At 40.5% G+C, this 72,089-nt stretch overlaps 1 non-coding gene and 1 pseudogene across 1 annotated transcript; both read right to left on the reverse strand.

Moving 5' to 3' along the window:
• Positions 1-10,967: 10,967 nt before the first annotated feature.
• Positions 10,968-11,075, reverse strand: LOC148578454 (small nucleolar RNA R71). The gene has a single exon (XR_015902860.1). It is a non-coding gene; the product is annotated as a small nucleolar RNA R71 (small nucleolar RNA).
• A 14,144-nt stretch (positions 11,076-25,219) lies between these two features.
• Positions 25,220-42,810, reverse strand: LOC148578455 (uncharacterized; annotated as a pseudogene).
• Positions 42,811-72,089: the final 29,279 nt, after the last annotated feature.

Genomic DNA, 72,089 nt, shown 5'->3' on the forward strand with positions numbered 1-72,089 from the left:
TAATAAGCCAGGCCCAAACTAAGCTAAGAGGCCCAATCCAAAAGGTTGGTCTTCACTGTTTGTCCGAGCTTCTTAAAGAGGTCGGAGTCAATGCCAAAAGGCAGCTAACACTTATCTAAGTAAATAACTGCCTCCTAATCTCTCACCCACTTCTAAAAGAGATATCCCAACAACCCTAAGATAAAGGGACGGTTATCCACCCTCAGAAGTGGAACTACTCCAACGGTGATTATTGGATCATCACCTATAAATACACTGATACACTTAGGTAAAATCAAGTTCCAATTCATTCAAAACCTGCTTACCCGTTTGCTGACTTTGGCATCATAGTGTCTTTGCAGGTACCACCACCCTTTCTTCAAAACATACAACTCGGACGGCGGCTCCCAGACTCGAATAAGTCGGAGACCACCCTCCTTTAACGTTTGGGCCTTCCCTTCGAAGGCCAATCATCCGGTTCTAGGTAAGCCCCGGAACATTGGCGCCGTTGTCAAGGACCTGGAAGATCAACTAGTGATGGCAGATGACCAACATGAAGATGGACACACCGCATCAGAGTCTGAACAAGAGCACCAAGACACGGTGAACAATGATAAAGCAATAATATCCCTACAAGGAACGGAGGGACAGCATGGTGAAGGTCCCTCCAACACCCAGGGATAAAAAAGAATATCCTCTTAAGTTCGTCAGCTCAGAAAAGATGGACAGTCTCACTCTGCCGACCTAATGGGATTATTGCATGGTCACCAAGGTCGACTCGAGCAACTGGAATAGGAGTTGGAACGACAGTGTGGGGTGGAACGGAGCCTAAGTAAAGAGATCGAGCGGCGAAGAGAACTTGAAGAAAAGCTTTTAAGGTTGGAATCCAACCTCCGAAATAAGGATTCTCGCAGAGATCGGAAAAATACCCCATTAGGAGAAGAGGATCCATTTGTTGAGGATATCATGAAGGTTAAAGTTCCCAGAAACTTTAAAAGTCCCGACATGGATCTGTCCAACGGGACGACTGATCCAAAGCATCACCTCCGTAATTTCAAAAGTCGGATGTACTTAGCCGACGCATCGGATGCCACTCGTTGCAAGGCTTTTCCGACAACCCTAACAAAGGCGGCCATGAAGTTGTTCGACGGCCTCCCCCCAAGTTGGTGACCAGCTTAGACGATCTCTCGCGCAAGTTTCTCGCGCGCTTCTCCATCCAGAAGGACAAAGTCAAACACGCGCCTAGCCTGCTAGGAGTAAAATAGGATATCGAAGAACCCCTGAGAGACTACATGGAAAGATTCAACAAAGCGTGCATGGAAATCCAAGATTTACCTACTGAAGCAGTAATAATCGGCCTCGTTAATGGACTCCGAGAAGAACCCTTTTTCCAGTCCATCTCAAAGAGGCACCCGACTTCCTTGAGTGATGTACAAGAACGAGCTGAAAAGTACATCAATATGGAAGAAAACGCCAGGTTACGAGAACCTAACTGGCAGCTAGGGCACCTCAATCAATCAAAAGAAAAGGAGAGGGAGCCCAAGAAGAAGGAAGAAGTCGGATCTGAGAGGCCCAGAAGATATCATTCTTACACTCCCCTACAAGTTTCTCTAGTCGATGTCTACAAAGAAATTTGTCACACCGAAAAGCTTCCTCCCCCGTGACCAATCAAGAACAAAAAGGGGGGAGGGGGAGGAGCCGCAATGAATACTGCGAGTACCATAAATTGTATGGACACTCCACTAATGATTGCTACGACCTAAAAAATGTGATAGAAAAATTGGCCAAAGAAGGTCAGTTAGATAGATATCGTGTGGAAAGGTCGGACAATCACGAAAAAAGAAAAAGAGATGAGGAAGGTCATGGACGAAGAAGTCCGCCCCCACAGACCCTCGAGCAACATATCCACATGATATCGGGAGGCTTTGCGAGGGGAGGTGTAACCAAATCATCTCGAAAAAGGCATTTGAAAGAAATCTACCAAGCCAGGAGTGAAGGACCCGACCTCCCAACCATCTCATTTACCAAAGAAGATGGACACGGCATTGTGCTTGGACACGACGACCCAATAGTAATCACTATAATTCTTGCCAACACACACCTACATAGATCTCTGGTGGATCAAAGAAGCTCAGTTTACATTCTGTTCAAACCAGCATTTGATAAGTTGGGATTGGACGAGAAAGAGTTAAAAGCCTACCCAGACACTCTCTTCGGGTTAGGGGACACTCTCATTAAGCCGCTGGACTTCATTTTCCTACACACTACTTTTGGAAAGGGGATGAAATCCAAAACCTTAAGTATCGACTTCATTATCGTCGATATAGCTTCTGCCTACAACGCCTTAATAGGAAGAACAACTCTAAACCAGCTTGAAGCGGTGGTTTCTACCCCCCATCTTTGCATGAAGTTTCCAACACCGGAAGGAATCGCCACCATCAGAGGAGATCAGAAGTTGGCAAGAAAGTGTTACAATGAAAGCCTTAACCTAAGAGGTAAAAGCAAAGAAGTCAATACCATCAAACTCGGAGGAGTCCAAGTTAAAGAAGAATTGCGACCACAACTCGGAGGGAAAACCGAAGAGGCACAGATCGGGCAAGAGGTCAAAAAGAATACCAACATAGGAGCTAGTCTAAAAGAGGATCTGAAGTAGAATCTAACGCATCTCCTACAAGAAAATTCCAATATCTTCGCCTGGAAAGCTTCTGACATGCCTGGGATAGATCTCGAGCTCATGTCACATAGATTGGCTGTTCATCCGGGATCCCGACCTGTTCAACAAAGAAGACGGAAGCTAGGAGCTAAGCGGGCTCAAGTGGTTGAAGAGCAAGTACAAGCCCTATTGGAAGCAGCCTTCATCAGAGAAGTCAAGTACCCGGCCTGGCTGGCAAACGTGGTGATGGTCAAGAAACAGAATGGCAAATGGAGGATGTGTGTTGACTACACGGACCTTAATAAGACGTGTCCAAAAGACCCATATCCTCTACCAAATATTGATACCCTAGTGGACTCCAGCTCGGGGTATTAATACTTCTCATTCATGGATGCGTACTCGGGGTATAATCGAATCCCGATGTACAAGCCAGACCAAGAGAAGACATTATTCATCACGCCCAGAGCAAATTATTGTTATGTGGTCATGCCATTTGGATTAAAAATGCAGGGGCCACCTATCAAAGGTTGATGAATAAGGTGTTTGCACCTCATTTGGAAAAGTTGATGGAGGTGTATGTAGATGACATGCTGGTGAAAACCAAGGATGATACTGGCCTCCTGGACAACCTCTCGAAAGTCTTCGCCACCATAAGAGCACACGGGATGAGACTAAATCCTGATAAATGCACCTTTGCAGTGGAGGCTGGAAAGTTTCTAGGATTCATGCTAACACAAAGGAATTGAAGCTAACCCCGACAAGTGTAGAGCAGTCTTGGAAATGAAGAGTCCGACCTGCTTAAAGGAGGTCCAGCAGTTGAATAGCCGACTTGCAGCTTTATCCAGATTCTTGGCAGGATCAACATTAAGATCTTTACCACTTTTTTCTCTACTAAAAAAAGGATGTCAGTTCGAATGGACTCCTGAATGTGAGGAAGCATTCCAAGAGTTCAAAAGGTACCTGAGCCAACCTCCAATTCTTACCTGGCCAAAAGCAGGTGAAGAACTCGTATTATACTTAGCTGTCACGGAAAAGGCCGTGGCATCAACTTTAATACAAGAGGATGAGGTCGGACAGCATCCTGTCTACTTCGCAAGCAAGGTACTACAAGGCCCCGAACTAAAGTATAAAAAACTTGAGAAGTTCGCATATGCCTTGATAGTAGCATTTAGAAGGCTTCGGCCTTACTTTCAATCTCACACCATAAGAGTCCGGACGAACCAGCCCATGAAGCAAATTCTTTAGAAAGCAGATGTTGTGGGCATAATGGTTCAATGGGCTATAGAGTTATTTGAGTTTGACTTAAAATATGAAACTCGGACCGCTATCAAAGCCTAATGCCTCACCAACTTTGTAGCCGAATACGCAGGTGATCAAGAAGAGACCTCCACGATCTGGGAGTTGGACGTGGATGGCTCCTCCAACAAAGTCGAAAGCAATGTAGGCATAATACTGGCTAGCCAGAAAGGAACTCAAATAGAAGTCTCCTTGAAATTCGAGTTTCCGGCCTCCAACAATCAAGCAAAATATGAAGCCTTGATTGCCGGATTGAAGTTAGCTAAAGAAGTCGGAGCAACTAAAGTAGTAGTCTTCAGTGGATCTCAAGTCGTGACTTCTTCGATTAATGGAGAGTACCAGACTAAAGACCCAAATATGAAAAGGTACTTAGAAAAAACTATGGAGTACCTTAGGCGATTTCCCAAAACCGAGGTCAAACATACAACTCGGGAGCTCAATAGCAGAGCAGATGCCCTCTCTAAGTTAGCAAGTACCAAGCCTGGTGGAAACAACGAAAGCCTAATCCAAGAAACTCTCCAAGAACCTTCAGTTACAAAGGTAGATACCAAGCTAGATGTTTTAGAAGTTTCTGGATTAGACCTCGGTTGGATGACTCCTCTAATCGAATACTTGAAATTTGACTTCTTACCAGAGGAACAAAAAGAGGCCAGGAAGATTCGGAGGGAGGCACAGAATTACACATTGGTGAAAAGCGTCCTCTACAGAAGAGGAATATCTACACCATTGTTAAAGTGCGTCCCAACTTCTAAGACAAAAGAAGTGTTAGATAAAGTACATAATGGCATCTACGACAACCATCTAGGGGCAAGATCTTTAGCCAGAAAGGTTATCCGAGCTGGATTCTTCTGGCCAACTTTGCAAAAAGATTCCACCGACTTCGTGAGAAAGTGTCAACCATGCCAGATTCATGCCAACTTCCACGTCGCTCCCCCAGAAGAATTAATTAGTATAACCTCTCCATGGCCTTTTGCAAAATGGGGACTGGACTTACTCAGGCCTTTTTCTCAAGCGCCTAGACAAGTTAAATATCTCATAGTGGGAGTAGACTATTTCACAAAACGGATTGAAGCAGAACCTTTAGCCACCATCACAACACAAAAAAGTCGGAAGTTCCTTTATAAGAATATCATTACTAGGTTTGGAGTCCCCAACTCCATCACCACAGATAATGGTACTCAATTTATCGACTCTGCATTCAGAAAGTTAGTATCTAGCATGAAGATCAAGCATCAGTTCACCTTGGTCAAGCACCCTCAAGCAAATGGGCAAGCCGAGGCTGCTAACAAAGTTATATTAGCATGGCTTAAGAAAAGACTTCAAGAAGCAAAGGGAGCTTGGGCTGAAGAGCTCCCCCAAGTATTGTGGGCCTACCGAACTACACCTCATTCTACCACTGGAGAGACACCCTTTCAACTCACCTACGGCATAGAAACTATGATCTCTATAGAGATCAACGAGAAAAGTCCAAGGGTGAGATTTTTAGATGAGGTCGGCAACGTTCAAGCTCAAAAAGAACAACTCAAATTGCTCTCGGAAGTCCAAGAACAAGCCCAGATATGAGAAGCAGCATTGAAGCAAAAGATGACAAACAGATACAACAAAAAAAGTCATTCGAAGAAGCTTCGCCTCAGACGACTTGGTCTTGACCCGAAATGATATCGATGTAAATAAGTCGGGTGAAGGAAAACTCACTGCAAATTGGAAAGGACCCTACAAGATAGTTGAGGTGTTGAGGAAAGGCTATTATAAAGTGTTAGATCTAGGGGGATCCGAACTTCCAAGGTCATGACACGCTTGTAATATGAAGAGATATTACAGCTAGAAGCAAACCTCGCTCCCTGATATACTCTTTTTCCCGACTTCATGGTTTTTTCTCAAAAAAGGTTTTCTCGAAGGGGGTTTTAACGAGGCATCAAAGCAAGGGTTAGGGGCAGAAAATCCATAAGTCGCTCTCTTAGTAGCAAAAGCACCCTTATGAAACCACATTTCATTAGTAATAATATCCCTTTTCTCTATCTTTTTACTTTTCTCTTTAAAATTTCCATTTATCATTACTACGATACGCACTGACTTAAACTCGGAAAAGCGCAAAAATCCATTGACCGACCTACATGGTCGGCAAGATAAAGTGACGAGGTACAAGTTAGTATAAAGAGGTTATGAAAGTCGATCATGACAAGCTCGGAAGTAAAATAGCTAACGACTTATAAGTCGGATAGCACGAGCAGATCAAAATGCATCGCGAAAATAACCTAAGTTATAAAAACAATTCAATTGGCAAAAATAAATTGAGCGTACGAGGTCAAAGTAATGGAAAACAAAGAGATGCGAAAACTCCTTAGGGAATCAATAATAAAAGTTTTTCATAAAAAGGTTTTCTCAGAACTTAAAAGCTTAAAAAGCTTCACATAGTTAAAACTTTTCGTCCAAGGATCGAAACAATGATTTTTTACAAAACCTTGTAAAGGCCTTAAATCATTCAACAAAAGTTTTCAAATAAACACAGCGTCATCACATAAACAATAAAAGGATTACTTTGTTAAAGGTCTTGCCCAAAAAGGACCAGAAACAAAAATTGTTGTTAAAGGCCCAATAAAAAGGACCAAATGTTAAGGAACCACAAGCAAAGTATACAAACAAATATAAAAAGAGTTCATAAAAAGGTCCCATAAGCTAGGCCTTAAAATAGCTTCAATCACTTCGAACCAAGAAGGGGGTTCAAATCATCACCAGGAGAGGAAGTCGGAGCTTCAGCCGTGGAAGTCAGACGGGTCGGAAGCATATCTTCGGAAGTAGTGGTCGGAGCTTCGCCCGAATGAGAAGAAGAATTCGGCAGGAATCCTTCCATCTACTTAGCCTCACGAGGAGGAGATTCAATAATACGCTGCTGATGAGCGGATAATTTATACGCTTTTTGGCATTGTTTTTAGTATGTTTTTAGTAGGATCTAGTTACTTTTAGGGATGTTTTTATTAGTTTTTATGTTAAATTCACATTTCTGGACTTTACTATGATTTTGTATATTTTTCTGTGATTTCAGGTATTTTCTGACTGAAATTGAGGGACTTGAGCAAAAATCAGATTCAGAGGTTGAAGAAGGACTGCTGATGCTGTTGGATTCTGACCTCCCTGCACTCAAAGTGGATTTTCTGGAGCTACAGAACTCAAAATGGCGCGCTTCCAATTGAGTTGGAAAGTAGACATCCAGGGCTTTCCAGAAATATATAATAGTCCATACTTTGGCCGAGTTTAGACGACACAAAAGGGCGTTGAACGCCAGTTCTACGCTGCAGTCTGGAGTTAAACGCCAGAAACATGTCACGAACCAGAGTTGAACGCCAAAAACACGTTACAACTTGGCGTTCAACTCCAGAAGAAGCCTCTGCACGTGTAACATTCAAGCTCAGCCCAAGCACACACCAAGTGGGCCCCGGAAGTGGATTTATGCATCAATTACTTACTTCTGTAAACCCTAGTAACTAGTTTAGTATAAATAGGACCTTTTACTATTGTATTAGGCATCTTGGGATGTTTAGTTCTTAGATCATGGGGGCTGGCCTCTCAGCCATGCCTGAACTTTTCACTTATGTATTTTCAACGGTAGAGTTTCTACACTCCATAGATTAAGGTGTGGAGCTCTGCTGTTCCTCATGAATTAATGCAAAGTACTACTGTTTTCTATTCAATTCAACTTATTCCGCTTCTAAGATATCCATTCGCACCCAAGAACATGATGAATGTGATGATTATGTGACGCTCATCATCATTCTCACTTATGAACGCGTGCCTGACAAACACTCCCGTTCTACATGCAACCAAGCTAGAATGAGTATCTCTTAGATATCTAATACAGAGGACCGAGTCCGAGATATTAGAATCTTCGTGGTATAAGTTAGAACCCATGGATGGCCATTTCTGAGATCCGGAAAGTCTAAACCTTGTCTGTGGTATTCCGAGTAGGATCTGGGAAGGGATGGCTGTGACGATCTTCAAAGTCGCGAGTGCTGGGCGTAGTGACAGACGCAAAAGGAGGGTGAATCCTATTCCAGTATGATCGAGAACCTCAGATGATTAGCCGTGCCGTGACAGAGTATTTGGACCTTTTTCACAAGAGGATGGGATGTAGCCATTGACAACGGTGATGCCCTTACAGAAAGCTTGCCATGGAAAGGAGTAGGAAGGATTGGATGAAGACAGCAGGAAAGCAGAGGTTCAGAGGAACGAAAGCATCTCTATACGCTTGTCTGAAATTCTCACCAATGATATACATAAGTGTTTCTATCTTTATTTTCTGTTTATTTATTATTATTCGAAAATTCCATAACTATTTGATATCCGCTTGACTGAGATTTACAAGGTGACCATAGCGTGCTTCATACCAACAATCTCCGTGGGATCGACCCTTGCTCACGTAAGGTTTTATTACTTGGGCGACCTAGTGCACTTGCTGGTTAGTTGTGCAAAGTTGTGAAGTTATGTTTGGACCATGGTATTGTGCACCAGTTTTGGCGCCATTGCCAGGGAGAGAACGAGCAACAAATTTTACAACCTCAGAGTAACAATTTCGCATGTATCAAGTTTTTGGCGCCGTTGCCGGGGATTGTTCGAGTTTGGACAACTGACGGTTCATCATGTTGCTCAGATTAGGTAATTTTCTTCTTATTTTGTTTTCAAAAAAAAAAATTTTCAAAAAAAATTTTTCAAAAAATCTTTCAAAAATTTCTCATCTGTTTTCGAAAATTATTCTAATTTTTTTTAAGAATGAATTCTAGTATTTCATGAAGCATGTTGAAGCCTGACTGGCTGTAAAGCCATGTCTAAATTCATTTGGACTGGGGCTTCCAACCCAACATTATCAAGAGCTAGCTAGTTGTTGCTAATCCACCTGCTGCTGTTCCTGATCCACTTGATTTACATGCTAAAGCTTGACTGGCTATTAAGCCATGTCTAACCTTCAGATTGGAGCTTTAGACTAAGAGTGCAAGATTCCTGGAATTCATATTAAAAATTTTGGAATCCTTATTTTTTTTTTTCACAAATAACTTTCGAAAAATACAAAAAATCATAAAATAATAAAAATAAAAAATATTTTGTATTTCTTGTTTGAATCTTGAGTCAGATTTTAAGTTTGGTGTCAATTGCATGCTCATCTTGCATTTTTCGAAAAAATTCATGCATTCATAGTGTTCTTCATGATCTTCAAGTTGTTCTTGGTAAATCTTCTTGTTTGATCTTTGCATTTTCATGTTTTGTGTCTTTTCTTGTTTTTCATATGCATTCTTGCATTCATAGTGTCTATACATGAAAAATTTTTAAGTTTGGTGTCTTGCATGTTTTCTTTGCATATAAAAATTTTCAAAAATATGTTCTTGATGTTCATCATGATCTTCAAAGTGTTCTTGGTGTTCATCTTGACATTCATAGTATTCTTGCATGCATTCATTGTTTTGATCCAAAACTTTCATGCATTGAGTCTTTTTCATGTTTTTCTCTTTCATCATTGAAAATTCAAAAATCAAAAAAATATCTTTCCCTTTTTCACTCATAAATTTCAAAAATTTGGATTGACTTTTTCAAAAATTTTTAAAATCTAGTTGTTCTTATGAGTCAAATCAAATTTTCAATTTAAAAATCTTATCTTTTTCAAAATCTTTTTCAAAAATCAAATCTTTTTTATTTTTTTATTTATTTTTAAAAATTATAAAAATATTTTTCAAAAATATATTTTTATTTTATTCTATCTCATAATTTTCGAAAATATTATCAACAATTAATGTTTTGATTCAAAAATTTCAAGTTTGTTACTTACTTGTTAAGAAAGATTCAAACTTTAAGTTCTAGAATCATATCTTGTGATTTCTTGTGAATCAAGTCATTAATTGTGATTTTAAAAATCAAATCTTTTTCAAAACTAATTTCAATCATATCTTTTTCAAAAATATCTTTTTATCTTATCTTTTTCAAAATCATATCTTTCTATCATATCTTTTTTTTAAAAAAAATTCTTATCTTTTTCAAAAATTTGATTTTAAAATATCTTTTCTAACTTCTTATCTTCTCAAAAATTGATTTTCAAAATTTGTTTCAACTAACTAACCAACTTTTTGTTTGTTTCTTATCTTTTTCAAAACTACCTAACTAACTCTCTCTCTCTAATTTTCGAAAATATCTCCCTCTTTTTCAAAAATTCTTTTTAATTAACTAATTGTTTCAAAATTCAATTTTAATTTATTTCTTCTTTTAATTTTCAAAAATCACTAACCATTTTTCAAAAATAATTTTCGAAAATTCTCTCTCTCTCTCATCTCCTTCTATTTATTTATTCATCTACTAACACTTCATCTCACCCAAATTCGAACCCCCTCTTCCATCTGTGTTCGAATTTTCTCTTTTTCCCTTCTTTACATTACATTCTTTTCTTCTTCTACGCACACAAGGGAACCTCTATACTTGGGCAAAAAGGATATCTATTATTATTATTTTTCTGTTCCCTCTTTTTCATATGAGCAGGAGCAAGGACAAGAATATTCTTGTTGAAGTAGACCCTGAACCTGAAAGGACTCTGAAGAGGAAACTAAGAGAAGCTAAAATACAACAATCCAGAGATAACCTTACAGAAATTTTCGAACAAGAAGAGGATATGGCAGCCGAAAATAATAATAATGCAAGGAGGATGCTTGGTGACTTTACTGCACCTAATTCCAATTTACATGGAAGAAGCATCTCCATCCCCACCATTGGAGCAAAAAATTTTGAGCTGAAACCTCAATTAGTTTCTCTGATGCAGCAGAACTGTAAGTTCTATGGACTTCTATCTGAAGATCCTTTTCAGTTCTTAACTGAATTTTTGCAGATCTGTGATAATATTAAGACTAATGGAGTAGATCCTGAAGTCTACAGGCTCATACTTTTCCCTTTTGCTGTAAGAGACAGAGCCAGAGTGTGGTTGGACTCTCAACCCAAAGATAGCCTGAACTCTTGGGATAAGCTGGTCAAGGCTTTCTTAGCCAAGTTCTTTCCTCCTCAAAAGCTGAGTAAGCTTAGAGTGGATGTTCAAACCTTTAAACAGAAAGAAGGTGAATCCCTCTATGAAGCTTGGGAGAGATACAAGGAACTGACCAAAAAGTGTCCTTCTGACATGCTTTTAGAATGGATCATCTTGGATATATTCTATGATGGTCTATCTGAATTAACTAAAATGTCATTGGATACTTCTGCAGGTGGATCCATTCACCTAAAGAAAATGCCTGCAGAAGCTCAAGAACTCATTGACATGGTTGCTAACAACCAGTTTATGTACACTTCTGAGAGGAATCCTGTGAGTAATGGGATGCCTCAGAAGAAGGGAGTTCTTGAAATTGATACTCTGAATGCCATATTGGCTCAGAACAAAATATTGACTCAGCAAGTCAATATGATTTCTCAGAGTCTGAATGGAATGCAAGCTGCATCCAACAGTACTCAAGAGGCATCTTCTGAAGAAGAAGCTTATGATCCTGAAAACCCTACAATAGCAGAGGTGAATTACATGGGTGAACCATATGGAAACACCTATAATCCCTCATGGAAAAATCACCCAAATCTCTCATGGAAGGATCAACAAAAGCCTCAACAAGGCTTTAATAATGGTGGAAGAAACAGGTTTAACAGTAGTAAACCTTTTCCATCATCTTCTCAGCAACAGACAGAGAACTCTGAACAAAATACCTCTAATTTAGCAAACTTAGTCTCTGATCTATCTAAGGCCACTGTGAGTTTCATGAATGAAACAAGGTCCTCCATTAGAAATTTGGAAGCACAAGTGGGCCAGCTAAGTAAAAGAATCACTGAAACCCCTCCTAGTACTCTCCCAAGCAATACAGAAGAAAATCCAAAAGGAGAGTGCAAGGCCATTGACATAGTCAACACGGCCGAACCTAGAGAGGAAGGGGAGGACGTGAATCCCAAGGAGGAAGACCTCCTGGGACGTCCAGTGATCAATAAGGAGTTTTTCTTTGAGGAACCAAAGGAATCTGAGGCTCATCTAGAGACCATAGAGATTCCATTGAACCTCCTTATGCCATTCATGAGCTCTGAAGAGTACTCCTCTTCTGAAGAGAATGAAGATGTTACTGAAGAGCAAGTTGCCAAGTTCCTTGGTGCAATCATGAAGCTGAATGCCAATTTATTTGGTAATGAGACTTGGGGAGATGAACCCCCCCTGTTCACCAATGAACTAAATGCATTGGATCAATTGAGATTGCCTCAGAAGAAACAGGATCCTGGAAAGTTCCTAATACCTTGTACCATAGGCACCATGACCTTTGAGAAGGCTCTATGTGACCTTGGGTCAGGAATAAACCTCATGCCACTCTCTGTAATGGAGAAACTTGGAATCTTTGAGGTGCAAGCTGCTAAAATCTCATTAGAGATGGCAGACAACTCAAGAAAACAGGCTTATGGACAAGTAGAGGACGTGTTAGTAAAGGTTGCAGGCCTTTACATCCCTGCTAATTTCATAATCCTAGATACTGGGAAGGATGAGGATGAATCCATCATCCTTGGAAGACTCTTCCTAGCCACAGCATGAGCTGTGATTGATGTTAACAGAGGTGAACTAGTCCTTCAATTAAATGAGGACCCCCTTGAGTTTAAAACTCAAGGACATCTTTCTGTAAACATGAAAAAGAGGCACAGTAAGCTTCTCTCAAAACAGAGTCAACCAGAGCCCCCACAGTCAAACTCTAAGTTTGGTGTTGGGAGGCCACAACCAAACTTTAAGTTTGGTGTTGAACTCCCATATCCAAACTCTAAGTTTGGTGTTGGGGAGTCTCAACAATGCTCTGAACATCTGTGAGGCTCCATGAGAGCCCACTGTCAAGCTATTGACATTAAAGAAGCGCTTGTTGGGAGGCAACCCAATTTTTATTTATCTAATTTTAATTTATTTTTATTGTTATTTCATGTTTTATTAGGTTCATGATCATGTGGAGTCACAAAATAAATATAAAAATTGAAAACGGAATAAAAAACAGCAGAAGAAAAATCACACCCTGGAGGAGGATCTTACTGGCGTTTAAACGCCAGTAAGGAGCATCTGGCTGGCGTTCAATGCCAGAACAGAGCATGGATCTGGCGTTGAACGCCAGAAACAAGCAGCATCCTGGCATTCAGACGCCAGAAATGCACAGTGAAGAAGAGCTGGCACTGAACGCCAGAAACAAGCATCTGGCTGGCGTTCAACGCCAGAAATATGCTGCATCTGGGCGCTGAACGCCCAGAACAAGCATCAAAGGTGTTTTACATGCCTAATTGGTGCAGGGATGCAAATCCTTGACACCTCAGGATCTGTGGACCCCACAGGATCCCCACCTACCTCACCCTCTCTCTTTCCATTCATGGTCATCCCTTCTGTTTTCCGTTTACCACTCACATCCATACACCCCACCTACCTTCAAAATTCAAAATCTCTTTCCCACCCAATCCCACCCATATGGCCGAATACACACATCCCTCCATCTCCTCCATATCTTCTTCTTCTTCATCTATTCTTTCTTTTCTTGCTCGAGGGCGAGCAATATTCTAAGTTTGGTGTGGTAAAAGCATAAGCTTTTTGTTTTTCCATTACCATTAATGGCACCTAAGGCCAGAGAAACCTCAAGAAAGAGAAAAGGGAAGGCAATTGCTTCCACCTCTGAGCCATGGGAGATGAAAAGATTCATCTCACAAGCCCATCACTTAGAAAAGGATGGAGCAAACAAGAGAGCCTATTCATGGAGCTCAAGAAACACATGAGGAAGCTCACCATCAAGAAATCCCTGAGATACCTCAAGGGATGCACTTTCCTCCACAGAATTTTTGGGAGCAAATCAACACCTCCCTAGGAGAATTAAGTTCCAACATGGGACAACTAAGGGTGGAACATCAAGAGCACTCCATCATCCTTCATGAAATTAGAGAAGATCAAAAAGCAATGAGGGAGGAGCAACAAAGACAAGGAAGAGACATAGAAAAGCTCAAGGACATCATTGGTTCCTCAAGAAGGAAACGCCACCATCACTAAGGTGGACTCATTCCTTGTTCTCAAATTCTCTGTTTTTCGTTTTCTTTATGTTAAGTGCTAATCCATGTTTGTGTCTTATTACATGATCATTAGTATTTAGTAACTTTGTCTTAAAGTTATGAATGTCCTATGAATCCATCACCTCTCTTAAATGAAAAATGTTTTAATTCAAAAGAACAAGAAGTACATGAGTTTCAAATTTATCCTTGAACTTAGTTTAATTATATTGATGTGGTGACAATACTTTTTGTTTTCTGAATGAATGCTTGAACAGTGCATATGTCTTTTGAAGTTGTTGTTTAAGAATGTTAAATATATTGGCTCTTGAAAGAATGATGACAAGGAGACATGTTATTTGATAATCTGAAAAATCATAAAAATGATTCTTGAAGCAAGAAAAAGCAGTGAATACAAAGCTTGCAGAAAAAAAAAAGAGAAAAAAATGGCGAAAAAAAATATATATAAAAAAAAGCAAGCAGAAAAAGCCAAAAGCTCTTAAAACCAAAAGGCAAGAGCAAAAAGCCAATAACCCTTAAAACCAAAAGGCAAGGGTAAATAAATAGGATCCCAAGGCTTTGAGTATCAGTGGATAGGAGGGCCTAAAGGAATAAAATCCTGGCCTAAGCGGCTAAACCAAGCTGTCCCTAACCATGTGCTTGTGGCGTGAAGGTGTCAAGTGAAAACTTGAGACTGAGCGGTTAAAGTCAAGGTCCAAAGCAAAAAAAGAGTGTGCTTAAGAACCCTGGACACCTCTAATTGGGGACTTTAGCAAAGCTGAGTCACAATCTGAAAAGGTTCACCCAATTATGTGTCTGTGGCATTTATGTATCCGGTGGTAATACTGGAAAACAAAGTGCTTAGGACCACGGCCAAGACTCATAAATTAGCTGTGTTCAAGAATCAACATACTGAACTAGGAGAATCAATAACACTATCTGAACTCTGAGTTCCTATAGATGCCAATCATTTTGAACCTCAATGGATGAATTGAGATGCCAAAACTATTCAAGAGGCAAAAAGCTACAAGTCCCGCTCATCTGATTGGAGCTATGTTTCATTGATAGTTTGGAATTTATAGTATATTCTCTTTTTTATCCTATTTGATTTTCAGTTGCTTGGGGACAAGCAACAATTTAAGTTTGGTGTTGTGATGAGCGGATAATTTATACGCTTTTTGGCATTGTTTTTAGTATGTTTTTAGTAGGATCTAGTTACTTTTAGGGATATTTTTATTAGTTTTTATGTTAAATTAACATTTCTGGACTTTACTATGATTTTGTGTTTTTCTATGATTTCAGGTATTTTCTGACTGAAATTGAGGGACTTGAGCAAAAATCAGATTCAGAGGTTGAAGAAGGACTGCTGATGCTGTTGGATTCTGACCTCCCTGCACACAAAGTGAATTTTCTGGAGCTACAGAACTCAAAATGGCACGCTTCCAATTGCGTTGGAAAGTTGACATCCAGGGCTTTCCAGCAATATATAATAGTCCATACTTTGACCGAGTTTAGATAACGCAAAAGGGCGTTGAACGCCAGTTCAACGCTGCAGTCTGGAGTTAAATGCCAGAAACACGTCACGAACCAGAGTTGAACGCCAAAAACACGTTACAACCTGGCGTTCAACTCCAGAAGAAGCCTCTGCACGTGTAACATTCAAGCTCAGCCCAAGCACACACCAAGTAGGCCCCGGAAGTGGATTTATGCATCAATTACTTACTTCTGTAAACCCTAGTAACTAGTTTAGTATAAATAGGACCTTTTACTATTGTATTAGGCATCTTGGGATGTTTAGTTCTTAGATCATGGGGGCTGGCCTCTCAGCCATGCCTGAACCTTTCACTTATGTATTTTCAACGGTAGAGTTTCTACACTCCATAGATTAAGGTTTGGAGCTCTGTTGTTTCTCATGAATTAATGCAAAGTACTACTGTTTTCTATTCAATTCAACTTATTCCGCTTCTAAGATATCCATTTGCACCCAAGAACATGATGAATGTGATGATTATGTGACGCTCATCATCATTCTCACTTATGAACGCGTGCCTGACAAACATTCCCGTTCTACATGCAACCAAGCTAGAATGAGTATCTCTTAGATATCTAATACAGAGGACCGAGTCCGAGATATTAGAATCTTCGTGGTATAAGTTAGAACCCATGGATGGCCATTCCTGAGATCCGGAAAGTCTAAACCTTGTCTGTGGTATTCCGAGTAGGATCTGAGAAGGGATGGCTGTGACGATCTTCAAACTCGCGAGTGCTGGGCGTAGTGACAGACGCAAAAGGAGGGTGAATCCTATTCCAGTATGATCGAGAACCTCAGATGATTAGCCGTGCCGTGACAGAGCATTTGGACCTTTTTTACAAGAGGATGGGATGTAGCCATTGACAACGGTGATGCCCTTACAAAAAGCTTGCCATGGAAAGGAGTAGGAAGGATTGGATGAAGACAGCAGGAAAGCAGAGGTTCAGAGGAACGAAAGCATCTCTATATGCTTGTCTGAAATTCTCACCAATGATATACATAAGTGTTTCTATCTTTATTTTCTGTTTATTTATTATTATTATTCGAAAACTCCATAACTATTTGATATCCGTCTGACTGAGATTTACAAGGTGACCATAGCTTGCTTCATACCAACAATCTCCGTGGGATCGACCCTTACTCACGTAAGGTTTTATTACTTGGACGACCCAGTGCACTTGCTGGTTAGTTGTGCGAAGTTGGGAAGTTATTTTTGGACCATGGTATTGTGCACCAGTTTTGGCGCCATTGCCAGGGAGAGAACGAGCAACAAATTTTACAACCTCAGAGTAACAATTTCGCATGTATCAGCTGCCCACGAGTCTTCAAATCAGAGTTGGTCTCAGGACGAGGAGGAGAAACTATCTCTCTAGAACTCTCAACAATGAAGTCCTCCAAGTCCTGAAGGCCTCCCGATTCAGGTCAGCTATTTTTTCACATCAAGATTATTCGAAAAGAGCCTAACAAAATTTTGCTCAGCCTTCTCCTTCAACCCCTCAGCTATTGCACATTAGCCCATTAATTTTTTCTCCCTCCCCTGGAGTTGGGCAAGCTCTTCCTTCAACCAGGCATTCTCCTCCTGTAGCCTCTTCTCCTTTTCTTGATACAGGACAATCCTCCCTTCAAGGTCTTCTATGGATTTTTTAGAAGCACTTAAGGGAGCCTTGTAAAAAATATCAAGAAGAGAAGTACAGACCCCGACAGTCCAAATTTCCCCTCGAATCAGAACCTGAAGATGGTTTCGGAGGGAAGCATCATCCATAGAAAATTGGCTATATGGAAGGATATGCTTCCTCGCGAATTTTGGACCATCAAAACCGGCCTCCCAAGCAATAGAGGAACCGGTCTTCGAGGTCTTGCATTTTTTCTTCTCAGGTTCTGGAGAGGGCTGAACTGGGGGGACAGGGGCAGGAGGAGGCAAAGGAGGAGTAGGAGTAGGATTTACCAAAATCAGCCTGGAAGAAGAGGTCCCCAAACCAGACCCATGGGAGGGAAGATTGCTAGAAGTTCCGACTTTCTAGGCATTAGCTCAGGCGCGGGCCTTCCTCTTCACCTCCTGCACCTTCTAGTAAGCAGCGCTCGACCCACTTTTTACCATTTCTGAAAGAAAGAACAAAGTTGATTAGTATACAAGTCGGAATAAATACAAGTCGAAAGTTATCGAATTTAGCTACAAATAAACAAAAAAACTACCTAGCTCGGTATGCACAAAACTCAGAGAGCCAAGAAGAAATTTCTTGGTATCCAAGTTTGGAGCCCGCCCCCAAGCTGCTCGAAAAAACTCAACAATGACCTCCTCTACCTCATCCAAGTTGGCTAGACTATATTTCTCTACAGGAGAGGTCTCCAACTAGTGCAGGAGAAATTGGGGCTCGTTATTTTTGTTTAGAAAAAAAAGGGTGATGGCCCTCTACAGCCTGGATCTTGAAGAAAAAATTTTTGAAATCATGGAAGGATTCATCAAAGATGGAAAATATTTTCCGGCCTTGAATAGCTCAAAAAGACATCCACTGTTGTTTGTTTTGTCTATTTGAAGCACTGAAAGGCTTAATCAGGTGAAAAAGGTAGAAAAAGATTCGAAAAGAAGTCGAAAAGTCATGCTCTCGGCCAACGAGTTGGTATATTTTTAGAAAACTCCAAGAATTGGGGTGGAGTTGGGTAGGAGCCACCCGGCAATGAGATAAAACCTCTATCCCAAAGTTGGAAAAAGGGAAAGTAACCCCCAAGCGAGTGAAGATGCAGTCATACATGAAAAAGAAGTGGTCGTCAGAATCATCAGTCCTCCCACAGCAAATCCGATCCTCAGGATCTGGTGCTACTAACTCATACTTAGGTTCATCAGCATCAAGACTACATATTCTATGGTGTTTTCGGAGTTCGGTTATAAAAACATTATCCACTATAGAGCTTTCAGAAAGAACAGAGGCATCTACCCATCTCAAGAGAGTCTCAGGGATACGAGAAGATATTTTTTCAATAATGAGGAAGTGTATATAAAAGTGATAAAACCTACAAGGAAAAAGAAACCATAAAAAAATAGGGCTCTCGAAGATAAGACACTTCTTCCAAAACAAACAAGGAAAGCAGTCAACAGCGGCAAAAGAAACGATTTTCATAAAAAAGAAAATGCAAATATCCTAGAGTTTCTTAATACAAATAACAAAAACGCATCAAAGATATAAGACCCCTCTCCGACGTACAGTATACCAAGCAAAGATAAAGAAAATACTATAAAAATAAAAATAGGATGCAAAGAACTAACCTTTGTGAAGAAGATAAAGAAGATTCCTAAGTACAACATTGCAGAATAGCAAAGAGAAAGAGTACAAGGGTTCGAGTAAGAAAATGAAGGAGCAGAAAAAGGAAACTTCAAAGAGAAGACCAAAGAAAATGAAGAAAGAGGAAGGAAAGGTATTTATAAGGTGTTAAGGGCATTATCGTCAAATGACCCCCCTCATTAAGGGAGCACACCATTACTAATGAAACCGCCCTCCACTCATAAATGCGAAAAGCCAAAGCGACGGAACAGTTCATAATTTGAAATCATGCCTTTTCAGAAACCAAAATTACGTCAGTTTTCCAACGTGATGGTAAGAAGCCAACTCGAATATTTCCGAATTCAACACTCGAATCCAACTCACAAAAAAAGAGATCGGACTCGAGTAAGGGCACTGTTCATACCCTAGCCCGAGTAATAAGCCAGACCCAAACTAAGCTAAGAGGCCCAATCCAAAAGGTTGGCCTTCACTGTTTGTCCGAGCTCCTTAAAGAGGTCGGAGTCAATGCCAAAAGGCAGCCAACACTTATCTAAGTGAATAACTGCCTCCTAAAATCTCTCACCCACTTCTAGAAGAGATATCCCAACAACCCTAAGATAAAGGGACAGTTATTCACCCTCAGAAGTGGAACTACTCCAACGATGATTATTGGATCATCACCTATAAATACACTAATATACTCAGGTAAAATCAAGTTCCAATTCATTCAAAACCTGCTTACCCCTTTGCTGACTTAGGCATCGAAGTGTCTTTGCAGGAACCACCCCCCGTTCTTCAAAACATACAACTTGGACGGCAGCTCCCAGACTCAAACAAGTCGGAGACCACCCTTCTTTAACGTTTGGGCCTTCCCTTCGAAGCCCAATCATCCGGTTCTAGGTAAGCCCCGGAACAGTAGTTATTTTAAATGTTTTAATCTTTTAGATCTCACTAAATAAATATAGTAGTTATTTTAAAAAAAATATATTAAAATATTAAGATTCAACAAGTAATCCCATAAATCGATTTTTCAATTATTGAGTTCTACCATATAAATTAAATAATAATAAAAATTATAATTTAAAAAATTTTAATGATTTAAATTTTAAAATAACTACTATATTATTTAGTGAGATTTAAAATATTAAAATTTTAAATATATAATCAACAATAATTTATTAAACTCGTTTAAATAAAAAAAATTTACTATAAAAAAATTACAACATGAAAATATAAAATTTTAAAATACAAATGACAAAATAACTTTATAATAATTTAATTATTTTTATTATTTTATGTAAAGAGAATTTTATTTATTAAGGTCTAAAAAATAATACTAAAATTAGTACTATAAAAAAATATTTCAAATTTAATATTATGAGTAAAAAATAAAAAAATTTATATAAGGACTAATTTAATTAATTTTTAATATTTTAGGGATGAAAATGACTTACGTCTTGAATTTCAGGGACTATTTTGATTATAAATAATTTGTTTACATGTCAAGTGACACGTGGCGTGCTAGGTGTCACTGATCTAACACGTCAACCAATCATCTTATGACACGTGGCATTAACTTATCACGTCATCATGCCATGTGGTACTTAACATGACACGTCATCATTTAATTAACGGAAGGACCAATTTAATTTACATTTTATCTTTTAAGGACTAATACGACTAAAAAATCTTTTGCGACTAATTTAAAGATTGAGTGATCTCCAAGGACGAATTTGACTATTAACCCATTTATTATATATTTTGAAGTAAATATTTTAAAATATTAAAAGAATAAATAATAAAAAGAGAGTTTACTAAACTAAGATTTTTAATTGAAATTTGTTTATAAATAATATAAAAATTTTAAATTTTCAATATATTTCTTATATATTTACTAAAAGATTAAAAATTTCAATAATAATATATTAATATATATTTTAGAAACACATATTAACCCCAGCCCTAAATAAATACACCAAAGACAGTATAAATTTGTATGACTTTCACGTTTATTGTCCCCATTTATAAACGTTGAGCAGTTTGGAATGAGACTTCCTCCCGAGTCGAGTGAGCTATTACTTCTCCGCTTCGAGTAGCCGACTCAACCTTTCTTACCAGATAATGGATTACCTATCAAAACGGTGCAGACGGCCCGGTCTGGCCGGAAGATCATTTAGTCATTCACCATTCAGTTCAGCCTCAGCCCTCAAGCACCCTGCCTCCCTCAGCCATTCAGCCTCACTCCTCCAGTCCCCAGTCCGGCAGTCTCCACTCCCCACGCTGACCCCTGACCTCATCTTCTCTCCCACTCCCAGTCTCCCAGCACGCACGACGCATTCCAAGCTCCTCGTTCGACTGACGAGGGTGACGACCCATGATTGACGTCCGACGAATGACGAGAGATGACCTACGGTGCTGCCCTGCTTCTCGGTGACGCCTGACGCTCCGCAAGTGTGCAAGTGCAACACAGCACATGAACACAAACAAAAGGCTAAGGGGGACACTATTTTTTTTACTTTCCTATCCCTCTGACACTGTTCTCTATCGCCATACCATGGGGAAGAACAAGAAGAGCAACAAGAAATCCGGTCCTGATGCCGTAGCCATGAAATTGAAAGCATCTTCTAAGGGCGCCAACAACCCTTTCGAGTCCATCTGGTCTCGAAGAAAGTTTGACGTCCTCGGACAGAAGCGCAAGGGGACACCTGCCGCATCGGCCTCGCTCGCTCCCTCGCCATCGAGAAGGTTCCTTCTTGAACCGATTGCTAATAGTTTTCAGTATTATTGTACTATATATATGTTTAGTTAAGATGGTTTGTTTTGGGTGCTGGGTGGTTCTACAGAGGAAGAAGACACTTCTAAAGGAGTACGAGCATAGCACCAAGTCTTCGGTGTTTGAGGATAAGCGAATTGGTGAGGGAGATGAAGCACTTGATGAGTTTGGCAAGGCTATCTTGAGAACGCAAGTATAGCTTCTAAACCAACAAGAATCCCTTTCATACAAACGTTTTGGTTGTCACAAGCAACAAACCCCTAATAATAATAATAACCGAAGTATTCAAACCTCAGGTCGTCTCTCAAGGAATTGCAGGGAGGTGTTCTTATTATTGGTTATGAGTTGTGTAAATTGGGGTTTCGAGATTAAGAGATGAGAAAAGTGAATTGCAAGGGAAACAAATTAATAATTATAAAAGACTCTTGGCAAGGTATGAGAATTGAAAATCATATCCTTGTTATCGCCCTCAATAGTGATGAGAATCGTTAGTTGCAACCACTTAGTTAACCCTCTAATTGCGAAGGAAAGTCAAGTGCATGAATCAATTTGATCTCTCAAGTCCTAGTCAACTCCTATGGAAAGACTAGCTTTAGAGGAGTCCAAATCAATTAGCAACCTTCAATTGTCAATCAACTAAGGAATTTGATAAGTCAAGTGTCACCAATTACTCAACCAAGACCACAAGGGGAAAATCTAAGCTAAAACTCTCCCAAGCATTTTATCAAACACTTGGAAGGCTCAACACAAACTAATAGAGAAGCAATGAGATATAATAACATCCACACAATCAATTGCAATAAAATACCTCAAATTTTATTAAATAGAGAATCCAATCAACAAGGAATGTATAAATCAAAGTATTATAATCAATAAGAATAGAGAAGAATCAAGTCAAGGAACATTAAACCTGGGATTGGAGAGAAATTAGATCCAAACTAAGAGAAATCCTAATTCCTAAAACCTAAGAGAGAGGAGAGAGTCTCCTCTCTAGAAACTACATCTAAACCTAAAATTCTGTGAATGAAAGGTGTATGTTGTGTGTCCTGTGTGTGTGTTGATTCCTCCACTCTATATCCTTTAATCTGTGTTTTCTGGGTCGAGAACTGGTCCAAAAGGAGCCCAGAAATCGTTGGGAACGATTTGTGAATTTTCTTCACGTGGCGCACATCACGCGTATGCGTGGGTCACGCGTGCACGTCATTTGGCAATTTTTCTCCCCACGCGTATGCGTCAGTCACGCGTATGCGTCGCTTGTGTTCTGCACGAGGCACACGTCTGCGTCGACCATGCGTGCACGTTGCTGCCAGTTCCTTTAATACTTCATTTTTATTGTTCCTTCCACTTTTGCATGTTTCCTTCCCATCCTCTAAGTCATGCCTGCCCTATAAAGCCTGAAAATACTCAACACACAGATCACGGCATCGAATGGTAATAAAGGATAATTAAAATTAATAGTTTTAAGACCTAGGAAACATACTTTTACATATATCACAAAATTAGGAAGGATTTGTAAAATCATGCAAATAATGCGAATAACTGAGCAAAGACTTGATAAAAACCACTCAATTGAGCATAAGATAAATCATAAAATAGTGGTTTATCAACCTCCCCACACTTAAACATTAGCATGTCCTCATGCTTAGCTCAAGAGAAACTGGAAAAGAGTGAGGGTAGAGTGGTGGAATCTATGCAATGCAATCTATCTAAATGCAAGCTACCTAAATGAATCATGCAATTCTAATTACTATCCACTTATGTACACATAGAGCTTACATGTGGTTTTATTGAGTCAAATTTTTCAAGGAATCATAATTGCACAACCAAGGGCCAAGCCATATTAAAATATGTTCACAATTGAGTTGAGTTAATCAAAAATAGTTCACAAACTTGCAAGACAAGCAATGATTAAACATGGATATATAGAAATGAGCTTATTGAACCCTCACTGGATTTGTGTATACATTCTAACCACTCAGTGTTTGGGGTTAATCACTCTACTCTTCTCTAGTCATGCTTTCTAAAACTTTGTTCTTCATCTAACCAATCAAAAAATATTTAATGTACACATGCAAACATCATGAGGTCTTTCCAAGGTTGTAATGGGGCTAAGGTAAAGGTGAGGGTATATATATATATAAGGCTAAGTGAGCTATAAATTGAATCCTTGATCGGTTTAAGATCTCACATACCATATACATACTCTATACAAATCTAACATTATGCCTAGCTTCCTATAATTCCTTTTTTTTTTGTATCACATACTCATGTGCCAACTTTTCTTTTAACTTGTATCACATATGCATTGAATTTTTTTTAACAAAATAAAAGTAAACATAACATTATCAATGCACATAGATTTTTAATCTTTCTATTTTCACATGAGCAGGTACCCAAATTCCAAATAATTTATCAATTAAATGTCTTTCCTATCATCCCATATTCTCACAGTTTCCCCACACTTAGTGAATGCACAATCTCTATCTTAAGCTAACCAAGGATCCAATTTGGGATATTCAATTTGTTTTTCTGCTTAAGGCTAGTAATGTAGTTATAGGATAGAATAAATGGCAATTAAAAAGGCTCAAGGTGGCTAACAAGGGTGACTTAAAAAGGTAGGCTTATTTGGGATAAGTGAGCAATAACAAATAATGGCCTCAATCATATGCAAGTATGTAAGTACATTCTATATTGGACATATAGAGTGGAACAAAGTAAAGTCTGCAAGCATAGAGAAGAAAACTCACAAGAAAGAAAATATTTATGGTTAAACAATGTAACCATGTAATTAAGCTCAAAAACTCACGAGTTGTGTGTTCTTTGGCTCAAATACCATATACCAGTTATGTATATCATGCAAGTAGGAATTAAGAGTTTCCATTCAACTCAATGTGAATCTTTGAATGGCTCATATAAAAATAAGTATATTCTTTGAAAAATGTTGTCAATTTACCAACATTTATTGCTATATGTATATATACTAAGTGGATTGTTGTGATTATGAAAAACTAATAATTTCTAGTTTACTCCTTTATTTTCAATTAAACTAAACTCTCATATGTTGAAAGGGGTAAACTAAACTTAATAATCCATATGTTTCTATATCACAACTAATAAGCTAAGGGTGCGAATCAAGCTAAATATCTAAGATATATACAACCCAAAATACAAAATGTAATCAAGTGGAGACAAATACGAGTACAATAGAGTAGAAGTGTCCAAATAGCAAGAGAAAGGCAAAATAAGAAAAAAAAAGATGAAAAAGGGTCTGAAATAGTTCACCAAAAATATAATCAACGCCAGAGATGGCGACCTCCCCACACTTAAATAATAGCATCATCCTCGATACTCAATCAGGCCGGGTGTGAAGAGTCGGCACCTCCGGAGGGGTGTGCTGGTGCTGTCTCGATGGGCTCTGGCAGTAAAAGTGGCTGAGGCTCTGCCTGTATAGGTGCCTATGGGTCTACTAGCTGTGTCTGCTGAGGCTCCTCATGCTGGGGCTCTGCCTGCTGTGTCTCTGCCTACTGGGATCTTGCCTGCTCATCCTCTGTTTGTGCATCCTCCTCATGCTCATCCGCCTCCTCCTCAGATGGCTCCGATGGTGAGTCAGGCTCAGAGGGGATGTCAGTGTCGCCCGACCGGATCATCAACTTCAAATGCTCATAGCGTCGCTTGCTGCGACGCTCAGATCACTCATATCGCCGCTGGTTGCGGCACTCCATCTGGTGTAGGCACTCAAATAGGCGGTGCACAAGGTGGTAGATGGGCTGAGAAGCAGGTGAGGGTGTTGTGGATGTGGGTGGTACAGTAGGTGCTGAATGGGCAGCAGAAGATGTGGTTGCATCAGCGGAGGCAGTAAGAAAAGGAGGTTTGTAACCCAAAGCCTGGAACTTCCTGCCATGTGGGATGATCTTCTTGCACTCGGCGGCTGGTGGCTTTTCATCCGCAAGCTCCCAAGGTACCTCAGCTCGGCGGCCCAGCTGAGTAATCAGATAGGGGAAGGAAAGAGTACCTCGGACATGAACTCTGGCCATGTAGTACTGGATAATTCGTGGAAGGTACAGGTCATTGTCTTCCATTACGCACCATATAAGAGTAATCATGGCGGCTGACACCTCAGTCTCGTGAGTGCTCGGCATCACATAGTTACTTAGGATTTGTTGCCAGAGCCGAGCCTCATCATTCAGATAAATAATTTTGATACATTTTGGAGTTACTATTGACTTGCCCATCACCCATGGGACAGTAGGATCAATATCTATTGTGCACTTTACTGCGTCCCAATCAAAATGCATAAACCTCTTATCCTCCTCAGCCTGCTGGTAACCATCTGGTGTATCTGATTTAGGTTGAAAGTGGAGGATATCTTCAATTGCCTCCTCAGTGACTAAAATCTTCTTGTCTCTAAGCTGCACTGCATCCAGGATCGTCTTATGAAAGTTGCAATAGAATTCCCTTACCCAAGATGCATTAACTTCTGTCAAGTTCCTCTCTAGAAAGAACCAGCCTCTCTGTTTGATTTGTTCTGTGGTGTACTGCTGTAATTCAGCTGGAATTCGGAGGGTCTTTTCTAGGTATAAGTTCCTTGAAGTTGCAAAGACCGAAAACTTCAGTTCACAGTATCGGTTTGCAAACTTGACTTGGTCGGTTGCAGGCTCTAATTGATCAGCTTTTTCCTGCGGAGTAAAATTCTTCTCCCGCCAGGAATCATCATGTAGTATATCTAAAACAGTGGTAGATGAGTCTCCTCTTTTTCTTTTTCCTGTGCCTGCTTTAGCTTTTCCTTTCCCTTTTGGATCTGACATCCTGAAAAGTAGAGGTTCCAGGATACAATTTGTTAAACTAAAGCAGGAAAAACAGGAAGGCAAATAGTATTCAAGCAATAGAAGTATAGATGAGTAAAAGAGGAATTAAAATCAAAGCATGAAGTGAGTCAGATAGATGTAGAACTTTGTACTGGATGCAAGATAAAAGTCAAAGAATTCAATTAAAAATCACAATCCAAGAACTATGAGATGCAGAATGTTTGTTGGTCAGGGAACAACAATTATCATGCCTTGAAATGGGTTAAAAGTAGTTAGTGTGAACTAAGATAGAAGTTAGAAAGTCAATGAAGTTAAAAGTTAATAAGGGAAGTTAAAGTTAGTGGCATGGTACTGTGGTTCCGAGTTTAACGAAAGAAAAATGCACAAACTTGAAGAACAGTTGACTCATGTTCAAGCAGATAATGCAGATTATTGATAATAAAAGAAGTGCAAACATTAGGCCGATTATTATCAAGAGTGCCAAAGTCGATTCATGAGAGAAAGGTAAGGAAAACAGCTTTTTTATTTTAAAAAATTTGGGCAGCATTTCGGTAGTAAAAGTGATGTTCCTGGAAAATCAAATAGAATAATAATGCAAGCAGCATTACTTTGAAGCAAGATTAGCAGCTTATATGAATCCTAGAACAGGTAAGACCAAAAATAGCAAGGATATGCAATAAGCAAATTTAGCCAATCCAAAACAGCCATGAGTGAGTTAGCTAATCCGAAACAGCAATAATCAGGTATATGTAATCAGCCTGTCGTTAGCAAATTCAGGAAGCAAGCAAGAATTTAGAAAATAGATGCAATGTATTCAGCTTACTGAATCAGCGAGGATAAAGCAACTGTCAACAAGAATGCTAATGTATGTCCAATTATATAGGCATTGGTAACACTCATTTAAGATCCGATAAAACATAATAGGATTGAACAGTAATGGACGGCAGTGAATAGCAACATCAACAGTCTCTCAATAGTAAAAAGGCAGATAAATCAAACAGCATGTACGGAGCATTTATCAGACCTAGAATCCTCTAACCACATCCTAGCTACCTAACCACCTAGAATCCACTACAAACATACATATCTAACTAACCTAATTTGAATAGAGTAAAATAGGTAAGCTAACGAACTTGAACAGGAAAGAAATTGGAGTGCAGTGGAACCTGGAAAGGGGCGGAGGTAGGATTGGAAGCAAGAAGGGGAAAGGATTGAGCCGGAGGTCGCTGGCGGCACGGCGGCACGCGGTAGCGGCGGCGGAGGATGCAGTGGTTGTGTTGGAGTGGTAGTGGTGGGGGTGGGTGGCTGTAGGTGAGAGGGAGAAGAAGGAGGAGAAGGAGGGGTAAGGGGGGAACGGTGGGTTGGGGGTGGTGGGTTTTGAATGGGGGAGTGGAGGGAAGAGGGAGGGGTGAAGGGATAAGGGGGCTGTCTGACGCGAGAAAAGGTTTCTTGCAAGGGGTTAATCAAATTTAATCCACGCGTACGCGTGAGTTGAGCAAAAATTGGGTGACGCGAACGCGTCATGGACGCGAACGTGTAAATTGGAAAAATTTGAAATTGACGCGTGAGCGTGAGGCACGCGGGCGCGTCCTCTGAAATTGTTCTAAACGCACGAGTTCAGCGCCGTTTGGGCGCAACTCTCTGTTTGGCTTGAGGGGACAAATGATTTTAGGCTACGCGGGTGCGTCGCCCATGCTCATGTGTGATGTGCCAAAATGTAAGTGGCGCACAAAATTGTTATCCCTTGGCATCGCTCCAAAAACTTGGTGCACAATACCATGATTCACACGTCTCTTCACAACTTCGCACAGCTGACCAGCAAGTGCACTGGGTCGTCCAAGTAATACCTTACGTGAGTGAGGGTCGATCCCACGGAGATTGTTGGCTTGAAGCAAGCTATGGTCATCTTGTAAATCTCAGTCAGGCAGATTCAAATGATCATGGGATTTTGATAACTAAAAGATAAATAAAACATAAAATAAAATAGAGATACTTATGTAATTCATTGGAGGGAATTTTAGATAAGCGTATAGAGATGCTTCGTTCCTTCTAAATCTCTGCTTTCCTACTGCTTTCATCCAATCAGTTATACTCCTTTTCATGGCAAGCTGTATGTTGGGGGATCACCGTTGTCAATGGCTACCGTCTGTCCTCTCAGTGAAAATGGTCCAGCTATGGGTTACGTAGGGCTAATCATCTGTCGGTTCTCACTTGTGTTGGAATAGGATCCTGTGATCCTTTTGCATCTGTCACTACGCCCAACAGTCATGAGTTTGAAGCTCGTCACAGTCATCCCATCCCAGATCCTACTCGGAATACCACAGACAAGGTTTAGACTTTCCGGATATCAAGAATGCTGTCAATTGATTCTATCTTATACCACGAAGACTCTGATCTCAAGGAATTGAAGGCTCTGTTGTCAGGAGAGGCAATCAAACGCATGGACTAGAAATCCAAGAGATATTCATTCAAGCTTGTTTTCAAGTAGAACGGAAGTAGTTGTCAGGCACGCGTTCATAAGTTGAGAATCGTGATGAGTGTCACATAATCATCACATTCATCATGTTCTTGTGTGCGAATGAATATCTTAGAACAAGAATAAGCTTGAATTGAATAGAAAACAGTAGTAATTGCATTAATACTCGAGGAACAGCAGAGCTCCACACCTTAATCTATGGTGTGTAGAAACTCCACCGTTGAAAATACATAAGTGATAATGGTGTTCATTGGCTTCGGCTCCAGAGGGGGAACCAGAATGACCAAGACTTCGAATACAATAGTAAAAAGTCCTATTTATACTAAAACTAGTTACTAGGGTTTACAGAGATAAGTAAATAATGCAGAAATCTACTTCCGGGGCCCACTTGGTGTGTGCTTGGGCTGAGAATTGAAGCTTTCACGTGTAAAGACGTTTCTTGGAGTTAAACGCCAGCTCTGGTGCCAGTTTGGGCGTTTAACTCTTGCTTTTATGCCAGTTCTGGCGTTTAACGCCAGATTAGGATAGAAAATGGGCGTTTAAAAGCCAGTTTGCGCTATCAAAACTCGGGCAAAGTATGGACTATTATATATTGCTGGAAATCCCAAGATGTCTACTTTCCAACGCAATTAAGAGAGCACCAATTGGGATTCTGTAGCTCCAGAAAATCCATTTCGAGTTCAGAGAGGTCAGAATCCAACAGCATCTGCAATTCTTTTTCAGCCTCTGAATCAGATTTTTGCTCAGGTCCCTTAATTTCAGTCAGAAAATACCTGAAATCACAGAAAAACACACAAACTCATAGTAAAGTCCAGAAATGTGATTTTTGCTTAAAAACTAATAAAAATATACTAAAAAGTAGCTAGATCCTACTAAAAACTACCTAAAAATAATGCCAAAAAGCGTATAAATTATCTGCTCATCACAAGACCAAACTTAAATTATTGCTTGTCCCCAAGCAACTGAAAATCAATTAGGATAAAAAGAAGAGAATATACTATAAATTCTAAAATATCAATGAAACTTAGCTCCAATTAGATGAGTGGGACTAGTAGCTTTTTGCTTCTGAACAGTTTGGCATCTCACTTTATCCTTTGAAGTTTAGAATGATTGGCATCCATAGGAACTCAGAATTCAGATAGTGTTATTGATTCTCTTAGTTTTGTGTGTTGATTCTTGAACACAGCTACTTTATGAGTCTTGGTCGTGGCCCTAAGCACTTTGTTTTTCAGTATTACCACCGGATACATAAATGCCACAGACACATGACTGGGTGAACCTTTTCAGATTGTGACTCAGCTTTGCTAAAGTCCCCAGTTAGAGGTGTCCAGAGCTCTTAAGCACACTCTTTTTACTTTGGATCACGACTTTAACCACTCAGTCTCAAGCTTTTTACTTGGACCTTCATGACACAAGCACATGGTTAGGGACAACTTGGTTTAGCCGCTTAGGCCAGGATTTTATTCTTTTGGGCCCTCCTATCCATTAATGCTGAAAGCCTTGGATCCTTTTTACCCTTGCCTTTTGGTTTAAAGGGTTATTGGCTTTTTCTGCTTGCCTTTTTTTTTCTTTTTTTCTTTTAATTTTTGCCACTTTTTTTTTGCAACCTTAGTTCATTTCACTGCTTTTTCTTACTTTAAGAATCAATTTTGTGATTTTTCAGATCATCAATAACATTTCTCTTTTTCATCATTCTTTCAAGAGCCAACAATTTTAACATTCATAAACTTCACTATGAAAAATATGCACTGTTCAAGCATTCATTCAAAAAACAAAAAGTATTGCCACCACATCAATATAATTAAACTAATTTCAAGATAAATTTCGAACTCATGTACTTCTTGTTCTTTTGTAATTAGAAACATTTTTTATTTAAGAGAGGTGAAGGATTCATGGAGTTATTCATAGCTTTAAGACATAGACACTAGACACTAATGATCATGTAGTAGAGACACAAAACATAGTCAAACATAAAGCTCAAAAATTGAAAACAAAAAAACAAATAGACAAGGAGATTAAGGAACGGGTCCACCTTAGTGAGGGTGGCGTCCTCTTCCTCTTGAAGAACCAATGGTGCTCTTGAGCTCCTCTATGTCTCTTCCTTGCCTTTGTTGCTCCCCCCTCATGGCTCTTTGGTCTTCTCTAATTTCATGGAGAATGATGGAGTGCTCTTGGTGCTCCACCCTTAGTTGATCCATGTTGTAACTCAAGCCTTCCAAGGAGGTGTTGAGTTGCTCCCAATAGTTGTGTGGAGGAAAATGCATCCCTTGAGGCATCTCAGGGATTTCTTGATGAGGGACTTCCTCATACTCTTGTTGAGGTCCATGAGTGGGCTCTCTTGTTTGCTCCATCCTCTTTTTAGTGATGGGCTTGTCCTCTTCAATGAGGATGTCTCCCTCTATGACAATCCCAGCCGAATTGCATATGTGACAAATGAGATGAGAGAAGGCTAACCTTGCCAAAGTGGAGGACTTGTCTGCCACCTTGTAGAGTTCTAGAGGTATGATCTCATGAACCTCCACTTCCTCTTCAATCATGATGCTATGGATCATGATGGCCCGATCCACAGTTACTTCGGATCGGTTGCTAGTAGGAATGATAGAGCATTGGATGAACTCCAACCATCCTCTAGCAACAGGCTTAAGGTCCGGTCTTCTCAATTGAACCGACTTGCCTCTTGAGTTTCTTTTCCATTGAGCTCCTCTCAACTTGGTCCAACCTTTGATCAAAGTTGACCCTTCTAGTATAGGGGCGTGCCTTTTCTTGCATCATTGGCAAGTCGAACGCCAACCTTACATTTTCCGGACTGAAATCTAAGTATTTCCCCCGAACCATTGTAAGCCAATTCTTTGGGTTCGGGTTCATACTTTGATCATGGTTCCTAGTGATCCACGCATTGGCATAGAACTCTTGAACCATTAAGATTCTGACTTGTTGAATGGGGTTGGTGAGAACTTCCCAACCTTTTCTTCGAATCTCATGTCGGATCTCCGGATACTCATTCCTTTTGAGCATGAAAGGAAACTCTGGAATCATCTTCTTCTTGGCCACAACTTCATAGAAGTGGTCTTGATGGACCTTTGAGATGAATCTCTCCATCTCTCATGACTCGGAGGTGGAAGCTTTTGCCTTCCCTTTCCTCTTTCTAGAGGTTTTTCCGGCCTTAGGTGCCTTAAATGGTTATAGAAAAACAAAAAGCAACGCTTTTACCACACCAAACTTAAAAGGTTTGCTCGTCCTCGATCAAAAGAAGAAAGAAAGAAGGGGAAGAAGAAGAAAATAGAGGAGATGGAGGGAGAGAGTGAATTCGGCCAAGGGTTTATAAGGTGTTTGTGATGTGTGAAATTGAAGGAGGGATGAGGGGTTTATATAGGAGTGGGGGGAGGGTAGGTTCGTGTATTTGGGGTTGGGTTTGGGAGGGAAAGGATTTTGAATTTGGAGGTAGGTGGGGTTTTTGGGGAAGAGATATGTAGGTGATTGGTGAAGGGTATTTGGGGACGAGTGTTATGAAAAGGTGTGAGGGAGAGAGAGAATGAGTTGAGGTTGGTGGGGATCCTGTGGGGTCCACAGATCCTGAGGGGTCAAGGACTTCTCATCCCTGCTCCATTTAGGCGTGCAAAACGCCCTTAGAGTGCAATTCTGGCGTTAAACGCCAGGTTGCTGCCTGTTTCTGGCGTTTAACGCCAGCTTTTCTTCCCTTTCTGGCGTTTAACGCCAGTCCTTCTTCCTTTTCTGGCATTTAATGCCAGCTTGTTGTCCTGTTCTGGCGTTAAACGCCAGTCTGGTGCCCATTTCTGGTGTTAAACGCCCAGAATGGTGCCATATTGGGCGTTTAACGCCCATTCTGCTACTCTTACTGGCGTTTAAACGCCAGTAAGTTCATCCTCCAGGGTGTGCTGTTTTTAATGCTATTTTTGATTTTGCTTTAATTTTTTGCAGTTATTTTTGTGACTCCATGATGAGCGGATATTTTATACGCTTTTTGGGGTTAATTTCATATAGTTTTTAGTGTATTTTAGTTAGTTTTTAGTTTATTTTTAGTAGTTTCTAGGCAAAATTCATATTTCTGGACTTTACTATGAGTTTATGTGTTTTTCTGTGATTTCAGGTATTTTCTGGCTGAAATTGAGGGAGCTGAGCAAAAATCCGATTCAGGCTGAAAAAGGACTGCTGATGCTGTTGGATTCTGACCTCCCTACACTCAAAGTGGATTTTCTGGAGCTACAAAATTCCAAATGGCGCGCTTCCAATTGCGTTGGAAAGTAGAAATCCAGGGCTTTCCAGCAATATATAATAGTCTATACTTTGCTCAAGGATAGATGACATAAACTGGCGTTCAACGCCAGTTCCATGCTGCTGTCTGGCGTCCAGCGCCAGAAACAAGTTACAAAGTGGAGTTCAACGCCAGAAAAGGATCCAAAGCTGGCGTTGAACGCCCAAAACAGCCCTATGCACGTGATTAGCTTAAGTCTCAGCCCCAGCACACACCAAGTGGGCCCTATAAGTAGATTTCTGCACCATCTATCATAGTTTACTCATTTCTGTAAACCTAGGTTACTAGTTTAGTATTTAAACAACTTTTAGAGATTTATTTTGTATCTCATGATATTTTAGATCTGAACTTTGTACCTTTTGACAGCATGAGTCTCTAAACTCCATTGTTGGGGGTGAGGAGCTCTGCTGTGCTTCGATGAATTAACGCAAGTATTTCTGTTTTCTATTCAATCACGCTTGTTCCTATCTAAGATGTTCATTTGTGCCTTATTATGATGAATGTGATGATCCATGACACTCATCACCATTCTCAACCTATGAACGAGTGCCTGACAACCACCTCCGTTCTACATTAGATCGAATGAGTATCTCTTAGATTCCTTAATCGGAATCTCCGTGGTATAAGCTAGAATTCATTGGCAGCATCCTTGAGAATCCAGAAAGTCTAAACCTTGTCTGTGGTATTCCTAGTAGGATTCTGGGATTGGATGACTGTGACGAGCTTCAAACTCGCGAGTGCTGGGCGTAGTGACAGACGCAAAAGGATAGCGAATCCTATTCCGGTATGATCGAGAACCTACAGATGATTAGCCGTGCGGTGACAGCGCACCTGGACCATTTTCACTGAAAGGAAGGATGGTAGCCATTGACAACGGTGATCCTCCAACACATAGCTTGCCATAGGAGGGACGTGCGTGCGTGAAGAAGAAGATAGGGAGAAAGCAGAGATTCAAAAGGCAAAACATCTCCAAAACTCCAACATGTTCTCATTTACTGCATAACAAGTAACCTTTAATTCATGCTCTCTTGTTCATTTGCAAATCAATTTGATAAGTGAATTATTTTATTATTTTCCTGACTAAGAGTTACAAGATAACCATAGATTGCTTCAAGCCAACAATCTCCGTGGGATCGACCCTTACTCACGTAAGGTATTACTTGGACGACCCAGTGCACTTGCTGGTTAGTGGTACGAGTTGTAAAAAGTGTGATTTACAATTCGTGCACCACTCCACATGATCATCAACCTAAAGAAAACATAAAATAACATAGATAAATAAAATTGGGTTGCCTCCCAATAAGTGCTTCTTTAATGTCAATAGCTTGACAGTGAGCTCTCATGGAGCTTCACAGATATTCAGAGCATGGTTGGGGCCTCCCAACACCAAACTTATAGTTTGAATGTGGGGGCTTGGTTTGACTCTATATTGAGAGAAGCTTTTCATGCTTCATCTCCATGGCTACAGAGGGAGATCTTTGAGCTTTAAACACAAGGTAGTCCTCATTCAATTGAAGGACTAACTTTCCTCTGTCCACATCAATCACAGTTTTTGCTGTGGCTAGGAAGGGTCTTCCAAGGATGATGGATTCATCCTTATCCTTCCCAGTGTCTAGGATTATGAATTCAACAGGGATGTAAAGGCCTTCAACCTTCACTAAAACATCCTCTACAAGTCCATAAGCCTGTTTCATGGATTTGTTTGCCATCTCTAGTGAGATTCTTGTAGATTGTACCTCAAAGATACCCAGTTTCTCCATTACAGAGAGTGGCATGAGGTTTATGTCTGACCCCAGGTCACACAGAGCCTTCTCAAAGGTCATGGTGCCTATGGTACAGGGTATTAAGAATTTTCCGGGATCCGATTTCTTCTGAGGTAATGTCTGCCTAACCAAGGCATTCAGTTCATTGGTGAGCAAGGGGGGTTCATCCTCCCAAGTCTCATTACCAAATAACTTGGCATTCAGCTTCATGATTGTTCCAAGGTACTTAGCAACTTGCTCTTCAGTAATATCTTCATCCTCTTCATAGGAAGAATACTCATCAGAGCTCATGAATGACAGAAGAAAGTTCAATAGAATCTCTATGGTCTCTGTATGAGCCTCAGATTCCTTTGATTCCTCAAAGAGGAACTCCCTATTGGTCAGTGAACGTCCTATGAGGTCTTCCTCACTGGGAATCACTGGCCTTTCACTCTCTCCAGGTTCGGCCATGATGGTCATAGTTATGGCCTTGCACTCTCTCTTGGGATTCTCTTCTATATTGCTTGGGAGAGTACTAGGAGGAGTTTTAGTAATTTTCTTACTCAGCTGACCCACGTGTGCCTCCAGATTCCTGATAGAGGACCGTGCCTCATTGATGAAACTGAGAGTGGTCTTGGATAGATCAGAGACTATGGTTGCTAAGCTAGAGAGGCTCTGCTCAGAATTCTCTATCTATTGCTGAGAAGATGATGGAAAAGGCTTGCTATTGCTAAACCTATTTCTTCCACTGTTGTTACTATTGAAGCCTTGTTGAGGCTTCTGTTGATCCTTCCATGAGAGATTTGGATGATTTTTCCATGAAGGATTATAGGTGTTTCCATAGGGTTCTCCCATGTAATTCAACTCTTCCATTGCTAGGTTCTCAGGATTATAAGCTTCTTCTTCAGAAGATGCTTCTTTAGTACTGTTGGATGCAGCTTGCAATCCATTCAGACTTTGAGAAATCATATTGACTTGCTGAGTCAATATTTTGTTCTGAGCCAATATGGCATTCAGAGCATCAATTTCAAGAACTCCCTTCTTCTGAGGCGTCCCATTATTCACAGGATTCCTCTCAGAGGTGTACATGAACTGGTTATTTGTAACCATTTCAATGAGTTCCTAAGCTTCTGCAGGCGTCTTCTTCAGATGAAGAGATCCTCCAGTAGAGCTGTCCAATGACATCTTGGACAGTTCAGACAGACCATCATAAAATATGCATATGATGCTCCATTCTAAAAGCATGTCAGAAGGACACCTTCTGATCAATTGCTTGTATCTTTCCCAAGCTTTATAGAGGGATTCACCTTCCTTCTCTCTGAAGGTTTGGACTTCCACTCTAAGCTTGCTCATCTTTTGAGGTGGAAAGAATTTGGCCAGAAAAGCACTGACCAGCTTTTCCCAAGAGTTCAAGCTTTCCTTAGGTTGTGAGTCCATCCATGTCCTAGCTCTGTCTCTTACAGCAAAGGGAAAAAGCAGTAGTCTGTAGACCTCGGGATCAACTCCATTGGTCTTAACAGTGTCACAGATTTGCAAGAATTCAGCCAAGAACTGATAAGGATCTTCCAATGGAAGTCCATGAAACTTACAATTCTGTTGCATCAGAGAAACTAATTGAGGCTTAAGCTCAAAATTATTTGCTCCAATGGCAGGAATAGAGATGCTTCTCCCATAGAAGTCAGGAGTTGGTGCAGTAAAGTCACCAAGTACCTTCCTTGCATTGTTGTTGTTGGGTTCGGCTGCCATGTCCTTCTCCTTTTCGAGAATTTCAGTTAGGTTCTCTTCAGAGTATTGTGCTTTAGCTGCTCTTAGCTTCCTCTTCAGAGTCCTTTCAGGTTCAGGATCAGCTTCAACAAGTATGCCTTTATCTTTGTTCCTGCTCATATAAGAGAGAAGAAAACAAAGAAAGTATGGAATCCTCTATGTCAAAGTATAGAGATTCCCTGAGGTGTTAGAGGAAAATAAGAATGGAAGGATGAGGTAGATAGAGGAGAATTTGAACATATAAAGAGGGGAGAGGGTTCGAATTGCTAGTAGAGGAGAAGTGTTAGTGATTAAATAGAAAGAGATAAGAGGGGGAAAATTTTTGAAAATTTTTAAATAAAAAGATAAAAATTTAAAAAGAATTTTGAAAAAGTGGTTGATGGTTTTCGAAAATTAAAAGTGAAAAACTAGTTAGTTGGTTTTGAAAAAGATAAAAAATAATAAATTTGAAAAGATAAGAAGTTAGAAAGAGATTTTGAAATTAGAATTTTAAAAAGATGTGCTTTGAAAAATATATGATTTAAAAAGATATGATTGAAAAACAATTTAAAGAGATTTGATTTTTAAAATTGATGACTTAACTAGCAAGGAATTTAAAAGATATGATTCTAAAATTTAAATATTGAATCTTTCTTAACAAGAAAGTAACAAACTTGAGAATTTTTTTTTGAATAAAAACTTTAATTGTTAGCAAGATTTTTGAAAATAGTGAAATAAAAATGAAAAAGATTTGATTTTTGAAAAAGTTATGATTGAAAAGATTTGAATTGAAAACAAAATCTCCTCTCCTGTGCCATCTTGGCGTTAAACGCCCAGAATGGTATCCATTTCTGGCGTTTAACGCCCAGCCAGGTACCCTGGCTAGCGCTTAAATGCCAAATTTCCTTCCTCACTGGGCGTTTTGAACGCCCAGCTTTTTCTCTGTAATTCCTCTGCTGAATGTTCTGAATCTTCAATTCCTTGGATTATTGACTTGAAAAGATATATTTTTGAATTTTTGAATTTTTAATGATGAGAGAGACAAACAACAAAATGAATTAAAACATAAGAATGCAAGATCAAAAACAAATAATGCATGCAAGGACACTTTGAATGTCAAGATGAACACCAAGAACACTTTGAAGATCATGATGAACATCAAGAACATATTTTTGAAAATTTTTAAGGAAAGAAAGACATGCAAGACACCAAACTTAGGACTTTTGAATGTTCAGATACTATGATTTTGAAAATGCATATGAAAAACAACATAAAACACTAAACAAGAGAATTCAAAGATCAGAACAAGGAAAATCATCAAGAACAACTTGAAGATCAATGAAGAACACAATGCATATGTTCTCGAAAAATGTAAGAAAAATAAAAACATGCAATTGACACCAAACTTAAAATTTGACTCTAGACTCAAACAAGAAACACAAAATTTTTTGTTTTTTTGGTTTTAAAAAAAACTTTTGTATTTTTCGAAAGTATTTTGGAAAAAGAAAAATAAGGAATTCAAAATTCTTAATGAGAATTCCAGGAATCATGCAATGTTAGTCTAAAGCTCCGGTCCAGGAATTAGACATGGCTTACTAGCCAGCCAAGCTTTAAGTGAAAGCTTCGGTCCAAAACACTAGACATGGCCAATGGCCAGCCAAGCTTTAGCAGAACATTGTATACAATAGCTATGTGTGTAACAACCAAATTGATGGGAATCAACTAACACGCTTTTGCATTGATAAGTGGAAGCCTCAGTCCAAAAGAATTAAACATCGCTTCACAGCCAGCCAGGCTTCAACATATCATCATGAAACTCTAGAATTCATTCTTAAAAATTCTGAAGAATAAAATAAAAATTTTTTTATATTGTTTTTATTTTTTTGAAAATAAAGAAAAATAAAATAAAATAAAATAAAATAAAATAACCCAATCTAAGCAACAAGATGAACCGTCAGTTGTCCAAACTCGAACAATCCCCGGAAACGGCGCCAAAAATTTGGTGCACAAAATTGTTATCCCTTGGCATGGCTGACATGGCGGAAATTGGCGGATTAAGAAATTAATATAAGAGATACGTTGCAAGTACAGTTCTCAATCAACAAAAATCCGCTTATCAATTTAGAAGGATTGTCACAAAATTAGAATTAAAATACTAGGAGTATGAATCCCAGGTCGTCTCCCAACGAGTTGCAGAAAGATGTGCTATTTTATTAATCAGATATTTTCCAAAAGGGTTTGAGTTTGATAGACAGGAAATTAAATTAGAGAATTTATATAATTTAAATAAAAACCTTGACCGGGAGTAGATTAGTCGGAAGTCATGTCCTTGTTGGAGTTCTCCCAAGATTAATTGATAATTGAAGGTTGTTCTGCTCAGTTATCCTTTACCAGATAAAGGAAAGTCAAGCAAGTTGGAAGTCAGTTTCTATTCACAAGTTCCAATCCTCTCCCTTGGGAAGGACTAGTGTCAGTGACTAGAGGGCGACCCAATGATAAACCCAATTATAATTTTACTCTTGAGCATTCCAACTCAAGGTTCTCCTTTCAACCAACTCCCAATCAAGTTATGGGACTACTCGCTCATTATGATTGTAAACTTCACAAAATAAGAAATGAAAATAAAGGAAGACATGATAAATAATAATCAAAAAGGTCAATTAAAAATGAAAATAGTTCTTGTATTAATAAACTCTAAAAATAATCCAATAGTAATTCTGAACAAATTAAAGATATGAAAGAGTAAGTGACAAGTAAGGAAACAAACTAGAATGATGAAGTCTTGGCGGAGGTAATAACTCTTCTCAATATCCCAATCCAAAAAGAAATAAAAACAAAATCCTACGAACTATGAATGTGTAGAGAGAAAACCTAGAGGAGGAGTAAATTCAGATCTAAAAACTAAAATTATGCGGAATGAATTGTCTCCCTAGTCCCTGCATGTTCCCTGGCTCTAATATGCTTTTCTGGACCGAAAACTGGGTCAAAACATGGCCCAAAATCGCCCCCAGTGAATTCTGCAGATTCTGCAGATCGCGCACGTCACACGAACCCGTCATCCACGCGTTCACGTCATCCAGCGTTTTGCCTTGCCACGCGTCCGCGTCGTCCACGCATTCGTGTCACTTGTGCAGTTTCCAATCCATGCATTCACATCAAGCACGCGAGCGTGTCACTGCAATTTCCTCTATTTCGCGCGGTCGCGTGAGCCATGCGCCCGCATCACTTCTCGCTGGTCATCTCCTCAATTTCTTGTGTTCCCTCCATTTTTGCCAGCCTCCTCTCCAATTTCCAAGTCATTCATGCCCTATAAAGCTTGAAACACTCAACACACGGATCACGGCATTGAATGGAATAAAGGAGAATTAAAATACATAATTAAAAGTCTCTAGGAAGCAAGTTTTCAACCATGGAGTAATTTTTTGAAGGAGTTGTAAATACATGCTAATCATATGAATAAGTGGGTAAAGATTTGATAAAACCACACAATTAAACATAATATAGACCATAAAATAATGGTTTATCATCCTCCCCACACTTAAACATTAGCATGTCCTCATGCTTAATTGAAGGAGATAAAATAAATGAGTAGGAACATGTAAAACTCATGCAATGCAGTGCAGCCTATACATATGAATGCAACTATATGATTATTGTCTACTTGGTTAAAAGTAAGTAAGCTCTTCAAGACAATCACAAATCAAATTCCACTAATTCAATTCTTATACAGTAAGAATAGATAAAAATGCAAGAAGGTAGCTCATGAAAGCAGGGAACATAGAATTTAAGCATTGAACCCTCACTGATGATGTATGTACATTCTAGTCTCTCAAGTATATAGGGTACTCACTCTATCCTTCTCTAATCATGCTTTCTAATTTTTGTTCTTCACCTAACCAATCAACAACATTTAATGCACCAATACAAACATCATGAGGTCTTTTCAAGGTTGTAATGGGGCTAAGGTAAAGGTAAGGATATATATGGCTAAGTGAGCTTATAAATTGAATCTTTAATTAACCTAAGCTTTTACCTAACACATATATATTCTATATAACTTTAAATTTCATACCTAGCTACCCAAAATTTCTCTCTCACATTCCATACTCATGTATCAACTTTTATTTTAATTTTATCATATATGCATTGATCCTTGAATTTTAACTTAGCATTGGGGTAATTTTGTCCCCTTATTTATTTATTGAATTTTTTTTGGATTTTTTTTAACATGAAAATAAACATAGCTTATCAATGCACATAGAATTTTCAATTTTTATAGTTTCATATGAGTAGGTACCCAAATTCCCATTATATTATCATGACACATTCCCTTATTATCTTTTGTTCCCACAATCTTCCCATACTCAATTAACACACAATTCTATCTTAAGCTAACCAAAGATTCAATTGGGATATATAATTGTTTTTCTGCTTAAGGCTAGTGATGTGGTAAAATACAGAACAAATGGGATTTAAAGGCTCAAAGTGGCTAAGAAAGGTAACTTAAGGGGTAGGCTTAATTTGGATAAGTGAGCTAAACAAATAATGGCCTCAATCATATATAAGCATATAAATATATTAAACATTGGACATATAGGATGAAACAAAATATAGATTACAAGCATAGAGAAGTAAACACACAAGAATAAAATATTGATGGTTAAATAATGTAACCATGTAACTAAGCTCAAATCTTACGGGTTGTGTGTTCTTAGCCTTTTAAACTATGATCCAAATATAACTTCAAGCAAATTTAACATAAAAGTTTTGATTAAAATTAGTGAAATTTTGTTCTAAAAATAGGGTCTTAGAAGAAACTTATTATCTTTCCAATCAAGTAGAACATGCATGCAACTAACCTATTACTATGCAATCTATCACATTCTAAAACAAAAAAAATTGAAAAACTAACTAAATATCCTATTTTATTGATGTTAAGGAAGAGAAATTACCTCCGGAAGTCAGGTACTGACCGACCTCCCCACACTTAAGGCTTTGCACCGTCCTCGGTGCCATCTGTCAGGGACAAAGGTGGGCTGGTAGCAGTATCTTCACAGTCGGGACCGTCATGGCTCCCTGTGCTGGTAAATAAAGTGGAGTCCGGGGTGTTTGGGTCTCTGTATTTTCCCATAAGTAGCTCCTTGAGGTATGTGAATCGGCACTTGTTACGGCGCTCTCTTAGCTTTGCTTTGTGTTCCGGCCGATCCAACCTCTCAAGTATCTGATGGAGTAGTTGGTTTGTAGTAGGTGCTTGTGGTGTTGAAGGTGAAATATCTTCAGCCGGTTCAGTAGGTTGGCTTGTAGTGGCTGCTGGAGGTCTGATATATTTCCCGTTAGGGACGTATTGATCATCCCGTGGGAGCATGGCTTTGGTGTCCCCAGCTCTATAGGAGACTCTGGCTGTTGAGACAAGATCTGAGACCAAGGCGGGAAAAGGTAAGTTGCCCGCAATTTGTACGTGTCCCATTGCATTCCGGATGTGTCTTGGTAAGTTTAGAGGCTGGTCTGTAAGGATGCACCATAGTAAAACAGCCATGTCTGCAGTGAAGGAGGACTCGTGAATGCTTGGAAAGACGTAATGGGACATAATCTGTGCCCATACGCGAGCCTCCAAAGTAAGTGCGGAAGCCGATATTTCCTTAGGACGGGAACGATGATATCCATAAATCCATCTGCTGCTAGGTAGTGCGATAATTCTGAGAACAGCGTCCCAGTCAAATTGGTACGTCTGGCGCTTGAGGGAGGCTTCTTGAAATGCGTCCAGTCCTTCTGGAGTAGGGAAAAGATCTAAAGCTCGTTGAATGGCCTTTTCTGTAATGGGAATTTACTTCTGACGGACATAGACAGACTGCAGGGTTGGCATGTGGAAATTAGAGTCGAACTCGACTACCCAGGAAAGATTAACCTGCCGTGGCTGTCTCTGTAGGAAACCCCATTGTCTTCGTTCAATTTGCGGCTCAAGAAATTCAGCAATATGGGTCATGAGGATAAGAAGGTATTCGTTGTTGTAACTCCTTTCTGCCAGGATGGGGAACATCTGCTCACAGTAGCGGTTGGTAAATCGCGCAGTGTCCTTTGCTGGGAAGGCTTTCTCTTTTTCATCAACCTTTATAATCCTCTTAATTCTTTTTGTTGAGGGCTTAACTGCAGTTGAAGATTGCTCTGCCACTAATGCTCTTTTTGTTCCTCTCCTCGCTGTTGATTTGGGAGTCGCTTTCTCCTTGCCTTTCTTGGTGGCCATCCTGAAAGAAAGAAAAGTGAAAGTATGTTAAAATGTCAAGGGTTAGGACAAGGAAGAGAACGGGAAAGGTGGTAATCAATGCACATTAAAAGATGAATGATGTTAACAGATGGTCATGACTACATGTGAAAAATCATCAATAGAAATATAGCAAGTGCATATGATGACAATTAAATGCAAGGTGTTTATTGGCATGCAGGCAAATGCATGAGTAGCATAGATCAAGCATTCAATGTCCAAGTTATATTACAAAGCCTTTCAAACTAATAACCTGGTTGTAATAACAATTATATTTAAATAATATAATATAAAAAGGGTTTTGTGAAAAGCAAGCATTTAGAGTAGTAGAATAAAAGATATCGAAAAACAGTGCATAATACCATACGGGCGTTTCCACAAACACATAGCATGCATGGTAAATAAGCTATTGAAAATATTGAATTGAACATGCAAGCAACCCTATAAAATTAATATATAATTGCCAAACAGTTCCATAACAATCCACAAGCAAATCATAAGGAATAATAATGACCCTAATAAATTTCCAACACCAATTAAAAGAAAAAAAAAGAAAAAGAAAATATGGATAATGAAAGTGAAAAGAAAAAGAAAAGAAGAAGACAACATAAAAATAAGAAGAAGAATAGAAAAGTAAGGAGGGAAGAAGAAAAGAAAAACCTTGATAATGGTGGTGAGAGAGAGAGAGAGAGAGAGTAGAAAGTGAGAAAGAAGGAAGAAGGAAGAAGGAAGGGGAAGAAATAAGAAGGAAAAAGAAAAAGTAGGATTTGGGGAAGAGAAAGGTAAGATATTTTGGCAGATATGGATATGTTGTGCGGCGCTAGCGACGCGGACGCATGGAGTACGCGTTCGCGTGAATGGCGCTTCGATGAAATGACACGGACGCGTGACTCGTTCTGTGCTACTGGCGCGAGGGCAGCCTCGCGCTCGCACAACTCTCTGTTCGAAACTCATTGTTGCCAAATTTCAGGGTGACGCGTTCGCGTGGTGGACGCGATCGCGTGATTAGCTAAGATTGGAATATGATGCGGACGCGTGGGGCACGCGTTCGCGTGGTAGGGCTTGTGCGTCTAGCACCATTCCAGCCCCATTCCATCACAACTTGCTGCCGTGCACCCTTTCTTACGTCGATTTTCAGGGCACGCGTTCGCGTGCTTGACGCAGACGCCTGGAAGGCATTTTTCCCACATGACGCGGACGCGTCAGTGACGCGGTCGCGTGGGGCAATTTGTGCCAAAGGCACGCCTCCAGCCACGCTCTCGCGTGACTCTCTGTTCGATTTCTTTTTCTTCCTGACGCACATATGACGCAGACGCGTCGGCAACGCTGTCGCGTCGCGTGCCATTTTTTTTATATATGTAATATGCAAATGCAGATGCAAACTATAGGCACTAGTACTAAGAAGAGTTATTGAGAAAGGAAATAAAGAGATAAAAGAAAGAAACGATCATACCATGGTGGGTTGTCTCCCACCCAACACTTTGCTTTAACGTCCTTAAGTTGGACGCTCCACTAGCTCAGTCTTCTGCTGTTGGTGGATCTTCCAAGAGGAGGATCTCTAGCTCTTTGTTTTTCGTCGCCTTCTCACCATGATATAGGTTTAAGCGATGTCCATTAACTTTGATGAATTCAGAGCTGGAAGGATGACTTAGGTGGAAAACTCCGTATGGCTCGGCCTTCTCTACTCTATATGGACCTTCCCATCTTGATCTCAACTTTCCTGGCATGAGCCTCAGTCTAGAGTTGTAAAGGAGGACTAAGTCCCCAGGTTGGAACTCTCTCCTCTTGATGTGCTTATCATACACAGCCTTCATCTTTTCCTTGTACAGCCTCGAGTTCTCATAAGCTTCTAGGTGAAGGCTTTCTAATTCTTGCAGTTGCAACTTCCTTTCAGCTCCGGCTTTCTCAAATCCCATGTTGCACTCCTTCACTGCCCAAAGGGCTTTGTGCTCTACCTCAACTGGGAGGTGACAGGCTTTTCCATAAACTAAGCAGAAGGGATTCATCCCAATGGGTGTCTTGTATGCCGTTCTGTATGCCCAGAGTGCATCTTGTAGCCTGGTTCTCCAGTCTCTTCTATGAGGTTTGACTATCTTTTGCAAGATACGCTTTATTTCTCTGTTTGACACCTCAGCTTGCCCATTAGTCTGGGGATGGTAGGCTGTTGCCACTTTATGAATTATCCCATGCTTCTTCAGTAATCCTATTAGTCTCCTGTTACAAAAATGGGTGCCTTGATCGCTCACGATTGCTCGTGGTGATCCAAAGCGACAAATAATATGGTTTCTAACAAAAGAAACAACAGTGTTAGCGTCATCAGTGCGGGTAGAAATTGCTTCCACCCATTTAGAAACGTAATCTACAGCTAACAATATAAAAATAACCATTAGAATTTAGAAATGGCCCCATGAAGTCAATGCCCCAAATATCAAAAATTTCACAGAAAAGCATAGTTTGTTGAGGCATCTCATCCCTCTTGGATATATTACCAAACCTTTGGCATGGGGAACAAGATATACAAAATTCAACAGCGTCTTTAAAAAGAGTAGGCCACCAGAATCCACAGTCTAAAATTTTTCTAGCTGTTCTTTGAGGGCCAAAATGTCCGCCACTCTCAGATGAGTGGCAGGCCTCTAAAATGGACTGGAATTCTGATTGAGGCACACACCGTCTAATTACCTGGTCAATGCCACATCTCCATAAATATGGGTCATCCCATATATAATATTTGGACTCGCTTTTCAGTTTGTCTCTTTGATGCTTAGTAAAGTTTGGAGGAAAGGTGCGACTGACTAGATAATTAGCTACAGGTGCATACCAAGGGACTACTTCAGATATTGCTTGCAGGTTATCAAATGGGAAATTATCATCTATAGGAGTGGATTAATCCCTAATGTGCTCAAGGCGACTCAAGTGATCTGCCACTAGATTCTGGTTACCACTCCTATCCTTAATTTCTAAATCAAATTCTTGTAGTAGCAGTATCCAACGTATAAGCCTTGGTTTGGACTCCTTTTTAGCTAATAAATACTTTAGAGCTGCGCGGTCTGAGTACACTACTACTTTAGCACCAAGTAAATAGGCTCGGAATTTATCCAGAGCAAAAACAATAGCAAGAAGCTCTTTTTCAGTAGTAGTGTAATTAGACTGAGCGGTGTCTAAAGTCTTAGACGCATAAGCAATTACAAAAGGATCCTTACCTTCACGCTGAGCCAGTGCCGCTCCCACTGCATGGTTGGAAGCATCACACATGATTTCAAATGGCTGGCTCCAGTCTGGTCCTCTCACAATTGGAGCTTGAGTCAGGGCGGTCTTCAGTTTATCAAACGCTTGTTTGCAATCCTCACTGAACTCAAACTCAATATCTTTCTGCAGTAGTCTGGATAAGGGTAGTGCTACCTTACTAAAGTCCTTAATGAATCTCCGGTAAAAACCTGCATGGCCAAGGAACGAACGGACTTTCCTCACAGAGGAGGGGTAAGGTAAAATAGAAATAACATCCACCTTTGTTGGATCTACAGAAATGCCAGTATTAGACATAACATGTCCTAGTACAATCCCTTATTTTACCATAAAGTGACATTTTTCAAAATTCAATACAAGGTTTGTATTGACACATCTATCTAATACTCTAGATAAACTATCTAAGAAAAGGCTAAATGAATCACCATAAACGCTAAAATCATCCATAAAAACCTCCATACAGTTCTCAATAAGGTCAGAGAAAAGACTTATCATGCACCTTTGGAAAGTAGCTGGTACATTGCATAAGCCAAAGGGCATTCTTTTATAAGCATAAGTTCCAAAAGGACATGTAAAAATAGTCTTTTTTCTGATCTTCAGGAGCTATATGAATTTGAAAATAGCTTGTATAACCATCTAAAAAGCAATAATGGGATTTACCTGATAGGCGATCAAGCATCTGATCAATGAATGGCAAGGGATAATGATCCTTGCGAGTGGCTTGGTTGAGACGCCTATAGTCAATGCAAACTCTCCATGAATTCTGCACTCTAGTTGTCAGAAGCTCTCCATGCTCATTTTTTATTATTGTGATTCCAGACTTCTTGGGCACCACCTGTACTAGACTGACCCATTCGCTATCTGAGATGGGGTAAATGATATCCGCTTCAAGTAGCCTGGTCACTTCTTTCTTGATAACTTCTAAGATGGTGGGATTCAGTCTTCTCTAAGGTTGACGGATAGGCTTTTCTCCCTCTTCTAGGAATATTCTGTGCTCACAAACTTGAGGGCTGATGCCCACTATATCCGCCAGGCTCCATCCAATTGCTTTCTTGTGTTTTCTCAGCACACTGAGTAGCTGTTCTTCTTGTTGGGAAGTGAGTTCCCTTGCAATGATAACTGGAAACTTCTGCTTGTCCTCAAGGTAAGCATACTTGAAGTATGGAGGGAGGGGCTTTAATTCTAGTTTCTGCTCATGGCCAGGCTCTGGATCATCCGGAGCTGGTGATAATGGTGAAGTGCTCTCATTGTCCTCCGAGAATGTCTCCACACTTGGACCTTGCCCTATGTACTTCTCTTCTAATTCCTCCTGGTGAAATTCAGCCACGAATTTATCTATGATGTCACACTGGGAGATAGAATGATCATCCGGAGGGTGCTCCATAGCTCCATTTAAACTTAATTTCACTATTCTGCCATCTATTTCAAAAGAATAAGTTCCAGAAAATGCATCTAGCTTGAACTTTGAAGTCTTTAAGAATGGTCTTCCATGCAAGATTGACGATGGCCTTCTTGAGTCATTAGGGGACATTTCCAGGATATAGAAGTCAATGGGAAATGTGAGCCCCTTAATGCTCACTAATACATCTTCAGCAATTCCAACCACTGTAATAATACTTTTATCTGCTAACACAAAACGAGCTGCCGACCTTTTTAAGGGAGGGAGCCTCAAAGTATCATATATAGACAAAGGCATTATACTAACACACGCTCCTAAATCACACATGCAGTCAGAAAATATCACACCTCCAATAGTATAATTAACCATACATGGACCTGGATCACTACACTTTTTAGGTATACCTCCCATTAAAGCAGATATAGAACTACCTAAAGGAATAGTTTCTAATTCATTAATTTTGTCTTTATGTATACATAAATCTTTTAGAAACTTTGCGTATTTAGGTACCTGCTGAATAACATAAAAAAGGGGAACAGTTACCTCAACCTTTTTGAATATTTCTACCATTTTGGGATCAAGTTCCATCTGCTTCCTGGGCTTCCTTGCAATTTGTGGAAATGGAATAGGAATGGCGCTTTCTACAGTGTCTGCATCCTTTGGTGCTTCTTTCTGTGGTTGAGCTTCTTCTTCTTCAACCATGTCTTGTATGTCTTCTTTCTCTTCAGCATCCTCTACTTCCACCACCTCTTCAGCTGAGGCGTATTCTGATGGGATTGGCTCCTCCTGATTCCTCCCTTGCAGTGTGGTTCCAGACCTTAGGATGATGGCATTGATGCCACCCTTTGGATTGGGTAAGGGTTGAGAAGGAATTCCACTAGAGCTTGCATGTTGAGTGTTTGAAGTATTGGATGATCCCAGCTGAGAGATGAGAGCTTGTATAGCGGATGTTAGACCATTAAGTGAACTTTCCACGTTCTTTTGTCCTTGCGCAATGGATTGAAACACTTCGTCACTCAGAGAGGAATTAGATTGAGTGATCTGCGGAACTTGTTGTTGGTTGTGCTGTGGTCCTTGGGATTGCCTCAGGTGAGGTGCTCTGTAAGGCTGGTTCTAGTTCGGCTGCCTGTTGTTGTTATTATTCCACCTTTGATTTCCTTGATTGTCTCTACCTCCTCTGTTATTGTTGTCCCTCCATCCCTGGTTAGAATTATCTCTCCAACCTTGGTTGGAATGGTCTTGCCATCCATGGTTGTAGCTGCCACCTTGATTGTATCCTTGATTGGGGCGGTCATAGAAGTTATGAGTGGCTGCCACAGTGTTGTCTTCCTGTTGGAGCTGCGGACATTCATCAGTGTAATGGTTATAATCAGCACAGATTCCGCACACTCTCTGTGGGACTAACTGTTGGCTTTGCTGCGCTTGTTGTTGACTCAACTGCATCTGCTTTAGTAAGTTGGTCATTTCACATATACTCTGAGTCAGAGCAGTAGTCTCTTTGCTAGAAGATACCTCTACAACAGTTTTTGACCGGCTTTGTTTCTGCCTGTGATTCCGAGTAGATTCAGCAAAGTCGCTGATCAATTGGCATGCCTCATCAGTGGTCTTGTACTTTTTCATAGACCCATTGCTAGCACTTTCCAATGTGGTCTTATCTTGAGGCCTCATGCCCTGTGTGACGTAGCCGAGCAACACTATCTTGTCAATCATATGGAGGGGACATGCTTCCAGAAGATTGTTGAAGCGCTCCCAATATTCGTAGAGAGTCTTGGATTCGTCCTGAACAATCATGGAAATGCCTTTCCTCAGTTTATCAGTAACTTCAGCTGGAAAGAATTTTTCCAAAAATTCTCTTCTAAGCGTATCCCAGTCAGAAACAGTTGCTGCGGGTTGAGTGTAGTACCACTCTCTCACCTTTCCCTCAAGAGAGAATAGGAAGGCTTTTAACAAAATAGAAGTTTCATCTGCACCATCACGCCTGACAGTAGAACAAGCTGCTTGGAAATCCCTAAGGTGCTTGATAGGCTCTTGAGCAGGTAAGCCATGAAACTTAGGCATCAAGTTGAGTAGTGCAGTCTTTATTTCAAAATCTGCAGCCACCGCTGGGTGATGCGCTTGAAATGGTTGCATTGTAAAATCAGGGGCCCCAGCCTCCTGGATAGTAACTCTCCTAGGTGCTGCCATGTCACCTGCACGTAAATCAACCGAATCAGTAGAAAGGGAGCTTATTTCCTCCATACGTGACGTTTCAGATTCGCCCTCGGAGAGGACTAACCGACGCCGAGCTTGCCTTATACGTGAAATAGTTCTTTCAATCTCAGGATCAAATACTGGCAAGCCTGGATCAGGAAATGAACACGTCATTTAATGAAAGAAACATGCAGCTCATAGTAACAAAATAAAATAAAATGCAAATAAATAAATTCCAATCAATAACTTAGCACTCTATTGTAACTCCCCGGCAACGGCGCCAAAAATTGACGTGGCAGAAATTGGCAGATTAAGAAATTAATATAAGAGATACGTTGCAAGTACAGTTCTCAATCAACAAAAATCCGCTTATCAATTTAGAAGGGTTGTCACAAAATTAGAATTAAAATACTGGGAGTATGAATCTCAGGTCGTCTCCCAATGAGTTACAGAAAGATGTGCTATTTTATTAATCAGATGTTTTCTAAAAGGGTTTGAGTTTGATAGACAGGAAATTAAATCAAAGAATTTATGTAATTTAAATAAAAACCTTGACCGGGAGTAGATTAGTCGGAAGTCCTATCCTTGTTGAAGTTCTCCCAAGATTAATTGATAATTGAAGGTTGTTCTGCTCAGTTATCCTTTACCAGATAAAGGAAATTCAAGCAAGTTGGAAGTCAGTTTCTATTCACAAGTTCCAATCCTCTCCCTTGGGAAGGACTAGTGTCAGTGACTAGAGGGTGACCCAACGATAAACCCAATTATAATTTTACTCTTGAGCATTCCAACTCAAGGTTCTCCTTTCAACCAACTCCCAATCAAGTTATGGAACTACTCGCTCATTATGATTGTAAACTTCACAAAATAAGAAAGGAAAACAAAGGAAGACATGATAAATAATAATAAAAAAGATCAATTAAAAATGAAAATAGTTCTTGTATTAATAAACTCTAAAAATAATCCAATAGTAATTCTGAACAAATTAAAGATATGAAAGAGTAAGTGACAAGTAAGGAAACAAACTAGAATGTTGAAGTCTTGGTGGAGGTAATAACTCTTCTCAATATCCCAATCCAAAAAGCAATAAAAACAAAATCCTACGAACTATGAATGTGTAGAGAGAAAACCTAGAGGAAGAGTAAATTCAGATCTAAAAACTAAAATTATGCAAAATGAATTGTCTCCCTGGTCTCTGCATGTTCCCTGGCTCTAATATGCTTTTCTGGGCCAAAAACTGGGTCAAAACATGGCCCAAAATCGCCCCCAGCAAATTCTGCAGATTCTGCAGATCGCGCACGTCACGCGATCGCGTCATCCACGCGATCGCGTCATCCCGGGTTTTTTCTTGCCACGCGTTCGCGTCGTCCACGCATTCGCGTCACTTGTGCAGTTTCCAATCCATGCGTTTGCGTCAGGCACGCGAGCGCGTCACTGCAATTTCCTTTATTTCGTGCGGTCGCGTGAGCCATGCGCCCGCGTCACTTCTCGCTGGTGATCTCCTCAATTTCTTGTGTTCCTTCCATTTTTGCAAGCCTCCTCTCCAATTTCCAAGTCATTCATGCCCTATAAAGTCTGAAACACTCAACACACGGATCACGGCATCGAATGGAATAAAGGAGAATTAAAATACATAATTAAAAGTCTCTAGGAAGCAAGTTTTCAACCATGGAGTAATTTTTGGAAGGAGTTGTAAATACATGCTAATCATATGAATAAGTGGGTAAAGATTTGATAAAACCACACAATTAAACATAATATAGACCATAAAATAACGGTTTATCAATGGCTCCAAAAATTTGGTGCATAATACCATGATTCACACGTCTCTTCACAACTTCGCACAGCTGACTAGCAAGTGCACTGGGCCGTCCAAGTAATACCTTACGTGAGTGAGGGTCGATCCCACGGAGATTGTTGGCTTGAAGCAAGCTATGGTCATCTTATAAATCTCAGTCAGGCAGATTCAAATGGTCATGGGGTTTTGATAACTAAAAGATAAATAAAACATAAAATAAGATAGAGATACTTATGTAATTCATTGGAGGGAATTTCAGATAAGCGTATGGAGATTCTTCGTTCCTTCTAAATCTCTTCTTTCCTACTGCTTTCATCCAATCAGTCATACTCCTTTCCATGGCAAGTTGTATGTTGGGGGATCACCGTTGTCAATGGCTACCGTCCGTCCTCTCAGTGAAAATGGTCCAGCTACGGGTTACGTAGGGCTAATCATCTGTCGATTCTCACTTGTGTTGGAATAGGATCCTGTGATCCTTTTGCGTCTGTCACTACGCCTAACAGTCATGAGTTTGAAGCTCGTCATAGTCATCCCATCCCAGATCCTACTCGGAATACCACAGACAAGGTTTAGACTTTCTGGATCTCAAGCATGCTGCCAATTGATTCTAGCTTATACCACGAAGACTCTGATCTCAAGGAATTGAAGGCTCTGTTTTCAGGAGAGGCAATCAAACGCATGGACCAGGAATCCAAGAGATATGCATTCAAGCTTATTTTCAAGTAGAACGGAAGTGGTTGTCAAGCACGCGTTCATAAGTTGAGAATGGTGATGAGTGTCACATAATCATCACATTCATCATGTTCTTGTGTGCGAATAAATATCTTAGAACAAGAATAAGCTTGAATTGAATAGAAAACAGTAGTAATTGCATTAATACTCGAGCAACAGCAGAGCTCCACACCTTAATCTTTGGTGTGTAGAAACTCCACCGTTGAAAATACATAAGTGATAATGGTGTTCATTGGCTTCGGCCCCAGAGAGGGAACCAGAATGACCAAGACTTCGAATACAATAGTAAAAAGTCCTATTTATACTAAAACTAGTTACTAGGGTTTACAGAGATAAGTAAATAGTGCAGAAATCCACTTTCGGGGCCCACTTGGTGTGTGCTTGGGCTGAGCATTGAAGCTTTCATGTGTAAAGACTTTTCTTGGAGTTAAACGCCAGCTCTGGTGCCAGTTTGGGCGTTTAACTCCAGCTTTTATGCCAGTTCTGGCGTTTAACGCCATATTAGGGTAGAAAATTGGTGTTTAAACGCCAATTTGCACTATCAAAACTCGGGCAAAGTATGAACTATTATATATTACTGGAAAGCCCAAGATGTCTACTTTTTAACGCAATTGAGAGCACACCAATTAGGCTTCTGTAGCTCCAGAAAATCCATTTCGAGTGCAGGGAGGTTAGAATCCAACAACATCTGCAGTCCTTTTTCAGCCTCTGAATCAGATTTTTGCTCAGGTCCCTTAATTTCAGCCAGAAAATACCTGAAATCACAGAAAAACACACAAACTCATAGTAAAGTTCAGAAATGTCATTTTTGCTTAAAAACTAATAAAAATATACTAAAAAGTAGCTAGATCCTACTAAAAACTACCTAAAAATAATGCCAAAAAGCGTATAAATTAACCACTTATCAGTAAGCGACGCGGACGCATCATCGACGCAAACGCGTGGGCTAATTTGTGCCTCTCACACGCCAGCCGCATGATTCCAGCCTAACTTTCTGGGCGTTGGATTGTGACACCGATTTGGAATTGACGCCCATGCGTGGCCTACGCGCACGCGTGGTGAGTGTTTTGTTTTTTTTTATGCAACATGTAGAATGCAATGCAGGTAATGATGCATGAGTCATGATTCCTAAATTATGATGAGCAAGCACAAAATCAAGCGCATAAGGTCCTTTTGTAACTCAGTTCTGGCGTTTAACGCCAGAATAGGGCAAGAAGTTGGCGTTTGAATACCAGTTTGCATCGTCAAAACTCGGGAAAAGTATGTACTATTATATATTGCTAGAAAGCCCAGGATGTCTACTTTCCAACGCAATTTAGAGCGCGTCAATTGGGCTTCTGTAGCTCCAGAAAATCCATTTCGAGTGCAGGGAGGTCAGAATCCAACAGCATCTGCAGTCCTTTTTCAGCCTCTGAATCAGATTTTTGCTCAGGTCCCTCAATTTCAGCCAGAAAATACCTGAAATCACAGAAAAACACACAAACTCATAGTAAATTCCAAAAATGTGAATTTTGCTTAAAAACTAATAGAAATATAATAAAACTAATTAAAACATACTAAAAACTACCTAAAAACAATGCCAAAAAGCGTATGAATTATCCGCTCATCACAACACCAAACTTAAATTGTTGCTTGTCCCCAAGCAACTGAAGATTAATTAGGATAAAAAGAAGAAAATATACTATAAATTCCAAAATATCAATGAAACTTAGCTCCAATTAGATGAGCGGGACTAGTAGCTTTTTGCTTTTGAACAGTTTTGGCATCTCACTTTATCCTTTGAAGTTCAGAATGATTGGCATCTATAAGAACTCAGAATTCAGATAGTGTTATTGATTCTCTTAGTTTAGTATATTGATTCTTGAACACAACAACTTTATGAGTCATGGCCGTGGCCCTAAGCACTTTGTTTTCTAGTATTACCACCGGATACATAAATGCCACAGACACATGACTGGATGAACCTTTTCAGATTGTGACTCAGCTTTGCTAAAGTCTCCAGTTAGAGGTGTCCAGAGCTCTTAAGCACACTCTTTTTGCTTTGGATCACGACTTTAACCACTCAGTCTCAAGCTTTTCACTTGGACCTGCATGCCACAAGCACATGGTTAGGGACAGCTTGATTCAGCTGCTTAGACCAGGATTTTATTCCTTTAGGCCCTTCTATCCATTAATGCTCAAAGCCTTGGATCCTTTTTACCCTTGCCTTTTGGTTTAAAGGGTTATTGACTTTTTGCTCTTGCATTTTCTTTTTCTTTCTTTTTCATTTCCGCCCCCTTTTTTTTCGCAAGCCTTGTTATTCACTGCTTTTTCTTGTTTCAAGAATCAATTTTATGATTTTTCAGATTATCAATAACGTTTCTCCTTTTTCATTATTCTTTCAAGAGCCAACAATTTTAACATTCATAAACAACAAGATCAAAAATATGCACTGTTCAAGCATTCATTCAGAAAACAAAAAGTAATGTCACCACATCAATATAATTAAACTAATTTCAAGATAAATTTCGAAACTCATGTACTTCTTGTTCTTTTGTAATTAGAAACATTTTTCATTTAAGAGCGGTGGAGGATTCATGGAGTTATTCATAGCTTTAAGACATAGACACTAGACACTAATGATCATGTAGTAAAGACACAAAACATAGTCAAACATAAAGCTCAAAACCAAAAACAGAAAAATAAATAGACAAGGAGATTAAGGAACGGGTCCACCTTAGTGAGGGTGGCGTCTTGTTCCTTTTGAAGAACCAATGGTGCTCTTGAGCTCCTCTATGTCTCTTCCTTGCCTTTGTTGCTCCTCCCTCATGGCTCTTTAATCTTCTCTAATCTCATGGAGAATGATGGAGTGCTCTTGGTGTTCTACCCTTAGTTGGTCCATGTTGTAACTCAAGCCTTCCAAGGAGGTGTTGAGTTGCTCCCAATAGTTATGTGGAGAAAAATGCATCCCTTGAGGCATCTCAGAGATTTCTTGATGAGGGTCTTCCTCATGCTCTTGTTGAGGTCCATGAGTGGGCTCTCTTGTTTGCTCCATCCTCTTTTTAGTGATGGGCTTGTCCTCTTCAATAAGGATGTCTCCATCTATGACAATTCCAGCCGAATTGCATAGGTGACAAATGAGATGAGGAAAGGCTAACCTTGCCAAAGTGGAAGATTTGTCAGCCACCTTGTAGAGTTCTAGAGGTATGATCTCATGAACTTCTACTTCCTCTCCAATCATGATACTATGGATAATGATGGCCCGATCCACAGTTACTTCGGATCGGTTGCTAGTAGAAATGATGGAGCATTGGATGAACTCCAACCATCCTCTAGCCATATGGTTAAGGTCCGGTCTTCTCAATTGAACCGGCTTGCCTCTTGAGACTCTTTTCCATTGAACTCCTTCCACACATATGTCCATGAGGACTTGGTCCAACCTTTGATCAAAGTTGACCCTTCTAGTATAGGGGCGTACGTTTTCTTGCATCATTGGCAAGTTGAACGCCAACCTTACATTTTTCGGACTGAAATCTAAGTATTTCCCCCGAACTATTGTAAGCCAATTCTTTGGGTTCGGGTTCATACTTTGATCATGGTTCCTAGTGATCCATGCATTGGCATAGAACTCTTAAACCATTAAGATTCTGACTTGTTGAATGGGGTTGGTGAGAACTTCCCAACCTCTTCTTCGAATCTTATGTCGGATCTCTGGATACTCATTCCTTTTGAGCATGAAAGGGACCTCAGAGATCACCTTTTTCTTGGCCACAACTTCATAGAAGTGGTATTGATGGACCTTTGAGATGAATCTCTCCATCTCTCATGACTCAGAGGTAGAAGCTTTTGCCTTCCCTTTCCTCTTTCTAGAGGTTTCTCCGGCCTTAGGTGCCTTAAATGGTTATAGAAAAATAAAAAGCAACGCTTTTACCACACCAAACTTAAAAGATTTGCTCGTCCTCGAGCAAAAAAAGAAAATGGAGGAGATGGAGGGAGAGAATGAATTCGGCCAAGAGGGTATAAGGTGGTTGTGATGTGTGAAAATGAAGGAGAGATGAGGGGTTTATATAGGAGTGGGGGAAAGGGTTGGGTTCGTAGATTTTGGGTTGGGTTTGGGAGGAAAATGATTTTGAATTTGGAGGTAGTGGGATTTTTGGGGAAGAGATATGGAGGTGATTGGTGAAGGGTATTTGGGGAAGAGATATGGAGGTAATTGGTGAAGGGTATTTGGGGAAGAGTATTATGAAAAGGTGTGAGAGAGAGAGAGAGAATGATTTGAGGTTGGTGGGGATCCTGTGGGTCCACAGATCCTGAGGGGTCAAGGACTTCTCATTCCTGCTCCATTTGAGCGTGCAAAACGCCTTTAGTGTGCAATCCTGGCGTTAAACGCCAGCTTTTATACCTTTCCTGGCATTTAACGCCAAGTTGTTGCTTGTTTCTGGCGTTTAACGCCAGCTTTTCTTCCCTTTTTGGCGTTTAACGCCAACTTGGTGCTCTGTTCTGGCGTTAAACGTCAGTCTGGTGCCCATTTCTGCCAGTTCCTCAAATACTTCATTTTTATTGTTCCTTCTACTTTTGCATGTTTCCTTCCCATCCTCTAAGTCATTCCTGCCCTATAAAGCCTGAAAATATTCAACACACAGATCACGGCATCGAATGGTAATAAAGGATAATTAAAATTAACAGTTTTAAGACCTAGGAAACATACTTTCATATATATCACAGAATTAGGAAGGATTTGTAAAACCATGCAAATAATGCGAATAAGTGAGCAAAGACTTGATAAAAACCACTCAATTGAGTATAAGATAAATCATAAAATAGTGGTTTATCACCAGCGAGAACGCCAGGTTTTTTTTTCTCTTGCCTTACCTTTTTTGTTCCGTAAATATTTGGGGAGGCTATGCTGATTTCATTTATGTTACATATTCCCTGGAGTGTAGGGCAGTATCATATTTACAGTAGATTTCAATGGTACATTACATATTCAGGGAGGGATATCTAAGTTCGAATGTCATTATTAAATTTCATGGGTAGTTAGTTAGGTTATAGATTTATAATGGAGGCTACTATTGCCTAATTTTAGGGGAGTTCAGTGTAATTTATCCTAGTATCACATGTTTAAACAGCTAGATTGATGAGATTGTTTAAATTCAAGAAAGTTTTGTTGCCAAGTAAATGATTTAGTTTCTTGCAAATTGGCAGTATACTTCTACTTATGTCCAAGGTTTTAGCTTTGTTTCTGTGACACATGAATTTTGAATGTGGATGTTATAAACAAGTTAGAAGTTTGTAAGGTTATCTTCTTATAACTTGAGTGTGTTGCTATTCTCTCACGTTCCTTTTCTAACGCTTCTCCATTCATGTTCTTTGGATTTTCATAGTTGAACATGAAACTAAGCAAGAAAAGCAAGTATCACCTATCGGAGGAAGAGGATGATTTTGATGAACCAAATGCTTTGGGTTTGGGAAGAGATGATTTTGAGGATGAAATGCTTTCAGACGATGATGGTGACGAAGCTCATGAAACTAAAAGTATGTAGCATTTACGTAGTTTTAGAAAAGAGTCTTTTACCATATAATTATTTGGATGTTGATAATGGCAAGTAGTGGAGTTTGTGCTTTATTTGTTCTCTTGCTTTCGATTTGGTTTCTTAAGATGACTTTGTTTTGCATGATAATAGGTTAAGTGTATGTATGTTATTGTGTGTCTGATGATGGCTGTATTACTATTTTGATACCTTTCATCAATATAATTCCTGCATATTAACTTCTGCCTTCCTATTATGCATTAGTTTCTCTAACGAAACCGAATAATTATTCTGAGCAGGCACTTTTAACACAGGAGAGTCTTCTTTAGGCCTTACTAACTATCTCTTATTTTAACTTTTTTTCTTTGTGGCAGGAAAAACTGGATTAGTATGACTTAACAAACAATAAACCCTAAACCCTAAACCACACACCCTAAAGCCTAAATCCTAAACCATAAATTCTCAACCCAAAACCATAAACCCTAAACCCTAAACCCTACACCCTAAACCATAAAACACAAACCCTAAAGCCTAAACCCTAAACTATAAACACTAAATCCTAAACCATAAACACTCAACCCCAAACTATAAACCACAAACCCTAAAGCCTAAAGCCTAAACCATAAATCCTCAACCCTAAATCATAAACCATAAACCCTAAATCGTAAATCCTAAATCATAAATCCTAATCCCTAAACCATAAATCCTCAACCCTAAACCCTAAATCACAAACCCTAAACCACAAACACTAAACCCTAAACACTAAACCCTAAACCTACACCCTAACCCTAAACCCCAAACCCTAAAGCCTAAACCCTAAATCCTAAACCACATACACTAAAGCCTAAACCCTAAACCATAAACCATTAACCCCAAACCATAAACACTAAACCCTATGCCCTAAACCCTAAACCACAAACACTAAAGCCTAAACACTAAACCATAAACCTTCAACCACAAATCATAAACCCTAAACCATAAACCCTACACCCTACACCCTAAACCACAAACCCAAAAGCATAAATCCTAAACTATAAACCTTTAACCCTAAATCATAAACCCTAAACCCTAAACCCTATACGCTAAACCACAAACCCTAAAGCCTAAACCCTAAACCATAAACCATAAACCCTACACCCTAAACCATAAACCAAAAATCCTAAAGCCTAAACTGTAAGCCATAAACCCTGAACCCCAAACCATAACCCCTAAACCCTAGACCACAAACCCTAAACCATAAACTATAAACCCTAAACCCTAAACCCTGAACCCCAAATCCTAAATCCTAAACTACAAACCCCAAACTCTAAACCATAAACCCTAAGGCCTAAACCACAAACCTTAAACCCTAAACCATAATCCTAAAACCTAAACATTAAACCACAAAATCTAAAGCCTAAACCCTAAATCTTTATCCCTTGAAAAATAACTATTTTATGGTTTATCTTGTGCTCAATTGAGTGGCTTTTATCAAGTCTTTGCATACTTATTCATACAATTTGTATGATTTTACAATTCCTTCCCAATTTTGTTCTATGGTTGAAAACTTGCTTCCTAAGCCTTTAAATTGTGTATTTTGATTCCTCTTTATACCATTCGATGTCGTGATTTGTATGCTACGTGTTTTCAGGCTATATAGGGCAGGAATGGCTTAGAGGATGGAGAGAAAGCTTGCAAAAATAGAAGGAGCACAAGAAATAAAGGAGATAACCAGCGAGGAATGACGCGTATGCATGGCTCACGCGTGCGCGTGATTTGGAGAATTTCACAGCGACGTGTGCGCATACCTGACGCGTACGCGTGATAAGCGAGATTGCACAGCGACGCGTGCGCGTACCTGACGCGTACGCGTCACACGCGAAGAAGACCATCGACGCGTACGCGTGACTGACGCGTACATATGACGTGCACCACGTGCAGAAAACGTAGAAGACGCTGGGGGTGACTTTGGGCCACGTTTGGACCCAGTTTTCGGCCCAGAAACACAGACTAGAGCCAGGGGACAAGCAGAGACTCAAGACACATTCTCATTCACACAGTTTTTAGTTTTAGTTTTTGAATCTGAGAGAGAATTCTACTGCTTCCTCTAGGGTTCTTTACATTCATAGTTTTAGAGTTCTATGCTTTTGATTTAGATATTGAGAAGAGTTACTACCTCCGTTGAAGTTTCTATTATTCTAGTTTGTTTCCTTATTTCTTTACTCTTTTAATCACCCATTTACCCTGTTCAGATTTACTTATGGATATCTTTGATTTTGGAATTTATTAATGCAAAGAACTATTTTTACCTTTAATTAATTTTTTGTTATTATTTTATTTAATTTATCATGTCTTCTTTTTACTTCCTTTATATGCCTGTGAAAGTTGTATTCATGTCAATGGAGTAGACTCCTAACTTGACTTGGGAGTTGATTAAAAGGAGACCCTTGAGTTGGAATACTCAAGTGTTAATTTTAATTGGAAGTTGTTGGCTAACTCTCTAGTCACTGACGCTAATCCTTCCATAGAAGAGGATTAGGACTTGTGAACCAGAGTTAGCTCAATTACTTGACTTTGCTTTATTCGGTAAAGGTTAACTAAGTAAAAACAACAACCTCTTACTATTACACTTGGAAAAATTCAACAAGGATAGAACTTCCAATTAATCTTCTCCCGGTCAAGACTTTTTATTTTGATAATATAAATTCTCTCCCTAATTTTCACTGCTTTAATTTACAATCACTTATTTTTCTGTTCTCCAACTCTTAAAATTTCTCAGAAAATTTCTGACCAATAAATTGCACTCTATTGTCAACTCGTTGGGAGACGACTTGGGAATTCTACTCCTAGTATTTTATTCTTAAATTGTGACAACCCTTTCTAAATTGATAAGCGGAATTTTTGTTGGTTAAGAACTGTACTTGCAACGCTGTTCTTATTATAATTTCTTAATCGGCAATTTCCCGCCCGTCAATTTTTGGCACCGTTGCCGGAGAGTTGCAACAGTATGCTAAATTATTGGTTGGTGTAAATATATTTTAAATTTATTTATTTGCATATTTTATTTTATTTTATTACCATGAGCTGTATGTTTCTTTCATTGAATGACGCGTTCACTACCTGATCCGAGCTTAGCCGCGTTTGATCTTGAAATTGAAAGAACTATTTCATGTATTAGGCGAGATCGGCGTCAATTAGCCTCTGAGGGGGGTGAAGTGGTTACTACCAATTCACCAGCCTCATCTGAGGGCGAATCTGAAGCACCATTTGAGGAAGAAACAAGCACATCTTCTACTGACTCAGTTGATTTACGTGCAGGTAATATGGCAGAGCCCAGAAGGATTACTCTCCAGGAAGCAGGAGCTCCAGAATTTACACTGCAACCTGTCTAGCGCGTCATCCAAATCTGGCTGCAGAATTTGAACTAAAGACTGCACTAATCAATCTAATACCTAAGTTTTATGGCTTACTTGCTCAAGAGCCTATCAAGCACCTTAGAGATTTTCAGACAGCCTGCTCAACTACTAGGCATCATGGTCCAGATGAGACTACTAATTTGGTATCTGCCTTCCCATTTTCTCTTGAAGGAAAGGCAAGAGAATGGTTCTACACTCAATCGGAAGAAGTTTTTACTAATTGGAATCTGCTCAGAAGGGAATTCCTGGACAAATACTTTCCAGCTAAAGTTACAGATAGATTGAGGAAAGAAATTTCCTGCATTATCCAAGGCGAGTCAGAGACTCTCTACGAATATTGAGAACGTTTCAAGAATCTCCTAGACTCATGTCCTCACCACAAGATTGACCAGATGGTGTTGATTAGCTACTTCACACAAGGCATGAAGCCTCAAGACAAAAGTACAAGACAGCGACAGAAGCGTGGCAACTGATCACCGATTTAGCTGAGTCTATCTGGAATGCCAGGCACAGGAACAACTATCCTAAGGCTATTGCGGAGGTTTTCTCTAGTAGTGAGACTGCTGCTCTCACACAGACTCTGGAAGAGATGACCAACATACTGAAGCAGCTACAGCTGAATCAATAACAACCTCAGCCCCCTCCACAACCACAGTGTCAACAGTTGGTTCCTCAGAGAGTGTGCGGAATATGTACCTGTTATACTCATTACACTGATGAATGTCCACAGCTCCAACAAGAAGACAACACTTTGGCAGCTACCCATAATTTCTATGACCACCCAAATCAAGGATACTATCAACAAGGCGGTAATTATAACCAAGGTGGGAACTACAATCAGGGTTGGCAAGACAACTCCAACCAAGGCTGGAGAGACAATTCCAACCAGGGGTGGAGAGATAATTCCAACCAAGGATGGGGGGACAACTATAACCGAGGAGGCAGAGACAACGGTAAAAATTAGAGGTAGAACAACAATAACAGACAGCAGAACCTAAACCAGCCTTACCGAGCACCTCATCAAAGGCAGTCCCAAGCGCCTCAGAACAACCAACAGCAGGCCCCTCAAATTACTTACCCCCTCCCCCCTCTTCTTCTAATGATGAGATGCTTCGCTCTCTTGCGCAAGGACAACAAGACGTTCAGAATATGATTAGCTCTTCTATAAATGGTCTTAGCTCCACTATACAAGCTCTTCTCTCCCGGATGGAATCATTAACTACCCCCAACAATCAACCTTCAAGCTCCAGTACACTTCCCTCTCAACCTTTACCCAACCCCAAATGTGGAATCAATGCCATCACTTTGAGGTCCAGAACCACACTGCAAGAGAGGAGTCATGAGGAACCAAGCTCAAAGAAAGACATTCCAGTTGAAGATGTTGTTGAGGTAGAGGATGTTGAAGAGGAGGATGAAGTACAAGACATGGTTGAAGAAGAAGCAGCTCAACTAGGGAATGGAGCACCAAAGGAAGATGAAGCTACAAGAGAAGCCATTCATATTCCCATTCCACACCTTGCTAGGAAGTCCAGAAAGCAGATGGAGCTCAACCCTAAGATGGCGGAGATCTTTAAAAAGGTTGAGGTAACCATTCCCCTTTTTGATGCTATTCACCAGGTACCTAAATATGAAAAGTTTTTAAAAGATTTATGCATGAATAAAGATAAGATACATAATTTAGAAACTATTTCTCTAGGTAGCTCTATATCTGCTTTGAAGGGTGATATACCAGAAAAATGTAGTGATCCGGGTCCATGCATGGTTACTATTACTATTGAGGGTGTAAAATTTTCCGACTGCATGTGTGATTTAGGTGTGTGTGTGAGTATTATGCCATTATCTATATATGATTCTTTGAGGCTCCCTCCCTTATAAAGGTCGGCAGCACATTTTGTTTTGGCAGATAAAAGTATAATATCGGTGGTTGGAATTGTTGAGGACGTGCTGGTGAGCATTAAGGGGCTCACATTCTCTATTGACTTCTATATTTTGGAGATGCCCCCTAATGACACAGGAAGACCATCATCCATCCTGCTTGGATGGCCATTTCTGAAGACTTCAAGGTTCAAGTTGGATACCTTCTCAGGAACTTACTCTTTTGAGATAGATCGCAGAGCAGTGAGTTTTAACCTGGATGAAGCTATGAAGCATCCTCCGGAAGATCATTCCATCTTCCAATGCGATATCATTGATGAGACCGTGGCTGATGTTCATCAGGAAGACATAGAAGAGATGAACAAGGAGCAAGGTGCCAGTGTGGGGAAATCCTCTGAACCTACTGAAGATAACTTGCCACCATCACTAGCTCCAGAAGATTAAGTGCTTGGCCATGAGAAAAAAATGGAGTTGAAGCCCCTTCCACCCCACCTCAAGTATGCTTACCTTGAGGACAATCAGAAGCTCCCAGTTATTATTGCAAGGGAACTCAGTTCCCAACAGGAGGCGCAGCTGCTTAGTGTGCTGAGAAGACACAAGAAAGTAATTGGGTGGAGCTTGGCGGATATAGTAGGCATCAGCCCTCAAGTCTGTGAGCACCGGATACTTTTAGAAGAGGGAGCAAGGCCTGTCCGTCAACCTCAAAGGCGGTTGAACTCCACCATCTTAGAAGTTGTCAAGAAGGAAGTGACCAGACTGCTTGAAGCTGACATCATCTACTCCATCTCAGATAGTGAATGGGTCAGCCCAGTACAAGTGGTTCCCAAGAAGTCTGGAGTCACCACAGTGAAGAATAAGCAAGGAGAGCTCATAGCAACCAGAGTGCAGAACTCCTGGACGGTGTGCATTGATTATAGGCGCCTCAACCAAGCTACTCGCAAGGATCACTACCCACTGCCCTTCATCGATCAGATGCTTGATCGCTTGTCAGGTAAATCACACTACTGTTTTCTAGATGGTTACACTGGCTATTTCCAAATTCATATAGCTCCTGAAGATTAGGAAAAGACTACTTTTACATGTCCCTTTGGAACGTATGCATACAAGAGGATGCCTTTTGGCTTATGTAATGCACCGGCTACGTTTTCAAGGTGCATGATGAGTATTTTCTCAGATTTTCTTGAGAAGTGTATGGAAGTTTTCATGGATGACTTTAGTGTATATGGTGATTCATTTGACCTTTGCTTGGATAGTTTAGCTAAAGTATTAGACAGGTGTGTTAGTTCAAACCTTGTATTAAATTTTGAGAAATGTCATTTTATGGTAAAACAAGGTATTATTCTAGGACACGTTGTTTCTAATACTGGTATTTCTGTAGATCCAGCAAAGGTAGATGTGATTTCTGGTTTACCTTACCCCTCCTCCGTGAGGGAAGTCCGTTCGTTCCTTGGTCATGCAGGTTTCTACCGGAGATTCATCAAGGACTTCAGTAAGGTAGCATTGCTGTTCATACCCTGGGTCGAGCTACCCGACCCGGGATGATTGGCGATAAAGCGACCGACCTCTTCAGGTCAGACTACCCGACCTCTTCTAAAGAGCTCGGCCAAATCGATAGGAAAGCCCAATAAAGGGCCCAAATAGAGGAACACGACCCAAATCCAAAGGCAATCCCAGCCTATAGAGATAAAGGCGGTTCCCTTGAAGATAAGCTGACTTCAACCAAAACAGGATAAGATAAGATAAGATAACTAACTTATCTTATCAGAAAGGTCAGCCCACACTACTATAAATACACTGGAGCACCCAGGTATAACTCATACTCTGATTCTGCTAAAAACCTGTCTAATACCCATGCTAACTTAAGCATCAGAGTCTCTTGCAGGTACCCCCACCCTCCAGTGACCCAGGATCAGCAGTGCAGCCAGTCCAACAAGTCGGACACGACAGCTCCGGCCGCTACCCACCAGCCGGACACGTCATCTCCGACCAGTACAGAAGATCTCGTCCGAGATCGACCTACAGTTTCAGGTAACCCTCGGAACATTGGTGCTGTTGCCAGGGAACCTGGAAGTCATCCCATCACCATGACGGACAACCATAACAACGACCACGATTCAGGTCTGGAAGAGAGAACACCGCACAAGAACGCGGATGTCACGCTACAAGATACTCCGAAAACCAACAAAGACAAAGACTCGCCAAATTCAGGGGCAATAAAAGCGCTCCTATATCGCCTAAAACAACTGGAAAAAGAAACTCAACAACAACGGGAAATCGGAAGGGATCTACAAAGAGAGGTGCGCGACGTCGGGAGTTGGAAGAAAAACTACAACAATTAGAAGCCGATCTCAAATCAAAAGCCCCTCGGGCCAATCTCGAAGAAAATTCACGCAAAGAACAAGACCCGTTCACCAGGGAAATCATGAAAACCAAAATTCCAAAAGACTTCAAACTCTCGGATATGACCCTGTATGATGGCACCACGGATCCCAACCACCACCTCAGTAACTTCAGAAGCAGAATGTACCTCATCGACGCCCCAGATGTTGTTCGCTACAAAGCCTTTCCAACAACTCTCACAAAGACAGCCATTCGATGGTTCGACAACCTACCACCAAAGTCCATCTCAAGCTTTGATGACCTAGCTAAAAAATTTCTAACCAGATTCTCCATTCAGAAAGATAAAGCCAAGCACGCCCCCAGTTTACTAGGGATCAAACAAGGAGATCGGGAGAGCCTCTGCAACTATATGGAGAAATTCAACAAAACATGCATGGACATACAAAGTTTACCCACAGAGACCGCCATCATGGGACTCATCAACAGCCTACGAGAAGGACCTTTCAGCCAATCTATATCAAAAAAGTACCCGACCTCCTTGGATGAAGTGCAGGAACGAGCAGAAAAATATATCAACATGGAAGAAAATGCTCGGTTAGGAGAGACCTCAAAATCGGGGGCCTCTTACCGAGATAGAGACAAGGAATCCAAGAGGAAAGAAGATCGACAAGGGGAGAAAATAAAAAAATACCATAATTACATTCCTCTCAGGGCATCCTTGGTCGAGATATACAAAGAAGTCTGCCATACAGAAAAAATCCCCCCAGCACGGCCACTCAAAGGCAAAAAGGGAGGAGGAAACCGGAAGGAATATTGTGAATACCATCGAGTCCGAGGACACTCCACAAACGAATGTTTCTACTTAAAAAATATCATAGAAAAATTGGTGAGAGAAGGAAAGTTAGATCGATTCCTGGCCACCCGAGATGATGATCAAAGAAAGAGACGAAGGGATGAAGATACCGAACGAACAGAACGATCACCTCGGACACCAGAAAGACATGTCCACATGATACATGGCGGATTCACAACAGGTGGGATCTCCAAATCCTCTCGCAAAAGATATCTCAAAGAAGTATATCATGTCAAAGGAAAGGAGGAAGCACTCAACATCCCGGCAATAACATTCACTAAAGAGGACGCATCCGGCATCATCGCAGGACACGACGATCCCATGGTCATCACCATCATATTAGCAAATGCCAACCTACACCGCACCTTAATAGACCAAGGGAGTTCTGCCGACATCCTATTCAAAACAGCCTTTGATAAACTCGGCTTAGAAGAAAAAGAACTTCAAGCATATCCAAACAGTCTGTTTGGACTAAGAGACACCCCGGTTCGACCACTAGGATACATACCACTACATACAACCTTCGGAAAAGGGAACCAATTCAGGACCCTCAAAATAGACTACATCGTGGTCAACGTAAGTTCAGCTTACAATGCTCTCATAGGTCGGACAACACTCAACCAACTCGGCGCGATAGTCTCGACCCCACACCTGTGTCTGAATTTCCCAACACCAAAAGGGATAGCCACGATAAAAGTAGATCAAAAAATGGCACGTCGCTGTTACAACGAAAGCCTAAACCTCAGAGGCAAAGGAGAAGAGTTCCACACAATCGAGCTGGGCAGAGTTCAACGATGAGAAGAACTTCGTCCCCAGCCAGAGGGTGAGATAGAAAAAATTTAGATCGGGGACACCTCGGAAAAAATAACTAATATCGGCACAATCCTAAAAGGAGATTCAAAGGAATTACTAATACAATTCTTGCGAGATAACATCGATCTCTTCGCATGGAAAGCCGCAGATATGCCAGGCATAGACCCTAAGCTGATGTGTCATAAGTTGGCGGTCTATCCAGGATCTCGGCTGGTACAGCAGAGACGAAGAAAACTTGGGCCAGAGCAATCCCAGGCTGTGGAAGAACAAGTACAGGCACTACTGGAAGCAGGATTCATAAGAGAAGTCAAATATCCACTATGGCTAGCCAATGTTGTCTTGGTGAAAAAATCAAATGGAAAGTGGCGAATGTGCACCGATTACACCGATCTCAACAAGGCTTGTCCAAAAGATCCTTACCCACTCCCAAATATCGACGCTCTGGTAGACGCTTCCTCCGGATATAAATATCTCTCATTTATGGATGCATACTCGGGATACAACCAGATCCCCATGTATCCACCAGATCAAGAAAAGACCTCGTTCCTAACACCGAAAGCAAACTACTGCTACATTGTGATGCCTTTCGGTCTCAAGAACGCAGGAGCTACTTATCAAAGGCTAATGAATAAAGTCTTCTCGGATCACATCGGAAAGATCATGGAAGTCTACGTGGACGACATGCTAATAAAAACACAAAGTGAAGAGACATTATTGTCCGACCTGGCCCAAGTATTCGACACCATAAGGAAGCATGACATGTGACTCAATCCCGCGAAATGCACCTTTGTAGTAGAAGCAGGCAAATTCTTAGGTTTCATGCTCACACAAAGAGGAATTGAAGCAAATCCAGACAAATGTCAGGCCATACTCAACATGAAGAGCCCAACCTGTGTCAAAGAAGTACAGCAACTCAACGGGAGATTGGCCGCCCTATCCCGATTCTTAGCAGAAGCTGCGATAAGATCTCTCCCCTTTTATGCTACTTTAAGAAAGGGAAGGCAGTTCGAATGGACGACAGAATGTGAGCAAGCCTTCCAAGACTTTAAAAAGTTCTTAGGACAGCCACCTATCCTCTCCCGACCACGAAAAGGAGAACCACTCATATTATATCTCACAGTAGGAAGCCGGGCAGTAGCGTCAGCACTAGTCAGAGAAGACGAAAATGGACAACAACCCGTCTACTTCATTAGTAAAGCACTACAGGGATCCGAGCTGAACTATCAGAAAATAGAAAAATTTGCATATACTCTTATAACATCTAGACGACTCCGCCCTTACTTCCAGGCCCACAGCATCAAAGTTCGCACTAACCAGCCCTTGAAAGGAATATTGCAGAAAACAGATTTAGCAGGTAGAATTCTACAGTGGGTAGTCGAGCTGTCAGAGTTCGACCTCCAATATGAAGCTCGGACGGCCATTAAGTCACAATATCTGGCCGACTTTATCGCAGAATTCACAGATGCCCTGGAAACCCTCACAGAGTGGAATCTCTATGTGGACGGTTCTTCAAATAAAACTGGAAGCGGCGCAGGAGTGATAATAGAAAGCAACCAGGGAACCCAAGTTGAGCTCTCCCTCAAGTTCTGGTTCCCGGCTTCAAATAACCAGGCAGAATATGAAGCACTGCTAGCTGGTTTGAAGCTGGCTGAAGAGGTTGGAGCTCAAAAACTCAACATCTACAGCGATTCGCAAGTTGTCACATCACAAATAACAGGGAGCTACCAAGTCAAAGATCCCACCATGAAAAGGTATTTGGATAAGACCAAACAATAGCTCGGACAAATCGGGGAATATAAGATATACCACATACCCCGAGAACAAAATGCCCGAGCTGACGCACTCTCGAAACTAGCCAGCACCAAACCAGGGGACAACAATAGAAGCCTCATCCAGGAAATGTTACAGAACCCGTCAATCTCGGAAGAGGAAAAAGTCCTAGCCATAACAAGCCAGGACCAAGGATGGATGACTCCCATAATCAACTACCTCAGAGCAGGAACACTCCCCACAGAAGAAAAGGAGGCAAAGAGGCTAAAAAAGGAGGCACAGTACTACACCATTATAAACAACATCCTGTACAAAAGAGGGATCTCAGTACCATTACTGAGATGCGTACCGACCTCCCACACAAAGGAAGTGTTAGAAGAAGTACACGGCGGCATTTGTGGCAATCATCTCGGAGCACGAGCTCTCGCCAAAAAAGTACTCCGGGCGGGGTTTTATTGGCCAACTCTACAGAAAGAAGCTACAGAATTTGTAAAGACATGCCCACCATGTCAGAAACATGCCAACTTTCACCTCGCCCCGCCAGAAGAGCTCATCAGCGTAACTTCGCCTTGGCCGTTTACAAGGTGGGGGCTCAACCTTCTTGGCCCCTTCCCCCAGGGGTCTGGACAAGTTAAATTTCTCATAGTAGGGGTAGACTATTTCACAAAGTGGATCGAGGCAGAGCCCCTAGCCAATGCCACCGCTCAAAGAAGCCGGAAATTCCTATATAGAAACCTCGTCACAAGGTTCGGGGTTCCATATTCAATAACCACAGACAATGGCACTCAATTCACAGATGCAGGCTTCAGAAGACTAGTAGCCGACTTAAATATAAAGCATCAGTACACCTCCGTGGAACATCCACAAGCCAATGGACAGGCCGAAGCTGCCAACAAAGTCATATTGGCCGGATTAAAACGAAGATTACAAGATGCAAAGGGAGCTTGGGCAGAAGAGCTTCCACAGGTCCTATGGGCATATCGAACGACGCCACACTCCACCACGAAAGAATCCCCCTTCCGGTTAGCATACGGAATAGAGGCAATGATTCCAGTAGAAATTGAGGAAGGATTGATAAACCCCATTTTTAGGGTTTATCTTGTATTGAATTTTGGGGTCTTCATGTTGAGTATGGCTTGACATTTGTACTTCTTTTAGGGATGTTTTCATTAGTTTTTATGTTAAATTCACATTTCTGGACTTTACTATGAGTTTGTGTGTTTTTCTGTGATTTCAGGTATTTTCTGGCTGAAATTGAGGGACTTGAGCAAAAATCAGATTCAGAGGTTGAAGAAGGACTGCTGATGCTGTTGGATTCTGACCTCCCTGCACTCAAAGTGGATTTTCTGGAGCTACAGAACTCAAAATGGCGCGCTTCCAATTGCGTTGAAAAGTAGACATCCAGGGCTTTCCAGCAACATATAATAGTCCATACTTTGGCCAAGAATAGACGACGTAAACTGGCGTTCAACGCCAGATTTCTACCCAAATCTGGCGTCCAGCGCCAGAAAAGGAGCCAAAACCAGAGTTGAACGCCCAAACTGGCACAAAAGCTGGCGTCCAACTCCAAGAAAGACCTCTACACGTGCAACACTCAGGCTCAGCCCAAACACACACCAAGTGGGCCCAGGAAGTGGATTTATGCATCAATTACTTACTCATGTAAACCCTAGTAGCTAGTTTATTATAAATAGGACCTTTTACTATTGTATTAGGCATCTTTGAACGCATTGTTCTTAGACCATGGGGGCTGGCCATCTCGGCCATGCCTGGACCTCTCACTTATGTATTTTCAACGGTAGAGTTTCTACACTCCATAGATTAAGGTGTGGAGCTCTGCTGTTCCTCAAAGATTAATGCAAAGTACTACTGTTTTCTATTCAATTCATCTTATTTCGCTTCTAAGATATCCATTCGCACCCAAGAACGTGATGAAGGTGATGATTATGTGTGACGCTCATCATCCTTCTCCCTTATGAACGCGTGCCTGACAAACACTTCTGTTCTACATGAATTAAGCTAGAATGAATATCTCTTAGATCTCCTAACCAGAATCTTCGTGGCGTAAGCTAGAATGATGGCGGCATTCAAGAGAATCTGGAAAGTCTAAACCTTGTCTGTGGTATTCCGAGTAGGATTCAATGATTGAATGACTGTGACGAGCTTCAAACTCGCGATTGCTGGGCGTTAGTGACAGACGCAAAAGGAGGGTGAATCCTATTCCAGCATGATCGGGAACCGAAAGATGATTAGTCATGCTGTGACAGAGCATGTGAGCATATTTTTCACTGAGAGGAGGGGATGTAGCCACTGACAACGGTGATGCCCTTGCATAAAGCCAGCCATGGAAAGGAGTAAGACTGATTGGATAAAGATAGCAGGAAAGCAGAGGTTCAGAGGAACGAAAGCATCTTCATTCGCTTATCTGAAATTCTCACCAATGAATTACATAAGTATTTCTATCCCTATTCTATTAATTATTATTCGAAAACACCATTATCACTTTATATCTGCCTGACTGAGATTTACAAGGTGACTATAACTTGCTTCATACCAACAATCTCCGTGAGATTCGACCCTTACTCACGTAAGGTATTACTTGGACGACCCAGTGCACTTGCTGGTTAGTTGTATCGAAGTTGTGAACCATGGTATTGGCACCATGTTCTTGGTGCCATTGCCAGGGAAGGAAAGAGCCATGAATTTTACAACATCAAAGTGTAATCACGATTACGCGTACCAAGTTGCTCACGTTGCCAGGGATCGTTTGAGCCTGGACATCACAATTTCGTGCACCAGCTAGCCATAGTGGGTACTTGACTTCTCTTATAAATCCGGCTTCCAGCAGTGCTTGTACTTGCTCTTCCACAGCCTGGGATCGCTCTGGCCCAAGCTTTCTTCATCTCTGCTGCACCGGTCGAGATCCTGGATAGACCGCCAACTTGTGGCACATTAGCTTAGGGTCTATGCCTGGCATGTCCGCGGCTTTCCATGCGAAGAGATCGACATTATCTCGTAAGAATTGTATTAGCAATTCTTTTAATCCTCCTTTGAGGATTGTGCCGATATTAGTTATTTTTTCCGAGGTGTCCCCGATCTGAATTTTTTCTATCTCACCTTCTGGTTGGGGGCGAAGATCTTCTCGTCGTTGAACTCTGCCCAACTCGATTGCGTGGAACTCTTTTCCTTTGCCTCTGAGGTTTAGGCTTTCGTTATAACAGCGACGTGCCATCTTTTGGTCAACTTTTATCGTGGCTATCCCTTTTGGCGTTGGGAACTTCATTCATAGGTGTGGGGTCGAGACTATTGCGCCGAGTTGGTTGAGTGTTGTCCGACCTATGAGAGC

The sequence above is a fragment of the Arachis ipaensis genome, chromosome B1 (genome assembly GCF_059453495.1).
Source record: "Arachis ipaensis isolate K30076 ecotype BB chromosome B1, ASM5945349v1, whole genome shotgun sequence".
In the NCBI taxonomy this organism is placed as follows: Eukaryota; Viridiplantae; Streptophyta; class Magnoliopsida; order Fabales; family Fabaceae; genus Arachis; species Arachis ipaensis.